General features: G+C 37.7%; 2 long non-coding RNA genes across 2 annotated transcripts; both read right to left on the bottom strand.

Moving 5' to 3' along the window:
* Window positions 1-970: 970 nt before the first annotated feature.
* LOC308188816 lies at window positions 971-6,790 on the bottom strand. Its single transcript, XR_013945793.1, has 3 exons — window positions 6,128-6,790; window positions 3,278-3,310; window positions 971-2,694 (listed from the first exon to the last, which is right to left on the bottom strand). It is a non-coding gene; the product is annotated as an uncharacterized lncRNA (long non-coding RNA).
* A 36,223-nt stretch (window positions 6,791-43,013) lies between these two features.
* Window positions 43,014-50,629, bottom strand: LOC308190471. The gene is made up of 3 exons (XR_013947221.1): window positions 50,545-50,629; window positions 48,579-48,743; window positions 43,014-46,396 (listed from the first exon to the last, which is right to left on the bottom strand). It is a non-coding gene; the product is annotated as an uncharacterized lncRNA (long non-coding RNA).
* Between the last annotated feature and the right edge of the window lie 21,460 nt (window positions 50,630-72,089).

Genomic DNA, 72,089 nt, shown 5'->3' on the forward strand with positions numbered 1-72,089 from the left:
ACCTTCCTAGAGAATAGGACCTATGGGCCTTTAAAGCCTAGTATAAAAATACACATATTTTTCCCTTTCATTGCAATTGAGGCAAGAGTTTTCACTCTAAATTTACTGGCTGTGACACAGAATGCAGCACAAGCACTGGAACTGGCCAAAGACATACCCACCTTTTCCTCTCTACCTCAGTGGAAATAAAGTAATTTAGTTCTTCAGATGAAGAGTACACTAGTATCATGGAATCAAGCCTGATTGTTTGTTTGTTTGTTTGTTTGCTTGTTTTCCTGTGTAGCCTCTGGGTAAGAGGCTTAATCATCAGTAATGCTCTCAGTTTTAAAGTCCTTCTGAAATATATTAGACTGCCATAGTAAAGGATTTAATAGTCTACTCAGTGATATAGTAACACGTCTATAAAAGATGCATTTTGTGGATTCCCCACAGCAATGGAGTGCTACTGTAAATATCTAATATCTTGAATTGCTGGGTGTACAGAAATGTTGCTGTTTGTCCCACAACTTGTCATTGCTGCTCATGCAGTTACTTGCATGATGACTCCATGCAAGGCCGTTGAGGATATGCTTCCCACTGTGTGCAATCTAACTCAAAATCTGTGGTTTCAACACTAGTCCCAGTGTATGCTTGTTCTGCTCAAATGTTTATATTGTGCTGTGAAGCAAAATCTACTCTCTCATATAAAGACAGATATTTGTCAGTATTTTGGTGTGACTTTGTGTTCATTTATGCTAGTGAATTTTATACAAAAAAAAAAAATCTAAGGCTGTGTCATGTTTTCAACAAGTTCAATGAGCTGCCTTAACAGTTTACTGGTCCCTAAAAAGGCAAATCACTCCCCATTTTTCTCCAGTCTTGGCTAAGTACTCTCATAACTCACCTGTAGTACCTCTGGCCACCAATGGAAATAATTATGAATTTTATAGAAATAAGCCAGAAGGTAAAAAGTAGATAATGGACTTCCCAGTTCATGAGTTTTAGTGTGAAACAAACACTGGTCTTTACCACAAGAAAGGTGACAAAATCACCAATCTGGGACTAGGAGAGGACAGAGAGAAAAGTGAGAAAGAAGAAGCATTGGAAAGCTCATGGGTAAAAAAAAAGGAGCTATTAAATGATTTTAACTGTGCATAGAATAGACAGCCTAAGGACTAGTTTATTTCATATAGAAGTGTTCTTTGTTTATTCAAGATTTCTTTTGATGAAGAATTTCCCTATATCAAAACCTAGGAAAATTTACCCTTGTCCAACACTCAAATCTCAACTCACCCTCACTCTCCTGATACTACAGGGAAAATGAAACGACATACTAAAGCACTAAAAACTAAACTTTTTCACTTGTTTTAAATTTGGCTTTAGTAAGCAGCAGAAAATAAGCAGTAGTGTAACTACCCCAGATAGACAAAAGACAATGAATGTTAAGACTTTTCTGACAGCTAAGGTCACGATGATTCAGTCAGTATCAGCAAATTTTAATCTAGTTTCGTTAATGGCCACCTGCTCCCAAAATACCCTGGCCGCTTGTTTCAGCCCTCACATTGCCAATTGGCCCAAGCATTCATGAAACGGAGCAAACAGACTACCAGATAAAATAAATCAATCCAGTCAAAAAGTTAACCAGAAAATGACTTTTAGCTGGATCAGATCCCTGACATTGTTTACCTCCTGGCTTTCATTAGTGACATTTACATAGGATGTAAAGAACGAAAAAAGCCTTTTGTCATATTTCCTCACAATGGCTATCTAGTTTTCTTGCTGCCTGAACTGATTTGTCCAGAGTGAATATCTGTTCCTCTGCATAGCACATGGACTATAAAAACCCCTAGTCCATACATGGTATTGCTAAATCTGACCAAGTGTTAGGGCCAAAAATTGTGAAGAGAGAAAGATGTAGGTTGTGAGGTAGCTTGTTGTTCTGTAGTTATGGGAAGTAGTTTTGGTGATTAAGGTGTCGATCATAAACGAACCACAATGAAAAAAACAACTAGGCTTTAATACATTTCTTTTCCAGATATTCCATTCCTGATACCAGAGCTCATTTTGATTTTCTTTTAGAAAGAGATTGTTGGTTATTTACTAGCTAGTTGATACTTTGGGTAGGAGGGATGAGATATTGAATGAAGAACAAAATAAAATTCTATATTTATATCATTTGCAGTTTGAATTAGTTGAGAAAACAAAGCAAAGAAAAATAAAAAGTCTCTCCTGCATAATCACTTTAATCCATGGAAAAATAAGACAGAGTTGGAATGAAAGACAACAAAATCATAATTTTACAGTTATCCAGTGGTAATATTTTATGTTCATATTCAAATCACTTTGAAAATAAGTAATACTTGGTATGAAGTGAGTATGTTAGACAGAATATAAGCCTTAAGAAATACAGATTTTAACATTGGTAGAGCCTGTCTCATATACTTAGTTTCTTCTTATTTCCTGAACAAATGGATTTCTATATACTACTGCATTCAGAAAATAAATTTGAACAAATATTCCATAAAATTGCAGCTCATAGAAGTATTAGAAATGCTTCCCTGAACAAGTTGAGAGAAGATATGCAACAGACTGATGACAGCATAATGGTCACACAATTCAATATTTCACTGCAAAATTATATTGCATTTCTCCTGTACTACAGGTGGTCTTGTAAAAATCCAGATGCTCCTACTGGTTTCTATTTTTGTTCACCAGCTGGAAAACAGTGGAAGTAGTTATAACAATGTAAACTCTTTTAACTCAAAACTAAGCTAAGCAGATGACAGGTCTGCAAATTCTTAGTAGAAGTTTTGATAAGTATTTGTACAACAAATGTCAGGCTTGTGTGTGTGTGTGTGTACCTAACAACCTTTTAGCTAGGAGCTTTCATTTGGTCTCACATAAGGAAGTCCAGAAGAAAAATCGAAACTGAATTACAGATCACTGTTTATCAAACAAGCACAGTCTGAAACAGACTGTGTTTGTTAACTAAAAATAATTTTCAAATAATGAGTATAGTTTAAAAAATATAAAAATAACTGCAAACTCAGATAGGCCCAATGTTTTTTCCCTAACTAAATCTGCAGAAGTTTAGTTTACTGGGTTGCCAGTACCTTCTTAAATTCAGTGATTTAATTCTCCTGTCAGCAGGCTATCCTCAAACCCTTTCTTTCTAACAGAAGCTCCAAATATATTAATTTAGTTTTATCTGGGAAGGAAAAAAATAAAATATTAAAAAAAAAAAAAGGAAGAAAAAAGATTGTTCCTTTCTGCTGTAGCTACATCAAAATCTTCTGACCTTCACAATTCCTTGTAGAATTCTGTCAGAGAGCTGCAAAGGAAACAAGAAATTGCCCTCAGCATGGTACTGCTCACATTTCACAAACACTTGAGAAACCTGGATGTAGTTTTCTCATGGGCACACCTTCAACTCATTTCAGACAGCAAACTGTGAGGACTGCTCACAAACCAAAGGAGTAAATTAATTATATGACAAGCACTAATATCTTATTTAAAATGAGTAATCCCCAAATATCAATTAAAAGTTTTCCTTAGTGTTGGAGACAGTTTATATCTTAAAGGACAAAGAAAAAAAATAGCCAAAAGTTACTGTGTGGATAAACTAAAGTATTTTTCCATTAAAATACTTAATAAGATTAAAGCTATTCAACATTCTTCAAGCAGACGGCTTCAGTATTGAAAATTATACATTCATATGAATAAGAAGTTTCCATGGGAGTTTTTTATTCCCATGAATAAACATCTCTGTCATTGTGACAACAACAACAAAAATATTCATATATTTCAATATATTGAAAAACATTAAAAAATACAAAATAAAAACTAGATGATCTTCTTAAACTAGATGATCTTCTTCAGTCTATGCAAAGAAGCAGATCGGTATTAGTTCTCCCGAATCCCAAATTGGTGAGATAGCACAAAAATGGGAAGTTTCCCAAATGGGGTCAGTATTTATGTAAGACCTACATACATATACATACATAGGAAACATGGACATTTCATGCACATTGAGTTATCTATTAAGGTGAAATAGCCAGGGGAAAAAAAAAAATCAGCTTAATAGATAACTCAATGTGCATTAAAGAAACACTGGTTGCAAATTACAACAAACTAAAAATTTCCATAACTTGCTCAGTATTACTTTTCCATCTAGAAGAACTATGAGCCAAACCTGACTTTTCCGTCATCATATACAACATGAGATGTTGCTGCCCTAGGAAGAGAGAACAGGATTGAGTTGTTCCCGCTACAAGAGATGAAGTACATGGATGGGTGAAAATGTCAGAGAAAAACCTACACTGCCAGGCTTTTTACTATCAGAAACTATGAGTCTTAGAGGTTACTTCCTCCCTTGACTTGTATTCACCATTTCTGCTGAGCAGCCTCTCCCTCTACAGTGTCAGCAAATTAGTCTTGTTATGACTCAGAGAGGTCTCTTATTGAAATTAAAAAGCTACTGAGATCAGTAAAAATCTAGCAAAATTTAGATGGCTATGCAACTCGAGAAAGAAATGGACATGTGCTACAATTTTAAATCCAAATATTTTCAAGATATTCTTTACAACAGGGTGACTCAAAATCCAATTTGCATTTTTGTGAATGCTTTTAATACTAATACAAAAAAAATGCTATGATTAGATAGATATCTTTTCAAACGTTGTCTTTGTTAAAACTTTTGTTGAAGACAAGTGAAGAAAATCCGTGTATTTTAAGAATGCAGTGGCAAATTTCAGTCTAAATTATTTATATTTTCAAAGTCATAGACTCTGAAATGGAAGCCTTGAAGATACTGCTCAAAATAATAACAATATTAAAAAAATAAAAATAAAAAAGGCCAGCAATCTAAGCAATCTAGAAATGATTCTTTTATTTCAGTTGGGCAGGTATATTCTTAAAATATTGTGGCATATGAGAGTTTAATATTTCAATATTCATTATGTTTTTTGCTTTAAAAGTGATGTAGTTTAGTGAGCTTACTCATTCTAAAGCTTTGATATGCATTTATATATAATCAGACTGCAAATCTGTCTGTTACTGTATTATTCATCTGAAATAATTAGCATACATGTTTCACAAATGTTCGATATAATTTGACCAATTTTATATATTGTAAGAAAACATATTTCCTTTTGAATTCCTTAACTTTTCATTTCATGGGATAACTTTCTTAGCCTGGATAACATTCCTTCTTCTTTTTTTCTTTTTTTTTTTTTTTTCCCCTAAATTAAACACATTTTTTTAGACAATTATAATACCATGTTCTTGTCATTTTTATGTCAAGAGATACTTGCCATTTTTATGTCCTGGTCCGTTTTTAAATTAAGTAATTCAAATAATTTTAAATTTTCTATTCTTACAAAAAGCTTTGATTTTTTAATGCTTATTTACTTTCTTATTGTCTTTCCCTAAACTTGTCTAATTTTAGACAAGTAGACTAATTTTATCGGTAGCCGATATTGCAGGCAGGATTCCAAATGAGTCTGCATCACTGATTTACATAAAGACCTTTATGGAGTATTTATTCACATCAGAAAGCAAACACAAAATTAGTGTAAACACAATTACAGTAAATTCATTTTCCAAATCAATCTCATAGATATTTTTGCAGCATTAGCAGAGATTTCTGTCTGAGAGCTTCCACTTCTGTTGTGGATCTGTAATTATATGAAGTAAGGCATTATCTCCCAGAACAGGAAAAGTGGTGGAGTAATCTATCTTACTGAACAACATTGTTTGTCAAGTGATGTGTAATACTCAGCTGATGTAGTGATATAAAACTTAAATAAATGGTTTAAAAAAAAAAAAAATTTATATGTTTTAAAAGAAAAAACACGGTTAGTTAGAAAGCACATACATTGTTTCTACTGAAATATTAAGTGTATATATATATTACAACAAAAAATATATACTTTTATTTAACATTTGGGGATTTTATCTAAACAGTTAAGATATCCATATAAATTTCTACTGAGAAAAAATGTTATCTATAATAATAATAATAATAAATAATAATAAAAACTCCCACATAACTCAAACATCACATAGTGACTTCAGTGGTGATTTCTCTTCTAGTATCAACTGCATAAAAAAATCCACTTTTCCTCTCAACACTCGAACATGCTTTTACCTCTGATTAAATTTGCCTTCTCTCAGTATGGGTATTGATATATCCTACAATGTTTTCACAAGAAACACCTTATCTGTCCACTTGAAGACACAATATAAATTCACAGCATCTCACCTCCCAGAAGACATTGCAGCATCCTATTAAAGTAGTCTAATCTGATAAACCCCCCAAACCTGTGAATAAACCTGTGTGATATCTGATGTTAAGATACACTTCATTACTAAACTTGTGGATTCAACTTAATTTTAAATTAAGTATAGCAGAGGAAAAGACCTGTCCTCTTTTCTTATTGTGTAAGAATTGTCAGTGCTTATGGATTCCATATGTATTACTATATGAGCTTCAACAATATTGAAGAACTTTCTGGGTGAGTTCTCATCAGAGAAGTATGCAAATGTATGTTGCATTAGGTGTTTTTGCAGTACTCACTCACTACATTTTTTTTATTGGTTGGAGCCTCTCATTATATAAATTGTATTAATATGCATATTTCATGTAATATTATAAGTCCACAAATATTAATAGTACAAATTATTTAATATATACAAATTTATATAACATGAGACATATTGGACATACCTTTATGTTATTCACAGGCAGCAAATCTGACACAGGCCATTCTTCATCTCAGACCAGATTGCTCAGAGTACATCACTGTGTAACATAATTTGTGCTTAACTGTTCCTAATTCCAGCAGAAGATATCACTAAAGAGGATAGCTGAGAGCACCAGTCAGTTGCTATGCTCTTCCAGCACTTTGTTTGCCATACAGACAATCAATGCACATAGTTGTGGCAGGTTAATTTTAAAGCTGTTTTTGTGCCATCTTCCTTCTGCTATTTTTTTAACTCTTTATGCTCATCAGCTGTTTAATGATAATTGATGTTTTTATATAAGTGACAATATGAAATTTCAACAGACACAATGGACTGTGACAAAGCTCCAAGCTGTCCACATGTAAACTAGAAATAAGAACTTGTATGTTGGTAATTCAACTTTGACCCTTACCTACCAAGCTTTGCTAAGTGTATTGTCATGGTTTTGCCTGGAATAAAGCTAATTTTCTTTGTAGAGGCTCATATAATGCTGTGTTTTGTATTTTTGATGAAAATACTGGTGATAACATACAAATGTTTTAGTTGTTGCCGAGCAGTGCTTACACAGAGCCAAGGCTTTTCCTGCTCCTTGTGCTTCTCTGATAGTGAGGAGGCTGGGAGTGCACCAGGAGCTATGAGGAGACCCGCAGACAGGACAGCTGGCCCAGGCTGGCCGAAGGGCTGTCCCACACCATGTGGCATCATGCTCAGCAATAAAACCTGGGGGAAAGGAGGAGGAATGGGGGGGACATTTAGAGTGATGATGTTTGTCTAACCAAGAAAATGTTACACGTGATGAGCCCTGCTTTCCTGGGGGTGTGGCTGAACATCTGCCTACTGGTGGGAAGTAGCAAATTTGCTTGTTTTGCTTTGCTTGTGTGTGCATATTTTTTGCTTTGCCTGGTAAACAGTCTTTATCTCAACACATGCATTCTCAAACTTTTACCTTTTTGATTCCCTCCCCCATCCCACCTGGGGAGAGTGAGTGAGTGGATGTGTGGTGCTTAGATGCCTGCCAGGGGTATACCTCAACAGTGTTAGCCTGGGTTTGTATAACAAATGAAAACGTGTCTTCTGGTTTGGAGCTGGTACATACCTGGATACAGCAAACTGAAAAATACTTTGTGGGCATTTTAGGGGTCTGAAAAAATGTAAAACTATCAGAGTTAACATCAAAGAAATGAATTTCTAAAGAAATATAGTTTTAGAACGGAAATATTCTTAGCTTGCAAAATTCAGCTAAAATTTATATATCACATAATATATCAATCCATAAATGAAAACAAACTAAATATTATGGCACCCAGTCATTTTTCAAGACTTCTGTAATAAAAACACACAGGTAAATCACTTCATTAGTAAGAGAAGCCACAGAAGACAAACAATTTTTGGAGATTAAAGGAATTATTCCTTTTTTGTTTGGTTAGTAGTACGTGGTTTTTTGTTGTTGTTTGTTTGTTTGTTTTGTTACAGTTACATCCAGAATTGTCTGGAAAGTGTTGCAATATCTTGGTCTTAAAGAAGTGAGTGGGCAAGATACAGGGTGCAAAACATTCCATGTACCATTCTTGGTGTTTTTTCCATACTCCAGTTTGAGATAACATCATAATTTCAAGGAGATTCTCTGTCTAAATAACATGGTGACTGTAACACAGCACAGACTTCCTCACTGGAAAAATCTATCCTCCATCTAATTATATTCTGTTTCGTTATTAAAAAATTCATGCAAATGCATAGGCAAGTTCAGTTCCAAGAACAGTAGAGTCGGGTACATGTTGAAGCCAAAAATTTGTTGACTAAGTCTGCCAAACAGGTTGTGCTGTGCTGTTTTCCATGGTTTTACCAGCTATAGGTGACAGTAGTCTGAAGACATTTGGCACTTTGCTCTATTTCATGATGTTGATGTGCCGGTTCAGTAGACGGATGAAGAAAAATCTTGATGAAATCCAAATAGAACCATTTATTTATTTATTTATTTATTTATTTATTTTCTGCTTGCTGTGAATCAAAGGAGGGACTGAAACAAGGGAAGTAAAGGGATTATATTCTGCCTGGAATGTTTTTCTGTGGAGTATTCTGTGGACTTGCATATAGGTATATATAGAGAGAGATGTAGATAAATATGTGTAAATTGTCATAAGAAAACATGAGTCCACATGATTATTAATATAATTCTAAGTTCTGTCTTTTTCTTTAACTGTGCTAATGCAATTTAGATATCTGAATAACTTTCCACATCATAGAATTATAGAATCATAGAATGACTCTAGTTGGAAGGGACCTTAAAGATCATGCAGTTCCAAACTCCCTGCCATGGGCAGGGATGCCACCCACTAGATCAGGTTGACCAAGGCCTTGTCCAACCTGGTCTTGAAAACCTCCAGGAATGGGGCATCCACAGCTTCCCTGGGCAACCTGTTCCAATGTCTCCCTACCCTCTGAATGAATAATTTCCTCCTAACCTTTAATCTAAATATTCCCTCTCTTAGTTTGAAACCATTCCCCCTCTCCTGCCATTATCTGACTGAGCAAAAAGTTGTTCTCCACCTTTTTTATAAGACCCTTTTATGTATTGAAAAGCTACAATAAAGTCACCCTGGAGACTTCTCTTCTTTAGGCAGAACAGCCACAGCTCTCTCAGTCTTTCTTCATAGGAGAGGTGCTCCAGCCATCTGATCAACTTCTTGGCCCTCCTCTGAACCTGTTCTAACAGTGCCATATCCTTCTTGTGCTGGGGGCCCCAGACCTGTACACAGTACTCCATACTCCATGTGGGGCCTCACAAGGGCAGAGTAGAGGGATAGAATCACATCCCTCCACCTGCTGGTCACTCCTCTTTTGATGCAGCCCAGGATGCAGTTGGCCTTCTGGGCTGCAAGTGCACACCACTGGCTCATGTCAAGCTTTTTGCCCACTGGAACTCCCAAGTCTTTCTCTGCTGCTCTCAATGAGTTCTTCTCCCAGTATGTACTCATGTCTGGGATTGTCCCGACCCAGGTGCAGCACCTTGCACTTTGACTTGTTGAACCTCATTCAGTCCATGTGGGCCCACTTCTCAAGCTTGCCCAGGTCCCTTTGGATGGCATCCCTTCCTTCTGTTGTATCAACTGCACCACTCAGCTTAGTGTCATCTGCAAACTTGCTGAGGATGCACTTGATCCCATTTTCTATGTCATTGATAAAGAAATTGAACAGTATTGGTCCAAACGCAGACCCCTGAGTGATACCACTCATCACTAGCCTCCACCTGAACACAGAGCCATCGAGTGTCATAGTGGCAACTCTTACTATTTTTTCCTTTAAGAGCCTTATGTTTAGAACAAGTCTGTGTTTGTTCTAAGGTAATAAACTTCTTCAACTGAACATAGCAGCCAAGTCTAATGTTATGACTTCCAAACCTCTGAGTCCTGGGCATCTCAGATGATTTAGTTGTACCAGTGTAAAATAATTTTTTTAATGTGAGTTTTAATGATTTGTTGATATACTTCCTTTTTGGATATTAGCTAGTTGATTTTTGATGCACTCCACAGTACTACCATACATATTTGTCCAACTCCCATTGTTGCACACTGGAATTTCTAGCAAGATAACTGAAGAAACTTCACTGTACTCACTTTTCTATCACTATTGTGATGAAAAGAAGCAATTTTCCCACCCAAACATTTCTTGGGTTGGTTTGAACTATATTGAGGCTATTGAGTCAGTGATAATTACAAGCATTTTAGCTAATATAGAAGAGCTGTAACCTTGAGAAACAGTCAACAAATCATTTTGAACTATTATCATTCTGCAATATTCAGACACATTTCAAAGATGCCAGTTAAAAAATAAAATTCTGATCTTCTTGTAATTAACAAAGTAAAAAGTATCTTTGAATAGTTACGTTACTGCTAGAACACCTTCTGAATGTCAAATTTTGTCAAAGGTCAGTATTCTCAGTGGGATCAGTGTGTTTTTACTTCCTGAGCATTTTTGCAGCATTCTTGGGGAATATCTACCTCTGTTATCATGAAATTTGTTCTTAACTCTTGTTTTTCTCAATCATTCTATCTTTCTGAAAATTTGTCTCTGAGTTGTTAAGTATACAGAAACACATAGGAACAGTCTTCTGTCTCTTGCATAGGTTAGCAGAAGTAATTAATAGTCCCATTATTCCTTTTTCTTATGATCTGCAGAATTCAAAATGCTGATTTCTGCAATCCCGCAGAAGTATGTCTATTGAAGATATATTGTGAAAGGGAATATTTGTGATAATGCTCACATTCTTTTTAAATGTTCAGAATAAATTGTCAGAATTAAAATAAATAAATAAATAAATAAATAAAATAAAAATTAAAAAAAAAATAATGCTTGTATGCTAGCTATCTTATATGGCAGATATACATGAACTATAACCAGCAAAAGGGGGGGTTAAATTCTATCAAAGACTTTTCTGTAATACATGTAATTGTATTATTAATACTGATTTCACATTTATTATATATCAACAATTCTGTGTTTATTCTATAAAATTTAATTGCAAAACTTAAATATAATTTTGACTAAAAAGAGATCTACTTTATGACCTTATGTGAAAGTCATCTGATATGCAACAGTATGAAATCAAGCAAAAACAGAAGATTCATGGAAACATTCAGAGTTCTCTTTCTGTGCAATGAAACCATCAATTCCTGTAAAAGTGAAACACAAAAGAAAATGGGACCTAGTTCTATGCAGAAAAACAGAAGCTGAATATATCATCAGCTTTTTTAAGTAACCAGTATTAGAAGCTGTCATAATTATTTCCTGAAATTTCAGATAAGTGGTCTCAAGAAGTAAATTATTTCCTTGCTGTAAGATGAATTAGAGGATATAAGTCCAGGACATTTTTGTCTTAATCTAATGTACTGATAAATGTAATATTCTAAATTACCTACTAATCTAATTTATTAACATGCATGTTGAACAAGATTATTATATGGCAAAACAACCTTCAGTATCTGATTACAATTATCCAACACAAAGATCGAAGAGAATGATTCATCTGTCTTCAGATAGAAAGCAGTTTTTCCCTTTCTCTTCTAAAGGGTATGTCTCCACCTCATTGACTTACGTGATTTAACGATTAAATGATGTGCCTAAGACCATAAAATAGATTTCTGGAGGACAGCCCAGGTCTTATAATTCCACAGACCTGTTCTTATCAGAAACCATCCTTCTACTCCTTATCTAGGTTTAGACCAATATCCCCAGCAGTTCACCCTGTTTTGGGGAAATCTGTGGGTTGAAGACTTGCTTGGTGCTGCTTTCATTCAAATCATACCCTGTTGCCTTTCAGCTCTAATTTCAGCTATGCAATGTATGTTGTCCCAGCTCTTTCCCATGCTACAGAAGTTAAACTTCAATGAAAAAATGTCAGTTAGATTTAGCCATTAATTATTAATCTGCCAAGAGAGAGATTTCTTCTGTACACAGGCTCTTACTTTCATATGTTAGTTCTAGTGAGGTGATTGCTTCTCTATCTTTTAGTCTATCTGCTGTTTCTGATCCCAAATTCCACTTGGTAGCAAATCAGACTATTTGCATATTTGTAATCAGACTGAAATGTCCATAGACCAATATGACTGAACTATGGTAGAGCCATTGTAAAACACTCATTCAAACAAAGACTGGAAAAAGGCTAACAAATACACAGTGAAATCTTACTGACAAATAGACAAAGCAATAATTAACTATCTCCTTCCACCTAGCTATAATTATCAGGAGCAGAACTAAGAGTTATAAATCATTCTAGTTATCCTCTGTTTTGACATTTAAAAACACACACAAAAGTTTCTCAGTAGACAGTACGTTTAAATAGCCCCTCCTTCCTGGATTATTATCATATATTGTCATAGACTGTCATCTCTCAAGAGAATAGCTGCATGGCAGCAACACTACATTTCTAAATAATACATCAAAGTGGAGTTTGTCATTTACAGCCATTATTGTACTTCTGAGTAGATGAGTTGTAACTCTACCTTCTTATTAATTTAAGATTTCAATATTCACCTTAGGTAGCAAGAAAGGGTACAGAGGAGACCTGTGAAAGGAAAGATGTCTGAAGTAAAGAATTGCTACTGTACAAAATACAAAACAAGACTAAAGTATTCCTATGGAGTCTGTAGGTAGAAAGAAAGATGATTTTTACCTGGTAACAGAGTGACTTATGTCTTTCCTGTCTGGATAACTAAGGCAACATAGAGGACATGTAAGTTTATCAATTGTTTTCATGTCATGATTTCATGGATTAGGGATTATGTAACATAGCATCAAATAAACAAAACAAAATAAAGACCAAACTTGGAAGCTTTTGTCATGAGTTGTAAAAGGAAAATATACAAATACTTCCAAGAATATATTAAAGAAATAATGACAATAAAGTATTGACTAACTTTGAGCAGCTTTCTTGAATATAAAATACACTTACAAGATAGTAACATCTTCATAGAATCATAGAATTGTTTGGGTTGGAAGGGACCTTAAAGATCTTAAAAAAGGGGATCTTAAAGGGACCTTAAAGATCATCCCGTTCCAACCTTCCCTGCTGTGGGCAGGGACACCTCCCACCAGACCAGGTTGCTCAAAACCCCATCCAACCTAGCCTTGAACACTTCCAGGGATGGGGCATCCACAGCTTCTCTGGGCAGCCTGTGCCAGTGCCTCACAACCCTCATAATAATTTCCTTGTATCTAATTGAAACCTACCCTCTTTTAGTTTAAAGCCATTACCACTTGTCCTATCACTACATTCCCTGATGAAGAGAATGACAGAGAACCTTCTTTCTCTCCGCTTTTTCAAACTGACATTGAAAACTAAGTAATACTTAGTATTTTTGAAAAATTAAAAATTTTATTCCATACTCTTAAATCATTTATATTAATGACACCACATATGGATCCTTTCAACAGGTTCTCAAAGATAGTAATCATTTACGAGCACAAGTCTGTCTCATTTTCACAAACATTCCTATGGGTCACAGACTTAAACATGTATTCAACACAAACAGAGCAGGATGAAATTAAAAAAAAAAAAGTTCAATGATTGTTTCATTTCCATTTTAAATAATTTCCCAAGGAGAACATTTTTTATTTCCTGAAACTGGTATTTATAGTTCATTCACAAGAATAAGTGTCAGGCTGTATCTACCTTGACAGGAGCAGCTGGGCTATGGAAGAGGTCCTCTGGCTTCTCCTCTGGGAGGAAGAGGAAGCAACAAACCAGAAGACTCCTAAAAGTCAACTGCTTGAACTTCCACATTATAGGCAGAGAGGCCATGGATGAGGGAACCAGCTAAAACAGAAGTTTCATTGATGGTGAAGTTATGAATCAAATGGGAAATCCCAGGGCAGAGCGGATTTCAGATGGGCATGTAAAGAAAGCAAGGTGGGTAAATAAATGATGTGACACTGGCAAAAGAGACACAATTTAAGACTTGGAAATATTCTGTTAAGTACTGATGACTCCCTTCTCTTTGTTGAATTCTCTCAAGATAGAGGCAGAGGGGGATGGAGGGGATGAGGTAGAGAGAAAATAGAAACATTAGTGTTTGTTAAGCCATGACTCCACATAATCCTACTCACAAAAAAAAAAAAAAAAAAAAAAGTAATGGGAAACAGTTTAAAGCTAGAAATATACTCAGAGAAAGTAAGGTGTTAAGGCTTATTATCACTGTGTTTTTAACATAAGTGAAAAGTTGAATGCATCTGTAGAAGCTGTTAGGAAATTCTTTCTTCTCAGCTTTTTATCTCTAACTCCATTGTAACTCACATTACACATATGTACAATTTTAATTTCATCTCAGAACAACAAACTGATGGTCTAAGATAACTATACATATACTAATCTCAACAGAAAAATGTCATTTTCATTAAAGTTAATATTTCAGGTATGCTACAAAAGCTCAGAGATAAATGGAAGTTTTATGAATGTTACCAATTTTCCAGATATGAAAGAGCTAGCAGAAAAGCAGATTGTGGGCAATTACAGGCATTTTATGATGTATGCATTATTAGATATATTAGATATAGCTCAGACAGCAGAGCTGAGGTTGCCTGTGCAGTGCAATTTTACTGGTGTGAAAGCTAATTTAGGGCAGGGTTCTGAAAGCGTGGTTTCAATTTTAAAGCTCAACAGGGACACAGGATATTATTGGCTACTATTCTGCCTACATGACATGAAGAGCACTATACGTAATTAAAATATTTCCAGGAAGCATCAGAAGACCACTGAGCACACCGTGGATCTCTTGAACCTCATAGAGGTTCAAAATATAAAACATGTAGAAAACTTGTGACTAAGACATATATTAAAAAGGAAAAGAGAAAAACAAACAAACAAAACAAAACAAAAAACACTCTTGTAGCTGTGTCTTTGAAATCTGTTTTAGAGCAGGAAGATGAATTCAATGAAATTACTAATTATCATTGAAATTGGTAGAGTGCAAAGAGCTCAAATTTTGAGTATTTTCCCATTGTAGCACTTGAGCTTCCAATGTCAACAAGGATGTTTATTCTAGAGTACCCCCATCAATCCTATAGTCATCTGTGTTTCTTTGTAATACAGATCTCTGAGTTTTATATTAGACAAGTTCTTCAGTACACTGTCTAACGCATGTGTATTTCCTCATTACAAGATGAAATTTGTACAGCTGTATGTAGTAAAAGAATTTAAATAATGAAGTACATATGACTGAACACAGCAAGCCCACTTTAATTTAGAATACTATTTAGGTGTGGGAAACTTTACATACACTTTAAAAAGTTTGTGCTAAAACAGATTGAATTTTGGTGGGAAAGAAGAACAGTGTTATTTCCTGGCAAAGTGCATTAAGATGTCCGAATTAAATAATGATAGTAATAAGAAGAAAAAGACATATATATATATATATTTATAATTTTCTGTATAAATTCTGAAATAAAATGGGATATTTCACAGAGAGACTGAAGATTGTCTTTCACTCTAATGCAAGTTAGCTACTTTCCTGAAATATAAAGATGTGTTCCAGTGACACTCTTGATTTATGAGTTAGCCCTTTAACTTACTGAAATATGAGGGATATAGAAAGATAATCTAAAATTAGGTGACACATCACTATATTTCTATATGAAAACCTGGCCTATAAGCACAGAAAGGTAAAACTTTGAGGATAAAAGCTGTACCTGTAGATGCTATTAAAGAGAAAAATCTTAGCAGCAGGCACAGTAATTGCTGGAGGATGAAGATAGTACAGTTAAACAGAAAATCAATGGTAACATTTGTGCACAAAGTGACTTATATTACATCTTGTCAATGGACCTTAAACCTAATTGACACTCAAAAGGTCTTTCCTTTCCAGTTCATCTTTCTGGTTTATTTCTGTGTTAAAAAAAAAAAAAAAAAAAAAAAAAAAAAAAAAACCACTTCCAGATAATATACTATCTGACAGTCTGACAGTCTCAAAAGCTTTTATTGCGTAGGTCTGTATTTTATTTTGTTCCAAAGGTCTCTATCCCCACTCAAAAGAAAGAGGTATATCTTAAGTAGGTTAATATGAAGGAAGATTTTGGAGAGGACAAGGCAGACAGTGGACCTAGCAAGTTAGGACCAGCACAGTAAAGGCTTAAGTTAGCACATTCAGCAACACTGAATGCAGTGTTTAAATCCCCTGTTCCTGTAGCAGCCCTGAGTCCAGCACCAGAACTCCCTGTGTGATACGTGGAAAGAGTTACGTGTCTGATGATACAATTGATGGCTACTAGTACACAGAGAAGAGTAGTACTAACAAATCCAGTCAGTGGGAATAATGAAGAGCAGTTGTAATTTAAATCATGCTCCCCTGAGCCTTCAGGCTATGCACTTCCATGCAGACCAGTGGCAGGTCAGAATGCAGTCTGGAATTCCTCAAAGGGGCTGAGGACATAGCATTTAAAATGATGCAGTAGGGCATTCATCTCAAATTAACAAGGAGAAGAGAGATCTAGACTCAATTACATCTGCAGTTGGGACAGATTTAAGCCCACAAAAATGGACACATCTACTAGTTTTAGTATATTGGGGGAAACAGAAAATATCCCAGTTTAAGCATTCTGAATAAACTTATAACTAAGATAAATCCTATTATTTAGGATCTATCTCACACAGACAAACTTTTGCTGGAGCACAGGCATGAGCCAATTCTGAGTATTGGCTTACTAGTGAATGTGTACACAGACATAGAATTTAAAGATTTTTGGGAGAAAACATTCCTCTTCCGCTCGAGATACTGTTGAAGGAAAGATAAAATGGATGAAACATAGTCAAGATATGCTGTAGTTTCAATGTAAGCAGCCCAGCTTGCTGAGTTTATTCTTCTGCCTGAAGTCTGTACCAACAAGTAGAAAACTTCCCTTAGCATTTTTCATTTCCAAACACGCAACCCATCTCTTGTAGCTGTAAGCTGGAAAACCTTGTTTCCTACCCATACCAGAAATGAGGACTTCTTCTTTCTTGAATGAAGTCTTTCCTCCACTTTGTTTCCCAATACGTACTTAACATTGATCAGCTAGCTATCTGCAGTACCAATATCACATCTGAACTAATCATTGTGCTTCAGAAAGAAAATAATAATAATAATAATAATAAATAATAATAATAAAATAAAATAAAACAAAATAAAGGAAAGAGAGGAAAATAAACTAAACTAACCAGCATTTATTTACCAAAAGGTAAATATATTCTCACTCTGATTACAAGAGGATAGCACAATAAACAGATCACACATGCATAATAAGCAAGAACGGGGAGTACTGAACCTTAATATCGAGTATGCAGGAGCCACTGAACTTCTCCTACATCCTTCATTACCTGCAACCTAGCAATTAAGTCTTTTTTTTCTCAGATTTAAAAGGAAATATATATATAATTTATTTCTCAAATATCTGTAATAAATAAGAAAAAATGTAAGGACACAACCTTAAAAGGGACCTGAATTGGCTCAGGAAAAGCTTCTCCATTTCTATTAACAGCAGACATAGACAAATCATATAGCAATATTTCAAAATTTCTGTATTGCAATGTTCTGAGCACATTAGCCAAGAAAGAATTGTTTGAAGGTATTCAGAAATTAAAACAAACTTCTGCTATTAAATGTAACTTTCCATTTAGGAAATATAAAATCAGAATAAATGGAAGGGAAATATCTCTTTTTTACCCCTGCATGATGGAAAATACACTTTTGCACATTTGGTTTTGTCTTAATTTAACAGTAGCTACAAGATCACTGAATTAAGTGCCCTACCTCTACTGTATTGATTCTACGCAATGCAGAAGAGCTTCTGGGCACGTTTAAACTTCTGCAACAATAATTGTATTTCTGTGTATCTCAGAGGAATATTCCCACTGATCTCAGTAGTAATTCGCCTTATCTAACAAATAGGAGTATATAGGTGATTTCGAACTGCACTAAAATTAAATAATGCATGGAATATACCACTCAACTAACGATATCAGTATGCATTACTGTTAAAGCCTTCGGTTACATTTTGTATGTATCAGATAAATTTGTTTAATTCTAATATTAAAGTAAATCTGATGAAGGATTTACTGAGTTCAAGGTCTGAAATCTATACTCAGGTTAATTGATATTGATTTGTAACTAACATCAAATCCAACAACAATGATATCACAATGGGTGACAACATAAATTAATGAAATTATTCTGTCAGATCTAATGGCAACACAAGATGTAGCGTTCAATTTGCCTAGAGAGCTTTTTAAAAAATATACATATAAAACTATGGCTACAGTCATTTTGCCATCCTTTCCTGTAGTAATTAAATGATTTTGGAGAAGAAAATATATCAATGGGAATTTCTAGAGAAGTTTACAGTCTGTTCAATGGATCAAAAACAAGAACTGAAACGTGTCTTGATTAGAGTGTAGGAACACGTCCAGGAGGACAAATCTGTAGGTCCTAACAACAGATCTAGCAGAGTAGTTTGGTGAAGAAGCAAGGTTCCAAATCTGCTCTACATCAGGATATTTCAGATACATTTTAGTATTAAGCATGCAAAAATATTCACGAGTGAATTTATCTTTCCCAGTAATAATGGAGAAAGATGGATTTCTTGCGCACTTGAATGCCTCCAAAATTATAAGTTTCCAGATAAAATATATTATTTTCCTCCAGGAAAGTAGGAAACTTAAAGCTCAAGATTTGTGTATACACTATTAAGAGTGACCAGTATGATCAGCATTCCTGAAGTGCCTGTGAATTTGGTGAACAAGCTTAGAATCTTAGAATCTTTTAGCCAGTATAAATTTGATAATTTTACTTCATGTTCAGACTATTTCCAGTGTGCAGTTAATTTATGTTGTCTTGCAGACAGATTGACTAATTAACAGATGTTCAAGAAATAAAATATTCATACTTTTTAAGCATCAAATAAATTGGAAGTATACAATTAAACAGTTGGAAAAGGGAAGAGAAGCCAAGGGGAAAGGGGGGAGAATCTAAGGCTGCCAGCAGCAACTCAAAAGATGGGAGAGCTCCAGTAAAATAAATAAATAAGTAAAGTAAAAATATCAATTTGAAATTATCAGTCTATGTGGAAAACATGAAAATATGACATTTTCAGTGAATTTAGGTTTAAGATGAAGAAATAGGAGTAATTAGGTGTTTAATTCTTCTTCCCTTGTAAAACACATTAGCTTGACTCCAAAGAAGACAGTCTTGTTAAGGATAAATTATATTGTTTTGTCATTATGAAAACAACCCATGTCGTTCCAGCTCAGGAACCTCAGTCTCTAGCTGCATCTCATGTTGCTGGAATTGCTTTAGGTCAAAACCTGTCTAGATCCTAGCAAATGGAGGGAATGTGGCAGCAGCAAGACCATGGTCAGACCATTTCTTTCTTTCCACATGAAGCAGACTGTAAACTCATATTCAAATGTATCTGGACTGACAATGCGGTCTGTGCAAGACTGAAAAACCTATCTCAGAAGCTATTTAAAGTCCCCTTTGCTATTTGTGTTGTTTGTTGCAAGGGCTGGATCCCCCCAGTTCAACACAGAACTGGATCCCATGTCTTTACCTGCCACAACCATGAAAGCCAGTCTATTCCATTATACTGTCCAGTGGACTGTGGACTGCCACAATAAACAGGAGCAATAAAAGACATCTGAAACACATACTAAGTCTTTCTGAACCTAAGTCTTTCTGAACATGTCTTCATCAGGTCTTCTTGGAGAAAAAAAAAAAAAAAAGTGGTTACACAGAAAAGATTTTCTAGGTGTTCTAGCTTAATTAGTCTTATAAAGCAAAGCATAAAACTTCCCAAAGCGTTGCAAACAAGATCACTACTGCCCTAATCTCCTCTACTCAAATACTGCCTACACAGTAGATATTCATATGGCAATATACTTACATACATGGAAACCCATATTTGGGTGGTATTGAAAATACTTTCTTCTGTAGATAAGACCAAAGATACATTCTCTATAAACATATTTTGACGGTGAAATTTTTCTCTTAGTAATGAATGAAAATTAAAAATAGAGTGATCAAAATTACAACTACATATGCCACAGGGAATCATAGCAAGAACAGAAAGCACTCTTGATAATTATCTGACTAATGGAAAGATATAAGGCTGAGTTATTACTCTTGGAAAAGGATGAAAAATTCTTGTATATGTACAATCTTAGCTTTGAGAGGCACTGAATCTTAAACTTTTATTACTTTTCAGTTGTTTTTTAAAAATAAAATGCTGAACTTTCTTCTTCATTTGGTTCATACCTTAAAGTCATCCAACAAAGAAAAATTGTTCATTATAAAAATTATTCTTACAAGCATTCCTGAGAAGTAATTAATGTTGGGGGAAAAAGTTTCTTTTCATATTAGAAATTCAAGTTCTGTTTAGAAAAATGGTTTTGATTGAATATTGCAAATACTGTGACAACAGAAAGATTCCACAAATATATACATATATATATATATTTATAAGCCAAGAAGAAACAACTTTTGTGAGAGAGTTCTGTACTATTTGCAACTTGATCAAAATATGTTGCATTGTTGTAGGAAAGACACAAATATTATTTGTACGTGTAAAGAAAAAATAAAAAGTAAAAAGGTGGTACAAATAATAATTATATTATATTCCATGTGTGAATTCCACGTGAAAATGCAAAAAGCCTCTTAAATAAGATAAATTATGCCCTGCATTAATGGGACTCGTTTTGTGCTCCTGCCTGCCAAACACCTGCTGGTAGAGCAAGAGTGCTGACTGGTTAAATTGATTAAACACCCATGTGGGGAAACTGTGTTGTTTTTTTAAGATCCAGAAATATAACAATTCACTTGGTGAGTGACAAATTGTTTTTGAAACAAATCATATGTTTAAGATGCTGTAATGTGAAGCCGGGGGGGGGGGGGGGTAATAATGACATCAGAAAATTTCACATTTAAACGTCCTCTGGCTTTTTACTTTCTCTACTGAAGTGAGGGAAACTGTAACCTGTAGACTTTCTTATACTGATTATTCTGTGAAGAAGTTATAAACAATTCTTACTGCAGTATACAATATAGTTTCACAGATTTGTTATTTTACTTTCTATGCAATTATATGTGCCATCAGGATGATGAAATTCATGTGACAGGGAATATAATTTTTATAGTTATACCATCTCCTTAATTCATCAGTGATGTGTAAAACAAGGTTAATTTTGCAGGAAAACTCTCAGTAAATGTAAAAGAAATAGCACTAACTCATGGAAACTTTCATCTACTTTGCAAGTTTAGAAAAATTATGGATTTATGCACAACAAATCACAACAGAACTGTCATAGATCCATGTGGAAAAACAGAAAAACTACTAAAAAGAATTTTTATTAACTGAATTACTTTGAATAATAGATGGTGTAATAATAGTCCATGTTGCCTCAGTGTGCTAGTTACTAAGGAAAGTTTTTAGTATTTATATTACATATGTTAGTGCTGTTTGTTAATAGTGGATCTGTTGAAATTTAGAAATATGATTTGCAAAGGTGTTGTGTGATTTCACCCATTTAGGCAGCTCAGCACCACCCAACTGCTCACTCATTTCCCCCCAGAATGATGAGGGAGAGAATTGGGAACGTAAAAATGAGAAAGCTCATGGATTCAGACAAAGACAGCGTAATAGGTGCAGAAAAAGCTGCACAGACAAACAAAGCAAAACAAGGAATTCATTCAGTTATTCCCATCAGCAGGTTCAGCCATTTCCGGATAAACAGGACTCCATCATGTGCAATGGTTTCTTAGGAGGACAAATGCCATAACCTGAAATGTCACCCCTCCTCACCCTTTCCCCCAGCTTTTATGGTTGAACATAACATCATATGGTATGGAATACCCCTTAGGCCAGTCTGGGTCAGTTGTCCTGGCTGTGTCCCCTCCCAGTTTCTTGTGCATCCCCAGCTTCCTCGCTGGCAGGGAAGCAGGAAAGTCTTTGACTCTGCAATACCTAAAACACTGGTGTTTTATCAACACTATTTTCATCACAAATCAAAAACATAGTGCCATACTATTGGTAATAAATAAATAAATAAGCAAATAAGCATAGAAACAATAAAATAAATAACAGCTTTATCCTGTCCAAGCCAATACAAAATGACAGATACATTGCACATTTGACATATTTGTTTTAAAGAAACTATTAGTCTCTTTTAGAAGAAATTTCTAGAATGATTTTTATAAAAATAATAATAAAAAAGGAAATTTACCTTTGTTCTGATCTTGCTCATATCTTGCGAAGAGCACCAGCAGAGAAAATATGCTCCCTTTGATTGGACTCTTAACACCAGTGCTTGGATACATTATTTCTTCCATAAATATAATTTGTATTGTAATCGAGACAAAGAAATCTTTCAAGGAAAGGAGTTTTCCTTTGTGAATTTTTTACTCCTTTATATGTGTTTCTTCAGTCTTTAAAATATATTATTAAAAATGAATAAATCAGAGAAAAAAAATAACATTATACTTTTTGAAAGTCATCTCTGCCTTTCACATGCAAATTTTAAATGGAAGTAATTGCTCTTTAGCTCTCTTTTCCATTTTTGGTGTGGTCAAACAGATCAGGAAGTGCTTTACTGTTATGAGTGCTTAAGAAAGATAAAGGCCTGTGTGGTCTGAGGAGACCATAAATTACATAGACAAAAGGATCCATGTGTTGTCACTACTCTTCTGAAGTGCTCTTTGACAGAAGTGGTTGTGCTAGTATTGATGTTATGAAAAAAATCAATGGATTCTCAAATTAATAAACCAGAAATAAAACATTTCTTACTTCACTAAGTAGGTGTGTTATGCCCTAAGTTACCTGCTTCATTCAGAGGTGTTGTCTAGGCCAGAACTAACAAAGTTCAATAGTGCTATTCCCTTTGTCTAAGTTATGTGTCCATTTTGCCTATGTACTGCAGAATTCATTGTCATTCTTTTAAATCATTTCTTGATTTTCCCTGTCTAAAGCCACTCCTTCTGTCATGAAATCATTGACTGGCCTGCACTTTAGAGAGCATTATACATATCTCTGGAAAAGCGTTTACAGGATGCTGTGGAGGCTTACGTGATAAATCACTATTTGAAAGAAGGTCATTGGCAGCAAAGTGCAGACTGATAGATATTTAGATCTAGCAAGGCATTGAAATATTAAAGGAATGTGTGCAACCCATGATTTGAAGGCTGGCATTTAAAATGAAGTTCACTAATGCCTTTTCCTTTCCATGTGCAATTTCAACCTGTGACTGAGCTCAGTGTTTATTAAAGCTATCACTCAGTTAAATGTGAGATAACAGAGACAACAAGAGGGAAGAGGGGGAAAAGGTAGATCTGGAAGATCTCTGGAGAATTTAAAGCAATTTAGTAAAACTGCTGATTTTGAAATTCTTAAAAGTTAAGGCTGAAAAAGTTATTTAAAACACTTATGAAAAAATATCTCTTCTGCATATAAGCTGTGTGAAACCCAAGAAGGTTACACCAAAGCAAGTGCAAAGTATTTAAAGTTGGGGAATAATTTGCCTACTTTCACAGTGAGAAGTAAATATTTAAAGTAGTATTTCTCACCATGTTCAGTTTTCACTGTGAATCAGCAAGCTCACACACATGAAAAACATGTACACATGTATTTATCTATATGTATATGCACACTATGCTTATACAAACACAGGCTCAGAAGTTACAGGTTACACAAGCTACTGCACAGATGGGACTGTCTCAGAGTGGCAGCATCGCATTGTGTATTTTAAAGAGCTGGCAATGAGGTGGTCAGATTTTAACAAAAAATAGTTGATAAAACCAAATTTTCTTATACAGATGTTGGATACTCAGTAACTGGAACAACGAAAAAATCTTAGAAGGGGTAAAAGAAGGAGGAAACTTAAAGATGAAAACTAAGATGAGGAATAGTATGAGATTGTAGAGAAACACAGTGGAATGAAGGCTTACATTGTACCCTAGACCAAATGCACAGCAGTGAGTTTTGGAACCTTTTTCAGCTATCTTCTGGGAAAGGCAACAGGTTATAATGTGAAAAATCACAATGGTGTGGCAAGCCAGTACAAACTTCTCCACAGTGCAGCAATTTCCTACAAAAACACCTATGGAAAACTTATCAAAATGCTGGCAAAATTGTTCCTATTACCTAAAGCCATTAAAAGCTAAGGCTCGGTAGAGTTAATACAGACAGCAGTCTTTGCTTCCCTTCCTCCACCCTGATGCCCTGTGACTGTAACCTCTGAGGAATATGAGGGAAACTGTGGTCATATGGCATCACATTTACACAACTTCTTTGTATATCTCCTCTAAGCAACTCTTAGAGACACCAAACCAATTTATAGCCAAGTGAGAACAGGGGAAGGAGAAACATGGCCTGTGTGAAACAGGTGGAAACTGTTGAAAAATATTTGCCTAACTAGCAGGACCAGCAGAGCAGTGCAGATCCCATCCCTTGCAGGGTTTCTGCCCCTTCGGGGTTCACCTGAAGGTTATCTTCATCATTCAAAGGCCTTTTGAATAAGGTATACAGTGGTGTGATGAGATCAAGAGGGGATTTGACTGTGTGACAATAGTGACACTTCACTTGTAGTGGAATGAATTCACATTCCTCCCTGAAGTAGAGAAAGTCCTGAAATGTATGCACTGAAAGCACTGAAGTAAGACAATAGAATATCATTTGCATGCTGAAGTAACATATATCACTTATAAGTCCATTCGGACTGAGTTTCTTTACCCCAGAACTATGTGATGCAGCTAGATCCTCCCCAAGAGCTGAATACACATAGGCCATTGCCTCCAAGCCATGTTGTCAAGTCTGTCTAGAAACTCAACTCAGAGATGCTATAAAGAAGCTAAGAGGAAGTAATCAGTATGACATTATAGAAGATCCATGCAGTCCAGAGCTGGTGAATAAAGAATTCATACTTCATAGTATAAAAAATAGGAATTGTAAAACCAGATCAGATCAAACATCCATCTTTGTTCACATCTTGTATATTCTGTGAGTTGTCTTTTAATTTTCCTAAACAGAAGAGTAAAATCCACAGCTGCAGTTTCACATCAGGGATAATTCAAGTAGTGAAGCTGGGCCATTGGTGATTAACAACATATTTTCTCTTAGAACAAGGTGTAAACAGGGATACATTTGGATGCAATTAGAATTAACTAGTTTTCCACCAACACCTCCTACCCTCCTTGGCTAAGGTCAGGCATAGTCTATTAGTTAAAAAATCTTTCTCTTTCAGGAATACAGACCTGAGATGCATGGTGTTATCATCTTCCACTTCTAATTCTAAGCCCATACGGTGAACACTAACATGCATACCCATTATATACTTATTATGTAGTAGAAAGTACGCATGGGTAAACTGGAAAGCATAACTAGGATTAATTTGCTCTGGCCATATGTTGAGATGTTGGACCACACCAGCCAACTATGAATCTGTATTATTGCACTTCTGTGGAGTTTGCCCACATGTGAAAATACCTATTCTTCCAAAATACCAAGAATTTTCAGGGAATAGATATGAGTTTTATTGAACACTGAAAAGCTGCTTCTTTTCAGTTTGTCATGTATTAAATTTCACAATAGTAATAAAAGATTTGTTCATTGATACATTATTCTGCCCTGTGATTTAAAATTAAATTGAATATATACAACATCAGGTATGAATTTATGCAGAGAATGAAGCTGAAAACCATCTACATACCAGCCATGTGGCATCACATGATCGCATATGTATATTTTCACATCCGCTCTTTTGATCATATACAGGCCCTTCACTAAAGAGAACGTGAGAAATTGGCCAGCAGAAGTGGAATAAATAGAAACATTAAGAACACAATGAAAAATGTCTCAATTTGTAGGTATTAAATGTTGTTATTGCTCTTTTAGGAATGAAATGTGTTATGTCTCCCCAACAACGTGTCAAAATTTGAAGACTTGATTATACTGATTTACAAGCTATCTCCTATTTGGAAACTACACAGGTTACCTATGTATTGTGGTGAATAAACAAGATCATGCAGTCATATAACAAGATCCTAGAGATTATTACAGCATTGTCTTTTCTCATAAAACCCATATTTTATTTTCATATTTGTGGCACTGCAATAATTAAGATTTACTACCTAAGCATTCATATCAAGCGTATGTAAGGTGACAAGATCAGTCTAGCAGGCAGATAAGTTTTAAAGGGAAAAAAGACAGAAATGTTACATAGAAATTACTCCAAGTCACAAGGTATATGCAAACTAGAATACAAAACTAGAAGCTGATTGAATGAAGCAAGGCTAGGATGAGTCATAACTGAAATGACTCCTAGATATTTTGAGAGAGACAATTTGAGAGTAGGAAGGGTATATATTTATATATATACATACATATATGCAGATCAAGAGGGGCATAAAACTGAAAGTTTGGAATAGACGCAAACAAATATGAACAGAAGAATTACATCATCTCCACAGTTATGGGAATCAATTTTCTCATCATACAAAAAATAAATAAATAAATAAAATTTGCAGTTATATATCTTGTCTTCTATAGCCATTCTGAAGAGGATATAATAAAACGTGCAAACTTAGAATATATGATTACCAAGCAGGACATACCGTGCCATGAAATTTGGACAGGGCAGCTCTCCTTATTCCATTAATTCACTAAGGATTTAAAAAAAAAAAAAATCTTTCAATGAAACATGCATTGATTTTTTTTTAAATTATTTGTAATAATTATAAAAATGTAATTTATCTTGATGAATATAGATATTCCAGCCATACATTTCTTCATGTATCTTTAGAGTAACTAATAAATTTTGCCATGTGAGACTCGGTAATTCAAAACAGTAAACAAAGTGCAACCAGTACATTTTAAGGTGTCTCTGAAATGCACAAGTATTTGTCTTCACCTCTTCAGTTTTAAAGCCTTACAGAGTAGGATATTACCTGGTGATGAGTACGGGTTTTACCACTGGAAAATAACCTCTTCATTATGGAGACTCCAATGACTGCTGGATACTATTTTGAGACTGTATCTATTTTGAGACTGAAAATTTTTGTATCATATCAAAACTCTCACGTCTTTAATTGCTTGGTGAAATACTGACATACCTATTACAAGCATTGCAGAAAACAAATACATACATCTCTTCTCTGCAATATTGAAAAAGTAAATATATAAAAAAGAGGGATTTCTCAGCTCCTGCTGGACAAGTTATTCTGAAACTCCCAAAGAATCATGGTTTGTAACTATGCTACTCTCAGAGTTTATTCTGTTTCAGAAAAGGGGAAATAGGGATGTAGTTACCATTCTTATTTCACTAAAACTATTTATTTGTTATGATTGCATTCAATTTCCAGCCTTTGTCTAACAGATCTGACAGCAATGCAGTACAATTACATAAGCAATAGCCAATACTGCAACCAACTTCTGTATGCCTATTTCTGATTTATACACTATTTTAGTTACATGGAGTCCATGAAAGAAACATTTTTGTCTCTGAGTTTCATTCTCCTTTTGATCTGTTTGTAATCAATGTGTGACATCAAATTACTGGAGTCACTTGAATCTACTGCAACTACAAAGTCAAGGTAGATTTGGGAACTCTGTTTTGCTTCCTGGCTGCTACTGAAAGATATAAATGAGAATAAAAAGATGACAAAAAAAAAAAAAAAGAGTGATATGAAGTGGCCATACATCTATTGTAACTTGCAATTCAACTACAAGATACACTCTTGACCATTCCTAAAGTAATGAGTAAATTGGGTAGCAGCATGAGCTGACTTTTATAACATACCTCATTAACAGTGGGGTTCTTTTTCCTGTTTCTAAGCTTAATTGTTTTTTAAAAATGCTAAAACCTGAAAGTCCTTTGGGGATTGGAAAGATCTGATATTTACAGAACTTTACACTATTTATCTATTTATTTATTTATTTATTTAGATCTGGTGTGAGACACGTAAAATCAAATTTCAGTCTCTGGAAACACCACAGGCTTCATTTCTAACATTGAATAAGCCATTTCATTTATACATGTAGACATTTCAGCACACCATAAATAAAATGAGAAAAATACTTTTCCAGTTACTTTTTTTTCTTTATAGATTTAGTCATTAACCCTCAGCTGGGATATCTACATTTGTCAGTAAGAAACCATCCAAGCAATGTAAATTTTTTGTTTTGTTTTGTTTTCCAAATATGTCATTTTTTCATACTGACCTCCACAAGTTTCATTGGTATAAATAAGATACACAGTTACCTGATTGGGAACCTTCACCTCCTGCGTATGAACAGTCTTTGTGTTGCTCTTGTAGAGAGAAAAAAAAAAAAAGCATGTAATTTTTCTCTTGGGAAAATACAATTATTTTTGTTTTTGTTGTTGTTGACATTGTAATTGTTGTAATTGATATTGTTGACAGTGTGTTTTATAGTAAGTTCTTTTTTGAACATAATTTTGTTTATTTTTTATAGGGGACATTTTCATACACCATTTTCTTCTAAAGCTCGATAAGCAGTAACGACATTCATAAAAAATGAGTGTCTTTTTTTTTTTTTTTTAGTCATTCAGTAACATTTTTGGATTGAGTTCTACAAGCTTCATCTGCCATTCAGCCTGTGAATGTACCACATTCACATACACATACATGTACACTTTCTGAATGAGCCCAGATTCCATTTTTTCTTGCATTTAGACCTACTAATTCTACCACTCTCTTAGACCAAATGCAAAGAATCAAGCTATGACCAAAAAGTTTTACATTTTCCAAGTACTTATTGAGATTTTGCCAGTTCTTTGTCATCTCCCAGGGTACTGAACTCTATACTTTAATCATTCTTCATATTATAACTGCATCCCCCAATAGGAGCAAAAATATTGGCTTATTTTTTTAACCTCCTCCCAGGGGTAGCAATTAATTCCCTTCTTAAGAAGAAAGATCCTTGACTGTGACCCTCAAAACTGTATTCTGACCTTCAGAAACAAGTCCAAAAGCACAATAAGTTGAGACAGCAGGTTTCTATTGAGCAACAGCAGCAGCTGTGGGAGCTCTGACAGTTCTGAAGAACTGGTTCATTTCTAGGTTGCCATGGTGAGGTTTCTCATTTATAAGTCATTATGTTATGCTTTTGTTCCTCAAAGTCAAAAATAATTGCTTAGCAAATTCCTTCCATATAAGGTGGGTTAATGAAACAAATCAGTTTACAAATACTGCAAAAGAAATTAGGAATCCACTCTTTCAGAATTTATTCTTTTAAAATTTCTATTTTTCAAATTCCTTGTTAAAATTATTAATGAGCAGTTAGTTGCCCATATATTCTTATTATAGCTAAAATACTTGTTTTTAAAGCCTTGTCAATAGTCTGATTTCTCATTGTAAAGCATGTATCCTGCAACCTATCTTGCATCAACCGTATAATTAATGTTTACCACAGAAGCCTTTTTTGTGATGACTTACTGAATTTTCACCCTCTACATTAAGTTCAAAGAAATACTTTTGCATCATAAAACATATTTGCTATGCAAAACTAGTATTTACATTCCACTTTTTTCAGTTCTGTTTTTTTGCACAACCTTTCTGTTTTTCATCACTTTCTGCTTGTTGTAGTTACTTCACTTCCATTCCCTAAACTCTTCTCTACTGACTTCAATACACTGAAATGTATGACAAAAATTTACCAACTTTGTTTAAAAATCTGAAAATAAAGAACTCAATATATTTCTACCTATTATTGACCCTTCTTGCATTACAAGAAGAATAATAGATTTATTTTTTTTTCAAATCAGTCATTGATTAATAACAAAAAGGCAAAGCTGTTGTATTAAAATGTGCCCAAAAGCCTACCACAGGGGCAGGTGTACTAATCAGTATCATTAATACCACAGGAATATCTTCTTTCATATTTTGGGACTACTAAGGGTTATGAAATACTCTAGGAGCAAAATTCAGTACACTTTGTTTTCAGCTCCTGAAGATAAAGTGTCTTGACAATTTGTTTTGTATCTCATTGTCAAATCAGACATGCACCGCTACAAGTTGGTTTCAAACAATGCAGAAAGATTTGATCCCCAGGTATTAATTCTGCAGAAACTGAATATCTAGCTTCTCAGGAGCACTTAGTTGTTATATCAGTGGCTTGGCATAGGATTAAGTTACTGGTGAATTATGATTCTGAAGGCTAATCAGCATAATCTGTATGTAATATGAGAAAGTACTAAATATGAATGTTTTTCTTGTTCTTATCACCTGAATAGTTCATCTGGAATGGTATTGCTGAAAGAAGAAAGCAAAAACAATGGAGCAATGTGTGTCATGTGGAAAAGAGAGCTTAAAATAATAATAATAATAATAAAGTTTGGAAAAAAAAGAAAGAAAAAGAAAAAGAAAAAGAAAAAGAAAGAAAAGAAAGAAAGAAAGAAAGAAAGAAAGAAAGAAAGAAAGAAAGAAAGAAAGAAAGAAAGAAAGAAAGAAAGAAAGAAAGAAAGAAAGAAAGAAAGAAAGAAAGAAAGAAAGAAAGAAAGAAAGAAAGAAAGAAAGAAAGAAAGAAAGAAAGAAAGAAAGAAAGAAAGAAAGAAAGAAAAGAAAGAAAGAAAAAAAATATAATCAGCAAATTGGCCTGGCATGAAATAGCAGTACATGAAAAAGTGATAGGCAGGGAATCATTGAATAGCCATCTGAGGAATCAGAGACGGGACACAGCTGTTGCAAATAAGCAAAGCTTTCAGCCTTCAAAAGAGTGTTATTCTGAATATAGAGTGGGCAACGTATCTGCACAAGGAAGAAACATATGGAAAACAACATGTCCGCTGCTGCTGGGAAACAAGAAGCAGCAGTTATCTGAAAGGCTCACAGGAGGCAAACAAGGTTAAGTTTGGGAACAAGTGCTGTCTTTTCATTATTTAATTTTATATATTTAACATGTTAAAGAAATATTAAATATCCAGAGGAAATTATTCATATATTAAAAATATCTTTTAAAGATATATTTTTTTGAATTCCTGAAAGAAAAATAGAATAGACAATCCTTGCAGAAAATAAAATATGAGATTACAATCCCTACCTAAATCCCCCTGAAATCATATTCAGTTTTAACCATTTTCCTCTAATGGAATTCATAAGTTAGTGTTTTAATGCTTTTATTCATTACATAACACAAATCCTGAAGAAGGCACCATCCTGCTGCAGTATTTATTCGCTCAGTCTCCAGGAATCTCTTCCATGTCTCTCTCATATCCACACTACTGTGACTTCTGATTGAAGATACATCTTACTCTATAGCTTTTGCACAATTACTTCCTGTATTGGATTGTTTTGTCAGACAGAACAACTCTAGGGAGATTCAGAACTCACAATAGTGATCTACTTGGAGTTCAGAATCTCCCTACCTGTTTTCAAGAGTTCTTGAGAGCTGAAGTGGTAGTCTCACCAGTCCATCATCTCATATCTTCTGATGTGTTCTTTATTTTCCTTACCTTTTTGGCTGTGAAATTGATCTATACCCTTTGTTTTCTCTCATGTTTGTTTCCATAAATGCTAAAGACATTTGAAAAGTACTCCAAGAAACTCTCTTTCTTGAAGAAAGTCCAGAAGCCAACCCTATCCTGGGCTGCATCAAAAGAAGCATGAACAGCTTCTTTCATGGCCAGCAGGTTAAGGGAGGTGATTCCCCCCTCTACTCTGCTCTGGTAAGACCCCGCCTGGAGTATTGCAATCAGCTCTGGGGCTCCCAGCAAAAGAAAGACACAAACATATTAGAACAAGTCCAGAGGAGGGCCACAAAAATGGGCAAAGGGCTGGAGCACCGCTGCTATGAAGACAGGCTGAGAGAGTTGGGGATGTTGAGACTGGAGAAGAGAAGGCCCTGGGACCTTCCAGTACCTAAAGGGGCCCTGCAAAGAAGCAGGAGAGGGACTCTTTATCAGGAAGTGTAGGAATAATAATCTTAAACTACAAAAGGGTAGATTTAGATTAGGTATTAGGAAGAAGTTCTTCACTATGAGCGTGGTGAGGCACTGGAACAGGTTGCCCAGAGAGGCTGTGGCTGCCCCATCGCTGGAATTGTTCAAGGCCAGGTTAGATGGCGCTTTGAGCAACCTCATCTAGTGGAAGGTGTCTCTCTCTACCCATGGCAGGGGTGTTGAAATTAGATGATCTCTAAGGTCCTTTCCAACTCAAACCATTCTGTGATTCTATGATAAGAAAGATGCTGTGGTAAATTAACCTTGGCAGGAAGCCTGCCCAGTCACTCTCTTGCTCTCACTCCTCTGCAGGACAGGGGGAGAAGATGGAAAAGCTCATAGGTCAGGATATGGACAGGAAGATCACTTACCAATTACCATCATGGGCCAAACAGACTTGATTTGCGGAAAATTAAATTAATTTAATTTATTGCCAATTAAAAGCAGATTAGGATGGTGAAAAGCTAAAGCAAAACTAAAATCACCTGACCCACATACCCCTCCTCTTGCCCAGCTCAACTTCACTCTTTCATTCCCAACTCCTCTGTCTTCTCCTCCCACCTCCCTGAGTTGCACAGGGGAACAGGGAATGGGTGTTGCAGTCAATCCATAACACTTCATCTCTGCTGCTCCTTACTCCTCACACTCTTCACCTGCTCCAGTGTGATTTCCCTCCCACAAAAAATAGATAAATAAATAAATAAATAAATAAATAAAACTTCACAAACTTCTCCAGCATGATCTCCCATGGGCTGCAGTCCACCAGAACAGAATACGTAGCTCCTGTGTGGGCTCTTCTCCATGGGCTGTAGTTCCTACCAGGAGCCTCCTCCATCATAGGCTCCAGCTTGGGATTCTCCATGGGATGCCCTGTGGAAATCTGCTCCAATGTGGTATACCATGGGCTGCAGGGGGACAGCCTGTTCCATCACGGTCCTCTCTTATGGGCTGTAAGGGAATTTCAACTCCAGCACCTGGAGCACGTCCTCCTTGTCCTTCTTCTCTGACCTTGAGTGTTCAGAGGGCTGTTTCTCTCACATTTTCTCACCCCTCTCTTTCGCAACACCGGCTGCACGGTAGTTTTTACCCTTTCTTAAATGTTATCACAAAGGCATCACCAGCTTCACAGATGGGCTGAGCTTTGGCCAGCAGTGGGCCCATTTTGGAGCCGGCTGAAACCAACTGTGTCCAGCATGAGGCAGCCTCTTCTCATAAAGGCCATGACTGCAGTGTACCTGCTACCAAAACAGGTTGGGGGGGGGGGGGTAACTAAGGAGGAGCCCTTAGACTCATGAACCAAATACCTCTAGGGTAATGCATGGTATGCAGTGGAAAGTACCCATTGAACCGACAAGGTCTCACAGGTACCAACTACTTTTTAATGACTTACTGGCAAAATAGCATTTTAATGACAGATTTTGAAGAGCATGAAGTACTGGCTTTGTGAACATCTGTTTGGACCATTCCCAGGACATGAATGACAGAGTTAGAGAACACATCTGAGTATTTGCTTGAGAGTCTTGTGAGTGAGTCATATAGACTGGCAGCATAAAATTCATTCTGTTTGAATGAACTGCCCACTTCTCATAATGAGCATAAAACACATCGAATGCCTGCATTTTGCAGCAACATTTTCTGTATTGTTTTGAAATACTGAGAAACATCAAATTTGCTGACAGTGCATCAATATCTATGAATAAGGTAGTATGAGGCAGTTTATGTCCTACTGTCTCTTTGCATACTCCTGACCTTCTATGACCTTCTAATACATATTTTTAATCTAATATTTATATTAATAAGGATTAGAAATGTTCTATTTTCCCAGATGAGAGCTCTGATTCTCAAGTGTAACAGGGCAAAAAGAATGTAACATGTAAACCAATCCAATGACTGCAAAATACATATTACCTTATGGTTGCATCAAGAATGGCATTGTTAGCAGGTCAATGGAAGGGATTGTCCTGCTCTGCTCTGTGCTGGTGTGGCCTCATCTTGAGCACTGTGTGTAGTTTTGGGTGCCACAATATAAGACAGGTATACAACTCTTAGAGAATATCCAAAGGAGGGCAAAAAAGATGGTAAAGGGTCTAGAGGAGTATGAGGAGTGGCTGAAGTCACTTGAATTGTTCAGCTTAGAGAAGACTGAAGGTATACCTCATCGCTGTCTACAACTTCCTCACAAGGGAAAGCGGAGGGGCAGGCGCTGGTCTCTGCTCTCTGGTGACCACCAATAGGACCCGAAAAAACAGCTTGAAGCTGTGATGGGAGGTTCAGGCTGGATATAAAGAATTTTTTTTTTTTTGCCAAGAGGGTGGTCAGGCACTGGAACAGGCTCCTCAGTGACATGGGTCACAGCACTGAGACTGCCAGAGTTCAAGAAGAGTTTGGACAATGCTCTCAGACACATGATTTTTATTCGTATTCTTTTAAGTAGTCCTTTGGGAACCCAAGAGTTGGACTTGATGATCCTTGAGGGTCCCTTCCAACTTGTATATTTTATGATTCTATGATTGTGACCATAATATTTAAAAAAAAAAAAAAAAGGCATCAAAGTTTTTAAACAAAATACACTAGCATTTGTGCATTCATTAAACATCTTCATTACTTACAGAGTGTTTATACTTTGTGTCAAAGCCCAATGTCAAATGACTGGAGTGTCAACATAAAATGGAGTTTACTCTTTGACAATAACTCCAAGCACATAGAGCTACACTGAGTTATTGCATTCCATTCATGTTTGCTATACACTATGTATCTTAATTTTATGCATTACTATTTACTGTGATCTTTCTATAACAAACACAAAAATAAGGGCAACTGGAAACAGTAGTGAATGAATATTTAAAAATATTAGTGCCTTACTTTTTAGAGCAATATGTAAAATGTTCCAATTAGAAAACCTCATGTAAGGCAGGAATAATATCTTCTTCACACATCTCTTGAAAAATGAAAGGATTTTTTTCTTTCATTTAGTCATAGATTTTGGTCCTGAAATAATCAATGCATTAATTCAATAGAAGTATTTGCAGTGTTTTAATGTCTTGGGCAATTAGAGTGAAACAATTTTACATTTTTGTTCTTTCCTTTAAATATTGGATACATTCAGAAACATCCTGAATTCATGCAAGTGCATTCACATGTATGTACTAATTCTTAAAAACTAGAATTTCACTATTGCTAGTTATTTCACTGTTAATAATAGAATTAATTACCAGAGGGTCAGCTTTATCCTCTAAATCCTTTTAAAGGTGAAGCTTTTTACAAGTTACTTTATTTTCCTTAGAGCTTTCACAATGCACAGCTGTATTTTGCATCCATACAAAAAGAATACATAATTAAGTCATAAAATAAAGCATGATAGTGGTTATTATAATGAAATTTCTCCATAATTTTTTTCTTCACCTGAAAACCTGTGCTTTTTTAACCAAAATCAAGACCAACAAAAAAATTTACTATGAAAGATTTTTTTCCCTAGGGTAGACAAAGAAAGCAGATTTCCTACCCCTTTTGCATGGTTACAACACGAGTAAAGACTATGCTGTAGGGAATAGGTAGCAGCTGTCATTCTGATATATTAGTCTGTAAGAGCAATGCAAGGCCATGACTGCAATTCTCTTTGAATGTCTGGCTAAGCACTCTCCTTCATGTATAATTAATGTTCATGAGAAGTTAAAGTCCATGCTTAGCACTCACTGTGCCTTTCTTTCCTGCAGCACGCAATACATAACATAGTGGCATTCATATGAATACCAACCAAATTATTGAGGTTCTTTTAATTTTTATTTCTTATTTTTATGAAAAAAAAATCATATTAAAATATAGTATCTTTGGAGTGAATTGAAATCAAGAAATGAAGACCTTTGTTACAGGAAGCTTTGGCTAAAAACATTTAAATTAAAAACTGAAATTAAATTGCAGCTCATATTTTGAATATATTATCAGTTTTGTTATTTTCTCTTTTTTTTTTTCTTTTTTTTCTTTCAACCCTTTTCATTTGGCATCTTGGATAATCTTGGAATCACATCTTAATCTGTGAACTAATAGAGAAACATGAATTATTGCTTTCAAAATTTAACATGACTATATCTATGTCAGTATCTACCTCGCTTAATAAATCCCACCCACACTGTAAATTATATATCTTTTATGTGTTTCAGAATCCACAAGAAAAGTGATATTATATTACACACACTGAACTGTTTTATTTTTAACAAGGTGTGCAGTGTTCAATTCTGGTATATCATTTGTGACAGGATTTGGCTACCAATGTATAAACCAAAGTATGCTTTCACATGTCAAAATATCATAATACTGAAAGACATTTAAGCAGTAATAGAGTACATTTTTAAAAACAGTGAATATATTTCCTGTGAAAGTACATTCAGGATTACATAATTATATCTGATAGATAAAATTAAATAAGTATATAAGATAGATTTGAGAATTTTTTAGTGTAGTGGTACATGTTCAATTTTTTAAAAGTCAAGAACATTATAGGAGATAATCAAAACTCAGCAAAAAAAATAAGAAATTAGGAAAAAATAATTAAACATTTATTCGAAACACATTTATTTATTTCCATTTCATGTGAGAAATAGTTTCCGAAGTGATTAGTTTTACTAGTGTGATATAAGGATGCTCTGTATAAGTTATATTAAATTCATTATCCATGAAAGCTTTTTTTAAAGTCTGGAACCATCTTAATCATAAAAAGGTTTCAATCAGATTTTATCAATCAAGCTTGTACCCAAACTTTTAAACAGAAAGTATTTATAATGTGTCCATACTCTTTTCAATTTACATTACAGTGACTCTTAAACTGCTTCTAAGTAAATGTACTTAGAAGTAGCATGAGCAATACAAAAATCCTTCTTGGACACCAGAGTGATCAATATTTGTAACAATTAAATATATTTTTGGTTTAGTCTAATTATAGCCAAAATGCCTCTTTTTGGACTTAATTGACACTGCTTTGGACCCTTTGGATTCTATTTGTCTTCTTATCTAAAAATGAGCACAAGAAAATTTACATACAAAAAGCAAAAGGCAACATTGTTTGGGCAAAGTTTTTTTTTTTTTTTCTTTTCATAATTCAGCATAAAAATATACATATAAAATAAATATGGGGGTGTTGGTTGATGAGAAGCTCAGCACAAGCTGGCAATGTGTGCTTGTAGCACAGAAAGTCAACCATATCCTGGGCTGCATCAAAAGAAACTTCACCAGCGGGTTGAGGGAGCTAATTCTCCCCCTCTATTCTGCTCTTGTAAGACCCCACCTGGAGCACTGCATTCAGCTCTGGGGTTCCCAGCACAAGGACACGGAAGTATTAGAATGAGACCAGAGAAGATGATCAAATGGCTGGAGCACCTCTCCTATGAAGACAGGCTGAGGGAGCTGGGGTTGTTCAGCCTGTAGAAGACTCTGAGGAGACCTTATAGCGGCCTTCCAGTACCTTTAATTACTAGCCTATAGGCAAGGTGGGGAGGGACTCTTTGTCAGGCAGTGTAGTCATAGGACAAGGAGTAATGGATTTAAACTGAAAAAGGGTAGATTTAGGTTAGATATTAGGAAGAAGTTCTCTACTGTGAGGGTGGTGAGGCACTGGAACAGGTTGCCCAGAGAAGCTGTGTACATCACATCCTTGAAAGTGTTCAAGGTCATGTTGGATGGGGCTTTGAGCAACATGGTCTAATACAAGGTCTTCCTCCCCATGCTAGGGGGGTTGTAATTAGATGATCTTTAAGGCTTCTTCCAACCCAAACTATCCTATGATTCTATGAATACTCACATGTTTTCAGAAGCAACTATTTGCAAACCTTGCCCTTCTTATAATGTTGTCTGTTTCTCTTTAATTAAATAAGGGATATTATTTTATGCATGTGTTCTGTAATATGCATGTTTAAGGCCAAACAAATTGGTGACAAATTTCAACAAAATAATAAAATAAAATAAAATAAAATAAAATAAAATAAAATAAAATAAAATAAAATAAAACAAAACAAAACAAAATAAAATAAAATAATAAAATAAAATAAAATAAAATAAAATAAAATAAAATAAAATAAAATAAAATAAAATAAAATAAAATAAAATAAAATAAAATAAATAAAATAAAATAAAATAAAATAAAATAAAATAAAATAAAAATTTCTCCTGGCTCTGAATGCAGCAGGAATATCATCAAAACCTATAAATATCCTGCTATAATAACAGGATACCAAAATTAAAACCGACAGGTTATCTTAATTCTCCTGGATAAAATTCTGTGACATTTGATTTATGACAATTATATTTTTTTGTGTATATTTTGGTAGAAAATATCTTATTATGTTTATATACTATGATTTTGATAGCTGGTTTCATAGACTCACAAAATATGTCGAGTTGGAAAGGACCCAACGGGATCATCAAGTCCAGTTCCTGCCTGGATGACTACCTAAAAATGAAACCATATATCTGAGAGCAGTGTCCAAATGCTTCTCAAACTTAGCAGGCTTGGAGAGCCTGTTCCAGTGCCCAGCCACCCTTTCCTAACACCTAGCCTGAGCCTCCTCGGTTGCAGCTCCATGCCGTTCCCTCGGGTCCTGTTGTTGTCCCCAGAGAGCAGAGCTCAGGACCTGCTCCTCTGCCCCCCTCACGAGGAAGCTGCAGGCCACAATGAGGCCTCCCCTCTGTCTCTTCTTCTCTGGGTTGTACAATCCAAGTGACCTCATCTGTTCCACATGTTGCCCTCCAGACCCTTCACCATCTTCATTGCCCTCCTTTGGACACTCTAATAGTTTTATGTCTTTCTTATATGGCAGTGCCCAAAATTGCACACAGTACTTGAGGTGAGGCAGCACCAGCGCAGAGTAGAGGGGGACGATCACTTCTCTTGACCTGCAAGCAATGCTGTGTTTCATGCACCCCGGGATGTGGCTGCTCCTTTTGGCTGCCAGGGCCCACACACCATTGATTCATGTGCAACTTACCATTGACCAGAAACCCCCAGATCCCTTTCTGTGTAGCTGCTCTCTAGGTTCTTATCCCCCAGTCTGTACATATATCTAGGGTTGCCCCTTCCCAGGTGCAGAATCTAGCACTTGCTCTTGTTGGAATTCATGATTGGTGATTGCCCAGCCTCTAATTTGTCAAGATTTCTCTGCAAGGCCTCTCTACTCTGAAGAGAGTCAACAGCTCTTCCTAATTTAGTGTCATCTGCAAATTTACTTGGTATGCATTTGAGTTCTACATCCAAATCATTTATAAAAACGTTGAAGAGAATTGGCCCTAAAAAATACTTTAAAAAGCGTAGTGAAAAATAAGTTGTTACTAACATTCTCTATCTATATGCAAAAATTAAAACATGTCCAAGTACTTTTCTTTACTCATAAAAATTTCAGATCTACTAAGCTATTTATCAGTATTACATAGCTTACTACTTGAGAGTAAATAATACATAAGACCAATGGGAAAATGCTATTAAATAAATGTTTCTAAAGGCTTTTCTTAAAATTATCTTATAATATATATATAATATATATTTATATATAGTCTTCTGGACAAAAGCCCTGAATTTCCAGTACCAGTCTTAGCATTAAGAATGGAACTCCTATCCAAATTCCACTGACATTAATGGAAGCATTTATTGAATGATGTGTGGTAACCGTGTTTGGTATACAGACAGGAAACCATAGCCCCTTCTCCTGCTTGAATAGCCTACATACTTTGACAAAAAAAAAAAAAAAAAAAAGTTTGATCTTGTCTATCACTATTAAAGAATTTATTTATTTAAAGAATGTTTATTTATTTAAAGAATGTTATCCCAGAAAGAAATACAACGTTTAGGGAAAATATTCAAGGAAAAAAAAAAAAAAGAAAAACAGACTTATCTCAGTAGTATTTCTCTAGTCATGGATCAAAGTTTTGACATAAGGATCTATGTGAAATTTCAGTCTTTTCAGGATAAGCGCTACTGTTATGTGCTATTAAGCTTTCATTTGATTGTGATTAGTATGCTTCACTGCTAATGTGTTATTATATTTTTTTTAGTATAAAATATTTAAAGATTTCACATTTTTATAATACCATGTTCTAGTCTAGCTATGAATTGCTGCATTTGAAAAACATGCTGTGCTTGGTATCCTGTTAAAAAGTCTGTCTAGATAATCATCATAGTTCTTTTGCCCTTTAAAAACAGTGAATAATTGAAATTTGGCAGTAAATTTCTGCCATCTCTCAATCAAAAGAGTTCAAATAACTTATTTGATCAAATTACTTAAATTTCAGATTACTGAACCAAATTGAATCTTAAAGACTCAAAGGTGAACTTCTAAGAGTACCCATCAATTGTTTTTGAATAATTTTAATACTGTTTGCAGATAATTCTACTCAGTAGAGCTTGAACTTCTTGATGCTATGAAACTGAGTTTCAAATGGTACATTTTCAGAAGACCCTTTATCTTCTCTATGAAATGTATCCCTTGTTAAAAAATTGTAAAATGTTAAAGTTAAAAGTTAAAATGTTGTAAAAAAAAAAAAAAAGTATAGCATTGAAGTTTCTTTATCCTTAATATTAATGTGAAGGATAACATTAAAGTACATTTACGTATAACTCTGCATGGTTCAAGATGTTCAGATTACTACCTCTGGCAATAGCAAATAATGTTTGGACTGTTTAAATTCTAAGATGATACAATACATCTTAGGATACAAAAGGATATTTTTTCCTGTAGTCCTCATTTTGTAGTATAGACAGAACAGTAAAGTTCCTATATCTATATGCTCATATCTAATGTAGGTGACCAAAATATTTTTTTGAAAGATGGCTGCATTTATCTTTTGAAAAGTCATGAGTCTCATTTACATTGTCAAGTTATGACAGTCTGAAAGCATAAAGTACCCTTAACATGAAAACCCCCAAACTAATATTTGATTGCCCAGACCTCCCACATTTAACAAGCTTTTATTTTTTTCCTTGAGGATGTGCTACTTTGCACAGCCTTGGTATGAATTACTAAGGGCTGGAAGGGGAAAACTAGTATTCAGACAACAGTGATTCTGTAATAGTTTTAAGAGTCTACATGAAACTATGTTCATGGGTTTTACTTTAATTATAAGAAATACATTTAGCTAAAAATCTCATGCAAATATAATCCACCTGGTCTCAACATGAACAGTAGTCAGAAATTCAGTTCATTGCTTCTTAATCCAGTGAAAAACATTCAAACACTTTAACTAGAAGACAGTATTAAATTATCTACCATGTGCCAAAATGGATAAAAACTTAACTTAATCTTTTTAAAATCAAAAAGTGGAAGCTAAGGATTGTATTTAAAATTAATTGCAGTAGAGCTTCCTCTATCAGTGAGGTAATAAATTATCTTGTGAAAGTGCTCAGCACTGATTCGCACTGAGCAATGGATATTGGGCAAATTATCAAAGCTACTGCACAAGATCCTTTCTACTTCACATTTCACTACAGCAGAAAGTTGAGGGAGAGGAGAAAAGGAGAAGAAGAGAATATAGAGATTAGCTGTCAGATATATTAAAACAGTTATTTACTGAGGCAAATAGGGACTTCTGTCTCCATGGTCATTAAATGTTAATCTAATGTGGAAACAGGGCTGCCCATAGTGTCAAAAAAAAAAAAAATATTTTCCTGCTGTATGCATCAGAATTTAGACCCATCTCTTCAGACAGGTTCTTAACCAGATTAACTAGTCTGCCTGAGGACACACCTAACATTCATCCTGGCTGCAGCTGTACAACATGCTCTACAGCACTTACTAAACATGAGAAATTACACATTCAGGCTCTTTAAGGATCTTGCATTAATTTTTGAAAGCTAAAAATGAGTAAAGCCATTACTGCTTTAAATCCAAAATTTCTGAGCATCTAGGGTAAGGATCAGTTTTATAGAACTAAACTGAACACCCCAAAATTCCAATTGTGATGGTAAACTGACAGATTTGAGACTCCACATCAAAGAAAAAGCCTCTCTAAGAGAAATATAGAGTTAAACACATAGATCAATACCATAGAATCATAGAATCATAGAACAGCTTGGGTTGGAAGGGATCTTAAGGAATCCTTAAAAGAGATTTAATTCCAACCCCCCTGCCCTAGACAGGGATGCCACCCACTAGATCAGGCTGGCCAAGGCCCCATTCCACCTGGCTTTGAACACCTTCAGAGATGGGGCATCCACAGCTTCTCTAGGCAACCTGTTCTAGTGCCTCCCTACCCTCTGAGTGAAGAATTTCATCCTAAAGTCTAATCTAAATCTCTGCTCTTTTATTTTGAGACCATCCCCCCTTGTCCTATCATTATCTACCAAAGTAGAGTCCTTCTCCATCATCATGAACCTTTCTCTATAAAAGCGTAACACTTTAAAAATTGTGTTTGAAATATTCCCCTTTTTAAAGACATGGAGACTAAGTTGATAATAATTTTCAACATTCAGGCTAATAATCGTGAAATTCTTAGCGGTGTACTGCATTAAGAATTTTCGTTTAGGTTTAGGTCCAGATCAGCCTTTCTATTTGTGCAATGGTTGTTTTATGCTTAACTATTTCATTTGCAGTAAGACAATATTATGGTCCAGATTCTATCTTGGTTTCATATTGAAGGAATGGACTTGGCATGTATTTATACATATTTATAGTAAATTAAACAAGAATTCTGCTTTGTGATAAGTATTCTCTGGAACTATTCTCTGATGCTTTTGCTTAAGATCTCTCTCTCTCTCTCTCTCTCTCTCTCTATATATATATATATATATATATATATATATATATTTTTTTTTTACCAGGGCTTTAAACTAGGTTTGACAGGGGAAGGGAGGGGAGCTAAAAGTGACAGAGAAGGGCTGGGGGAAGTTGTCACTGTTGTCACTGTTGAAGATAGTAGGGAAAAACCTCTGAGTTTTCCCATAGGATTGTCCAAGGGCTCCTCAGAGAAAGTAATGATACCAATACCCCATCCGGAATCTTCTTCTTGCATCCCTCCAGGGGTAACTGCACCTGCTGCTTCCCTAAAGTGCCTGTATACCAATGCGCAGAACATGGGAAAATAACAGGATGAGCTCGAGATCTGTGTTCGGTCGCAGGGCCACAATCTCGTTACAATCACAGAGACGTGGTGGGACACCTCGCATGACTGGAACACTGTCATGGAGGGCTATGTCCTTTTTAGGAAAGACAGGCTGGGGAAGAGAGGGGGTGGGGTTGCCCTTTATGTGAGGGAGCAATTAGGGTGTACCCAGCTCCACCTGGGGGAGGGTGAAGGACAAGTGGAGAGCTTGTGGGTGAGAATTAAGGGGTGGGCTGGTATGGGGGACACTGTTGTGGGGGTGTACTACAGGTCACCAGATCAGGAGGAGGAGGAGGTAAATGGCCTTCTACAAGCAGCTGATAGTAGCCTCATGATCCCGGGCGCTGATTCTCATGGGGGACTTCAATTATCCAGACATCTGTTGGGTAAGCAACTCGGCCAGGCACGCGCAGTCCAAACGGTTCCCACAAAGCCTTGAAGATAATTTTCTGACGCAGATGGTGGAGGAGCCGGCGAGGTGGGGCGTGCTTCTGGACCTTGTCCTTACCAACAGGGATGGGCTTGTTAGGGATGTGAAGGTTGGGGGCAGCTTGGGATGCAGCGACCATGAGATGGTGGAGTTCAAGTAGGAACTTGGTGGAAGAAGATAGGCTAAAAGCAGGATTGCTACCCTGGACTTTCGGAGAGCCAACTTCGACCTCTTCCAGGACCTGCTTGGGGGTATCTCATGGGCTAGGTTGCTAGAAGACAAGGGTGCTTGTGAGAGCTGGGCAACATTTAAACAGCACTTCTTCCAAGCTCAGGATCGGTGCATCCCTAAGAGCAGGAAATCAGGAAAGGGGGGCGGGAAACCTGCATGGATGAGCAAGGAGCTCATTAATAAGATCAAAAGGAAGAGGAAGGTCTATGAAATGTGGAAAAAGGTCCTGTCCTCTTGGGAGGAGTACAGAAGTGTTGTCAGGGCCTGCAGGGATGCGACGAGGAAGGCTAAAGCCCACCTAGAGACGAGGCTTGCAAAAGAAATAAAGGATAATAAGGGTTTTTTTAAGTATGTAAACAGTAAAAGGAAGACTAGGGATAATGTGGGTCCCTTGCTGAATGAGGGAGGTGTCCTGGTAATGGGAGACACCACGAAGGCGGAGATACTGAATGCTGTCTTTGCTTCAAGGACTCCCCCCTCGTGACTCCTCGACCCTGGCGGGAGGAAAAAGGGTCTGGGAAATGGAGGGCTCCCCCCTGGTTGATGAGGGAGTGGTTCGGGAGCGTCTGAGTGGGCTCAACACACACAAATCCATGGGTCCCGATGGGATGCATCCATGTGTGCTAAGGGAGTTGGCAGAGGTGATCACCGAACCGCTCTCTATCATCTTTGAAAGATCCTGGAGAACAGGAGAGGTGCCTGAAGACTGGAGGATAGCCAATGTCACTCCAGTCTTCAAGAAGGGCAAGAAGGAGGATCCGGGAAACTACAGGCCAGTCAGTCTCACCTCTGTCCCTGGAAAAGTGTTGGAACAGCTTGTTCTGGATGCCATCTCCAAGCAATTGGAAGAGAAGAATGTTATGAGGAGTAGTCAGCATGGATTCACCAAAGGGAAGTAGTGCTCAACCAACCTCGTTGCCTTCTATGATGGCATCACCAGCTGGGTAGATGGGGAGAGCAGTGGATGTCATCTACCTTGACTTTAGCGAGGCTTTTGATACTGTCTCCCACGACATCCTGATAGCAAAGCTGAGACAGTGTGGGATAGAGGAGTGGACAGTAAGGTGGGCTGAGAACTGGCTGACTGGCTGAGCTCAGAGGGTGGTGACTGGTGGCGCAGAGTCCGGCTGGAGACCTGTGACTAGCGGTGTTCCCCAGAGGTCGGTGCTGGGTCCGGTCTTGTCCAACATCTTCATCGATGACCTTGATGAGGGAATAGCGTCTGCCCTCAGCAAGTACGCCGATGACAGAAAGCTGGGAGGAGTGGCTGACACACCAGAAGGCTGTGCTGCAATTCAGCAGGACCTGGACCGGCTGGAGAGATGGGCAGGAAGAAACCAAATGAGGTTTAACAAGAGCAAGTGTAGAGTCCTGCACCTGGGAAGGAACAACCGCATGTGTCAGTACAGGCTGGGGGGGACATGACTTGCTGGAGAGGAGCTCTGAGGAGAAGGATCTGGGGGTCCTGGTGGACGACAGGTTGAGCATGAGCCAGCAGTGTGCCCTGGTGGCCAAGAAGGCTAATGGAATCCTGGCATGCATTAAAAGGAGCGTGGCCAGCTGGTCAAGGGAGGTGATCCTCCCCCTCTACTCTGCCCTGGTCAGGCCTCACCTGGAGTTCTGTGTCCTGTTCTGGGCTCCCCGGTACAAAAAAAGACAGGGTCTCCTGGAAAGAGTCCAGCGGAGGGCCACAAAGATGATACGGGGCCTGGAGCATCTTCCCTATGAAGAAAGGCTGAGAGACCTGGGTCCGTTCAGCCTGGAGAAAAGAAGACTGAGAGGGGATCTCATCAATGTGTATAAATACCTGAGGTGTGGGAGACAGAGGGATTTAGCCAACTTCTTTTCAGTGGTTTGTGGGGACAGGACAAGGGGCAATGGCCACAAGATGGAGCACAGGAAGTTCCACACCAACACGAGAAAGAACTTCTTCATAGTGAGGGTGACAGAGCACTGGAACAGGCTGCCCAGGGAAGTTGTGGAGTCTCCTTCTCTGGAGATATTCAAGGCCCGTCTGGACGCCTACCTGGGCAGCCTGCTCTAAGGAACCTGCTTTGACAGGGGGGTTGGACCCAATGATCTTTAGAGGTCCCTTCTAACCCCTACAATTCTGTGATTCTGTGATTCTGTGATACATATATATATATATAAATAAAGGTAATTCATTGAAGTTGTGCCGTGAAATTGATTTAGAGATATTCTTTTATGCCAGGGTAACTTAAAAGAATTCTGGTCTGTCACTTAAAATAATGTTGGATCATTTTAAATGAACTGATCTAATTGTAAACTGAATTTTAAGACATTTCCTTTCCTGTGAAATACTGATTTTATTTCAAGAACAGATCAACATGGATGCCTTTATCATATGAACAAAGATATCAAAATGCAGCAGCACATAACTTGTAGGATGGGTAACTATCTTCTCACATACTCAGAAAGCTGTTCCTTACTTTTCATCCTAGAGCAAAGTCATCCTAGAAAAATGAAAGGTTTTATTACATCAAAGAAATATTTCATATGGGACTCAAAGACTCTCTAATACCTAGTGGACCAAAGACCACTTCCAGATCAAAGAATACATGCGGGCGGGACTCCAGAACAATGACAGCACTATAAATCCTCATCTAGGTATACATTATTCCTAATTCCTACATCTTTGTTTTCTAGTGAAGGAAATTCAGGCTCACAGGCCAGAACAGAAGCATGGCTTACTTTGCACAGCTTTCTGATCAGAAGGATTGGACCAACACTGGAGATCATACTGATAGACAGCTTCTCTACACCTTATATCCAGTCACGACTGCTTTTTCTAAAATTTAGTGGCTATTATGCTCATTATACTGAAAATAAGCTTTCTTCACAGCTAAGGAATAAAGGTCAACAAAATTTGAAGACAGATATTTGCTGAGGCCAAGACAATAAGTCAAAAATCTTTATAAAGGTAACACGGTAATAAACTACTGATGGCATGTAACATGTAGCTTACAAAATGCACTACATCAGCCTAGCACAGTAATCTAACATGGATATCATCAAAAATGTCATGGCAAAACTAATGTATGCTTGTCAGAAATGTAAAAATGCCTAGATGACAGTATTTGTCTATTAGGAAATTTCGTTTACTAATGACACCTACAAATAATGCAATCAAGTTCTCAGTTTAGGTTTAAAAGTGTAATTTATAAAATTATATATTTTCTTTAGTTTCTTTTTGGAGGTGTATTTAAAAATTCCTTGTGTCTTGAAATTTGGTTTTATAGGTGAGAGTGAAGTATGTGAATATTGATATATACATTGATATGCACTCATGAAAGTGCCCATACATTGGAAAATAGGCATTGTTGTCATTATTATGGCTATTAATGTTATTAAAGATGCACTTCATGTTTAGTATCTTCAACTGTTCAGCATTTGTAATTGATTGAGTCATACATAACGTATCATTGCTTTGATGTCCTGCTTTTGGCTGAGTTAATTTTCTTCATAGTGTCTGATATGTGCCATGTTTTGGATTTAGGAGAAAAATAATGTTGATAATACACCAGTTTTTTAGTTCTTGCTGACTAGGTCAAGGACTTTTCAGCTTCTCATACTGCCCTAACAGCAAGGAGGCTGGCGGTGCACGTGAAGATGGGACGGGACACAACCAGGACAGTTGATCCAAATTAACCAAAACAATATTTCATATGATTCCATATGATGTCATGGAGAATAATAAAAATTGTGGGGAGTTGGACAGGGAGAGGCAGCCACTGCTCAGAGACTGGCTGGGCATTGGTCAGCTGGTGGTGTGCAATTGCACTGTGCATCACTTGTTTTGCATATTATTATTGTTGTTGTTGTTGTTATTATTTTCCCTTCCTATTCTGTCCTATTAAGCTGTCTTTATCTCAACCCATGAGTTTTACTTTTTTTTCTCAATACTCTCCCCCTTCCCTCTGATGGGGGAGTGAGCAAACAGCTGTGTGGTGCTTAACTGCCTGCAGGGTTAAAACACAACACTTGATAAAGACAACTTAATCCAAATTTGACATCTTCAGATCTTGTATTTCCTTTTTCATATGCTGTATGTTTCTATTATAAACTCTCATTTGGAATAAAAAAAATTGTCAAAATATAATCAAATGATAAAAGAAATACGTTGAAAATATTCTCAAAAATGTACATAGTAGATATAAATACAAGTATATGACAGATGTCAAAGAAAGTTATTAACATCAATAGATATATGTAGATGTCAATTTTAGAAATATAATTTATATTTTAAAACTTTTCTCAATAAAGATGATGTACTAAATCAAGGTAAAGAGGTACTGAGAAATTGTCCAAGCTTATCTTATCCTGTGTTTCTTACATGATTTTACAGGTACTTATTTATGGTTTCAGGTGGGTGTATTTCTCCACTGGTTATCTATTTCTCAGTTTTGTCTAAATCACTGTACCACCTATGTCTCTTACTTTATTTTCGTTTTCCCTGTATTGAAGGTAATTCAGCTTTACAGGCTCTGTTCTGTTTTATTGTCTTTTTTTTTTTTTTCTTTCAACTGTCTTTCTTTTCATTATTATTTTGTTAAGACTGACATATTTTTGATTTTATGTTTGTTAGCTTCAGTCACCCAACAACATTTTCTCTTTAAATTTTTATCATTGACACACCTGCCATTTTCCAGGGATCTCTCTGCAGTCTTTGCACAGTCTGTTTTGCAGTCTGCCTGCTGCCTTCCTGTCCTGCTTCTTAGTCCTGTTGGCTAACACTGCTCTGGATAAGTGAAAATATTCTTCACCATGTGATCCTCCAAGATTGCTGAAGACCTTCTTCAGCTGAAAGGAAGGAGTTAATCATCACGTAAAGCCAAGATACACAGAATTTTGAGAGTCCAGAACAATCTACAGAAACAATTCTCAGCATCTGTATACCAGATGCTGAGAAGCCATTAGTTCACTAAACCTATTCAGTTTTTACCTCCTATTATGAAAAAAGTGGGCTTAGAACTATAAGGTATTAAAAATAAAAAGAGTCATTCATTCTTATGTTTGAACCTTTAGGGTCTCCTTTTTTTTTTTTTTTTTTTTTTTTTTTTTTTTTTTTTCCACATGAACGTCTTACAAAGTAACGCCATAGATTTTCATGTAATTAAATTATTTGAGCACTTTTAGGAAATATTAAAATCAAACCACTTCACAGCTCTCCCTTCTACCTCATTAACACATCATCTTTTTCCACTTCTATATCATCAGAATCTCAGTATTCCCACTACACTTCATATCATTTTACTGCTTGATTCTGCCTCACATTCCTAAAAAATTATTTTAATTGGTGTCTTTCTTTCACATTAAGGCCAGAATGGGAACCCAAAGGACAGCTTGACCTTTGCAGGACTACAGAGAGTAATAAGAACTTTGGGGGGCTTAATCTTGCCACACTGCTTCTAAACTCATAGTTCAGTGGCCCACAAATTTCTAAAAGCCTTTTCAAGGGGACTCATATTATTTCTGAATAATCTGAAAAGACCAAGCCTGTTATCAGATACTTTAAACTCAACAAATTGGCATTGTACATTCCATTGTCAAATATAATGTGGCCCACAAATCACAAAAGTTTGAATACTACAGAGTTTAGGAATAGAAATCATTTTCTGCATATACACAGCATCATAATAATATCTTAAGGAAAATACAGTTTTCTAGAAAGAAAACTGAACCCACAAGCCTGAATCTGGCTAAAGAAGAAGGAAACTGAGTCATGAGAAAAACAGAAGAGGAAAAAAATTACATGTTTTTGTCATTCGGATATTGTTATTGACACACTGTTTTCAATGATGAACAAGCTGTTATATGTTCCCCTGTGGCACAAGAAGTAAATTTATCAGGCAGTGATCCCAGGCTAGAGTGATAAAAATCATCAAAAACATATAAACAATTTACTAAACAAGGGAACATAGACAATCCTTATTGTGATGTATAATTTATAACAATTATACGTCATGATATTAATAATTGCTTCTGACAGGGATGTGGGAACCTATGCAAACACTATTAGCTTTTTTTCCCATGTTCCCCAGAAGTTTTATTGGTTATAATTTTAGCTTTCATAATGTAGGACTGAAAAGAGGGAGAAAAATGACTGTCAAGCCTTAGGTCAATTGCTGATGGGAGAGAGAGAGAGAGAGAGAGAGAGAGAGAGAGAGAGAGGGAGGGAGAGATATTAAAAAAAATAATAAATATAATTCAATAACATAACTCACACATGGGAACATGGGAAGAAGTGGAGGAATACAGTTTACATGGATTAAAGCAAGACCAGGAAAAGAAAATGTCTCTAAAATTTTATTAGGCTGTTTTCAGCTCCTAATAAAAACATACTAACATGTTCCAAACTGATTTAATATGACAGTCCGCAAAAGAATAAAAATATCTGATTAAATCACTGGGCAGAAACTGAAGTGCTGAAGTGCAAAACTTGAAGGTAAAGTTCTGAAAGAGAACAGGTTTTTACCAGGAAACACCAGTTTCAGAAGAATTTGACAGTTCCATTGCTGCCATCTCTCATGACAAAGAGGAAGTACTCTGCTGAGCTCATGCCAGTGTTCGTGCCAGTCTATGTGTTTGTGTCCAGCCTTACCTGCAGGTCTGAGCTTGTTCCTACATATACTTTACCTCAGGGACAGGGACCTGGTGCTTTCAGGGAGCACTGCTCTGGACAGAGCTGCCAGTTGGGCAGCCCAGAGTCACAGGCATGAGGGTGGAAACGATTTCTGGAACAGCTGGTGCCCTGCATTAGCTGACACCTGTGGTGATAGAGATGCATCTGAGAAGACACAGGAAAACACAATTAATTACATGGTATAACCTGGTCTTTCTGTAAAATCCACTTTTCAAAGTTGCAGTTTGAGACAGAACATGTGTAATCAATTTGTCTTCATAGGTTATATCAGAGCATTTAGATATTAGGAAGAATTTATTCATGGAAAAGGTTGTTAGGCATTGGAACAGGCTGCACAGGGAAGCAGTGGAGTAACCATCCCTGGAGGTATTTAATAGACATGTGGACTAGGATGTAGACATGGTTTAATGGTGGACTTGATAGTGCTAGGTGAGGGTTAGAGTTGATGACCTTAAGGGTTTTTTTCCAACCTAAATGATTCTATGATTCTTAGAATTTTTAACACTTTCAAAATGTGGCAAGCCTAAGTCCCCGTGAGACTGGGGAATGGCTTTTCCAGTTCTACACCTTCAGCAATTGCTATGCTTCAGTCTCCCTGTAGTACCTTAGCACCTTTCAATGCTGTCTACCAAAAGTACTGCTTCATCTTTTTCTAAATGAGCTTTTGATATCCATAGTGCAGAGAGCTATTTGCTTAATTTTCATGCAGACAGTACTATAATACTAATGTGGAAACAAATGCCAGTATAGATTCAACTGCACAGAAATCTCCTAAAAATATGATCACTAAAGTTGGTGGTGTTTCCTTCTATTGGAATTCATGAAGTGTTTTAAATTCTGTTACAGTTAAAAGGTTAAAGCATTAAATCTGAATTTCTTCCAACCATTAAGTAATCATACATGTATTAGCTATTCAGGAAAACTGTACACAGACCACGTTATAATTTTACATTACAGCTGTTGAGAAACCTTGCACTCTGACTTTGATTTATAACTCTTTCACCTGCAAAGGACTACAAATCAAAAACTAGAAAACCTTTCCAACCTCTTTAATTTCTATTGTATTTCCAAACCAGCAGAATAAATTAGTACCTCTATGTATTAATCAGAACCTCTTTGGGCATAACACAGTCTAGCCACAACAGTGAGACTGTGTAACACGTGGAAAAATGTTTTTGGAATAATTTTCATGAGTGCCAGATTGTGTGCATATTTGGTGACAAGGAGAGAGCTAAAAACATAGAAGAGAATAAAAATTTGCACAGGCAAATTTTGTAAATATACCCATTTAATTCAGTAAAGAGGGACTTGAAAATTCTCAGGAGAACTGGGTACATAAACCTTATTCACCATTTCTGAAGTCAAGCAAGCAAATATGCTTTAGGTCTGTAGCATGTCAAAAAAAAGACAAGGACTATAATGGAATGCTTCCTATATATCCGTGGAAACTCCTTGTCTCCTCCAACTTTTGATAAGTCAAAGTCTACTTTTTCAATAAAACTTTAGAACATCTGAAAACATAATCTTATTTTCTTTGACTATGTATGACCATAAAGAGATGCCATTGGGTATTCAGATGTACTGTTGGGTCATCGAGCATAGTTGGGTCATCTGTTGGAACATGATAAGGCTCCTGTTTGGCCTGAATGTACATGTTCAGCATACAAGACAAATATCAGAAGACTCAATGGACTTTAGATCCCATTACAAATGAAAAAGCTTAAAGAGAGCATAAATTTTCTCATGACAGAAGCATTCATTATATGAAACATATCTTTAGTGAAATGATGAACGTTTGGTTCATATCCTACAGGAGGAAAACTACTGATAGTAGGGGTGTTTCAGTTTTCAATTAAAACTGCTTTTGACTTGACATAACAACTCAAGAAAAATTTGGAACTCTATATAATGCTAAACAAACACAAATTTCTGAGCATGATATTGTTTCAGTTGAAAAACGAGAAACATATTTGTCAATACAAAAGAAGAATCATAGATTCATAGAATCATTAAAGTCGGAAAACACCTCCAAGATCATTTGTTCCAACTATCCCCCTACAACCAATATCACTCCAACTATGTCCCTAAGTACCACGTCCAACCTACACTTGAACACCCCCAGGGACAGTAATGCCACCACTTCCCTGGGCAACCATATAAGAGTATTGCAACTGAGCTCAAACTTGGGCATTTGGTAAAAGTCTAATCTAGACTATAAGGTCATTTCCAAGGACAGTGAAAAGTTCCTGGGTACTTTTTTTTTTTTAACATATATTTTCTGCTCGTCATATTTGTAAATCTATATAGTTACATAATAGAAAACTGAAGTACTATGACTACTAGAACAACTTTTCTATGAATTATTTGATATATCAGAAAGCACTCAAGCTGAATATAGAAGCTAGCTGTTGGAAATGTTGAAAAAGCATATCTGTGGAGAGACAGAAGGGGACAAATGCTGTGTGACTGAGAGCAGTCAACACAGACAGGGAACGTAGAATCATTAAGGCTGGAAAAGACCTTCAAGATCATCTGGTCCAACCATCACCCTACTACCAATGCCACCCACTAAACCATGACCCTACGCACCAGCTCTAACCTTTCCTTGAACACCCCAAGGGACGTTGACGCCACCACTTCCCTGGGCAACCCGTTCCAATGCCTGACTGCTCTTTCTGAGAAGAGATGTCTCCTAATTGTTTTAATTGTTGAAGAGTAGTGCTTACACTGACTCAAGGACTTTTCAGCTCCTCACACTGCCCTGCCAGTGAGGAGGCTGGGGGTGGAGAAGGAGATAGAAGGGGACAGAAGCAGGACAGCTGACCCCAGCTGGCCAAAACGATGTTCCATACCATGTGATGTGGTGTGTACTGGTTTCGGCTAGGGTAGAGTTAATCTTCTTCCTAGTAGCTGGAAGAGTGCTGTGTTTGGAATTTAGGATGAGAATAATGTAGATACCATGCTGATGTCTTAATTACTGCAGGGCAGTGCTTCCACTAAGCCAAGGACTTATTGGCTTCTCACATTTTCCTGCCACATTTTCCAGGGGGGACTGGCTGCTCGGGGGTAGGCTGGGCATTGGTCAGCAGGTGGTGAGAAATTGCATAGTGCATCACTTGTTTTGTACACATTATTAGTAGTGGTACTATTATCATTATTATTTTTTTTTCCTTTCTTTTCTGTCCTAATAAACTGTCTTTATCTCAACCCACAGGCTTTCATTTTCTTCCTGATTCTCTCCCCCATCCCAGAGAGGAAGGGCGGCGGGTGAGCGAACAGCTGTGTGGTTCTTAGCTGCTGGCCGGGTTAAACCACAACAGCCCTTTTGGCGCCCAGCGTGGGGCTTGGAGTGGCCACTGGGGCTGGAGTGGCCGCCGGGCCTGTCACAGGGCTTGGAGTGGCCTCCAGGCCTGTCACTGGGATTATAGTGGCATCGATTGCAGCTTAGTAAGCATAGGCCAAGCCCCAGCATATTGCAGTGATTTGTGTCTCCCTGGAATTGTCAGGGTGATGACACAACTTTTTCACACATTCTGACAGTTTTTTAGGATTTTGCACCTGTTCAAGGGTGAATTTCCAAAGCACTGGATGTGCCCACTGCTCTAGATGCCTGCCCATATCCTCCCATAATCCCTGCCTGAAAAACAGATAGCCATCCTGCCTCAAAACAGATCTCTGGATGGCATTCCAAAGTAGTTGTTTAACCTTGAACAAAACCTGAAGTGCACTCAGGAGACGTAAAAATAAGAACATGCTGGTCTGAACATCCCAAGGATACTCAAAGACCTGAAGAGCTGTCGTAACTAGCCTGGAGGAGAAGAGGAGAGTGAAGGAGAAAGGGAGAGTGTACAAGTGGGAAAAACATCTCTCCCTGTCCCCTTCATAGATTGTCTCCCTGAAGAAAATGTTCCTTGTAACATCCTCTCCTGAGATAGCCTATGCCAAGGATGCATGGAGCAACCAGGCCAGTCACAATAGGGTGCTTCTGCCACTCATTCCCAGTTAGGCTCACACTGGTGTAGGCCTCGGGTAGTTATTGATGCTCTTGTGATATCTTCCTCTTCATCTTCCTGTTCCTCTGATGGCCCAGACACTTTGGAGTAGCCTATCTCATCTTCTTCTTCCTCCCCAGTCTGAGTAGGAGTTCCTCTGCTTTCTGAACAACCTGACTTTCTCATTCCTATTTAAACGGGGGCGTGATGTTTCTCTTTTTCCACTCACCAGGGACTTTGACTGACTGCCAGGACTTTTCAACTATGATGGAGAGAGGCTTGGCAACTACATCAGCCAGTTCCCTCAGGATCCTGGGATGCCTGTCATCAGGTCCCATAGACTTGTACCCTTTTAGATTCATCAGATGGTCTCAAACCTGCTCTTCACTTACAGTGGGTGGGACTTTGCTCCCCCAGCCTCTATCTATGGGTTCAGGGAAATGAAAGACTGGGAAACACGTCTGTCAGTGAAGACGGAGGCAAAGAAGTTGTTGAGTACCTCAGCCTTCTTCATGTATTTCGTTAACAGTTACTCAGATACAGCAACTCACTCCTAATATAAGAAATTAGCCAGCTATAATTGCTTACACGCTAGTATTTTCACCCCTCAGTCTATTTTCACAAATATTAAAGGTGCATGGTGGCCCTCTGAGACTCCTCCTGTCACCCCAGCACAGCAGCCTGAAGGGAGCTGGGTCCCCTCTTGTGCTCTTCCTCGAGGCTCTGTGCAGAAGGGATGCAACCTCTTGCACAAGGGCTGGGGGACGGGAAAGAAGCACTCACGCAACCCCTTTGAATTGGCAACAGAGTTCTTTATGGCCAGGACATCTTGCAGGTGAGCCTGCTGTATGTCCATGGTGTTTAGTGGCTCCAAGCTAATGCTTGGCGTAGAGGCTGAGCCCCAGGTAGCGAGCTGGCCAGGCACTCCTGCAATGCTGTTGCTGTGCTCTGATGGCAGGGAGCAAAGACATGCTGGGGTAGTTCCAGGTCTGCTCTGGTCGAGGTGGATCCACTTCCATCAGTTACACCACATGTTCTGGTGGATCCACCTCCATTGGCTCCATGGTGTTTGGCAGAAGGATGAGCCAGTCCTTGCTCGGGACTGCTCGGGATGCCTCTGAAAGTTTTCAGGCCAGGGTGCCGAAGCAGGGGGTCATCCACTTCCATGCCTAAGTCCCATGCCCATGTCCGGTTCATTTCCATGCATGGGTCCGATGCTGCCATCTGGTTTACAGTCATACCTGGGTCCCACGCTGTGTTCCGGATAAGAGGCACACCTCTGCTCCATGTGGCTGTCCGGCTGACACTCCTGCCTTCACCCCACACCACCGTTATGCCAATGGGAAGGCCCAGGACCCAGGCACTGTACTGTTGAGGGGACGGCCTGTGCCCCACACCATTGTGGTGCCAATGGTAATGCCGGGTCACTTACAGTGGGTGGGACTGTATGGCATCTCTTCTGCACAGGACCTCGAGGAAGAGCACAAGAGAGGACCCAGCTCCCTTCAGTCTGCTGTGCTGGGGTGACAGGAGGAGTCCCCGAGGGCCACCATGCATCTTTAACATTTGTGAAAATAGACTGAGGGGTGAAAATACTAGCGTGTAAGCAATTATAGCTGGCTAATTTCTTATATTAGGATTGAGCTTCTAAATCAGAGTAATTGGTAACAACAGACATGGAGAAGGCTGAGGTACTCAACAACTTCTTTGCCCCTATTTTCACTGACAGATGAGCTTCCCAAGTCTTTTGTTTCCCTGAACCCATAGTAGAGGCTGTGGGAGCAAAGTCCTACCCACTGTAAGTGAAGAGCAGGTTTGAGACCACCAATTAGTGATAATTCAGGCTGTCATTGATGAATTTGCTGAGAGAAGCCTGAGGGCTATCAAAAGGGACTTCAAGGGATTGGGGCGGTTACTGGATGGAGTGGGTGCACAGGTGGTGTTTTCCTCTATCCCTTCAGTGGTGGGGAGGGATATTGAGCGGACCTTGGAGGCCCAGCTGATTAATACATGGCTGAGAGGCTGGTGCTGTTGCAGTAATTTATTTATTTTTTTTTTTTTTGATCATGAGGAGGTTTACTCAGCACCTGGCCTGATGGCTGCTGATGGGCCCCACCTGTCCCAAAGGGGGATACAGACTCTAGCCCAGGAGCTGGTGGGGCTCATCAAGAGGGCTTTAAACTAGGTATGAAGGGGGAAGGAGGGGAAATAAGTCTCAATAGAGTTGAGCCTGGGGGAGCAGTCCCAGGGTTGGGGATGAGAGCAATGGAGTGACTCAAATGCATCTACACAAATGCACACAGCATGCACAACAAACAGGAGGAGCCATTATGCAGCAGGCAAGCTATGACCTAGTCACCATCACTGAAATGTGGTGGTGGGACCACTCCCATGACTGGAGTCCTGCAATGGATGGCTACAAGCTCTTCAGAAGGGACAGGAAGAAAAGGAGGGGCATTGTTGTGGCTCTCTATTAGAGAGCGTTTCAGTGCTGTTGAGATTGGGGTTGGGAATGAAAAGGTAGAGTCCTTGTAGAAAATGACCGGGGGGTTGGCCAATGAGGTGGACATCCTGGTGGGGATCTGTTATAGACTGCCAAACCAGGATGAAGAGACGGATGAGGCGTTCTATGAGCAGCTTTTGGAAATTGCTCAATCACCAGCGCTTGTCCTTATGGGCAAATTTAACTTCTCAGACATATGCTGGAAATACAATACAGCCCTGAGGAAGCAGTCTAGAAGGTTCCTGGAGTGCGTAGAAGACAGCTTCCTGACTCAGCTGGTCAGTGAGCCTACCAGAGGGGTTGCCCCACTAGACCTGCTGTTCAAGAACAGAGAACGACTTGTTGGTAATAGAAGATGAAATATACATTTATCCAATGAATATTGCTTAATATGTGTTACATTTGCGACGTACTGTGCTTGTGCTGGACTTGGAAAATACAAAATATATGTGCAAAGATAGCATGAGAGAATGCACAGATTCATGATGAGGAGTAAGGAGGAGGACTAAAAGAATGCCAAACTTGCAAGACATCCAGATAACAGGGGCCCCTCGGACCCCGAGAACCGGGTCAAACCAACCTTACAGTTTGGACTGAGACCAAGGGCTCAGAGAGCATGCGCAAGAAGAAAAGGTAAAAAGTTCAGCTCTGATGAAGACATCTTACTTCATCCCGATGACCACCAGAGAGTACTACGCAAACGCAGAAGGACTGATTAAGATAATTAGCATACAAAGTGGGGTTAGGCGGAGCTAGGAAATGAATATGCATAGATGTGTTGTAAAACTTAATGTATGTGTAATAGTTTAGGAGATAGAAGAGAAGGTGAGTGACCAAATCGGACGAAGTTAGATTTGGGCAGGCATGCCCCTAACTTCCGGCGCCTAATAAAAGCACCTTCATATAATCACTTTGTGGATTATGTGTCTTTGTGAATGTTAACAGACTGGTGGGAGATGTGGTGGTAGGGAGCTGTCTTGGGCAGAGTGACCATGACATGGTAGAGTTCTCTATTCTTGGTGAAGTCAGGAGCGTTGTCAGTTAAACTGCTACCTTGTACTTCCGGAGGGCAGACTTTGAATTGTTCAGGACACTGTTAGGGAGGGTCCCTTGGGAGTCAGTCCTGAAGGGCAGAGGGGTCCAGGAAGGCCGGATGCTCCTCAAGAAGGAAGTCCTCAAGGTGCAGAAGCAGGTTGTCCCCGCATGCCATAGGATGAGCCAGCAGGGAAGAAGACCAGCATGGATGAAGAGGGAACTTCTACTGTGTATTCGGGAGACAAAGTGAGTTTATGACCAGTGGGAGAAGGGGCAGGCAACTTGGGGAGAGTACAAGGAAGTTGCCAGGATATGAAGAGAAAAAATCAGGAAGGCCAAAGCCCAGCACGAGCTCAACCTGGCCACTATGGTCAAGGATAACAAAAAATGTTTTTATAAATATATTAATGGAAAGAGGAGGGACAAAGAGAAACTCCATTCTTTACTGGATGCAGGGGGGAACATGACTACAGAGGATACAAAAAAGGCTGAGGTTCTTAGCGCCTTCTTTGCATCTGTCTTTACTAGCCAGACCACTTATCCTCAGGGTACTCATCCTCCCGAGGTGGAAGTCTGTGACGGGAGCAAAAGAACCCCCCCACAGTTCAGGTGGAAACAGAGACCTGCTGCTCCCATGGAGGGAGATTCCACATGCAATGGCAGCAACAGCAAAGCAGGCATCTCTGGCCTGTGTATGTTTCCATACTCCCACCAGACTGGACAGAACCGTATAGGCAATGCCTGAAAAGAGTTCAATACAAACATCCAAAAAGTGTATCCTCTGACTGAGAGTGGGTCTGCTGAGTATCCTCATAAACTTCCATATGCTCTCAGAACTCACAAACACTACTGGAAAAAAATGGAGTTTATTGCCCCTAAATGGGCCTTTCTTGGGTGAAATAGCAATCACAAAATCTTCACAATCTCTCTGATTTTCATTCATTCCAGGCCATCCTTTCAGACCCAATCACATGGGGTGTTCTAAGGTAGTGTACTCCCCTTTCTTTCATAACAGCCACAGAGGTGAGATCATCCTATGTTCTCCATCAGTGCTCCTATGTTTCCTTTCTCCATAGTCAGCACAGTCTGGTCTCAGCAAAATAAAGGCAAAGCTAGAAAACTGTAGAAGGAAGATCTATCTGGTCACAATCCAGATATGGAACGATTTTGGAATCACTCATTTCCTTTGAATCCCAGGACTGAAGGAATTCAAGTCCTGGGACTCAAAGGAAATTCAAGAAAAGAAAGGAAATCTCCAGCCAGTGCACAGCAGAGGCTCCTTCTTTCTGAGGCTCCCTCGGTGCTGAGGTAGCTCCTGACATACAGTGACATATAGTGTTAGGTCAGAGGTTGGACTCGGTGATCTTGGAGGTCTCTTCCAATCTAGATGATTCTGTGATTCTGTGATACTTGCTCCCCGTCCCATACTGAGCAGACTCAAAAGGCAGCAGGGAAACAGCATTATCAAGTGGCTTTCTCACAAAATAGGTTTCAGGTGTCTCTGAGGATGATATTGTAGACAGCAGTAGTACTGGTCTTGTACTTCTGATTGTGTGTTTCTAGACACTGTCAAAGATGAGCATGTCTCCCTGATTAACTTTTCCTTCCCATCCACTTGAAGGGAGAGTAATAGCTGGAAAAAACATAGCTAAGTCTGGTCCCTGTGTGGGAAAATGATTGAGTGAAGTAAGGAATCAGATCTAACTACTGAGTGTGAGAAATTGACCTTGTGTTAGTAGTAACTGAGTTCCAGGGGACAGTAATACAAAACTCACCCCATGCCTTACTTGGGGCAGGCACTAGACTGAGTCAGATGAATGTGACTGTATCTTGTAAGATTGGCTTTATTGCCATAAGTTGAGGTTATCTGTGTAGAGTGTCTGCAGGGAAAGGGCAACCATTTTTTGACTGCTATCAGTGTAAGGTCAGATGCATCAGTGGAATGCTGCTCCAATGTTTTTGAAGGATATGGTGGAAATAGCTAGATTGATACAGATATTTTTTTCACATTACCTTGTTTTCTTTGGAGGTAGGTACAATGGCAGTGGTTATACCAGGCAAGGCATTGGAGAAGGTGGAGGTCAGATTTTGATGCAATATTTCTGTATGTGTACTGTCCACCAATGTTCTCACACAGGTGTTACAGTGTTGCATTCACCAGCCAAATGCACGCTCCAGGAGGACCCCATGGATGTTCAGAACTCAGTGGAGGCACCCTGAGGTCAAATCACAATGGCTGCTTTTGAGAGCAGATCATTCTGATTTGCCGTGAACCAGGGCAGAGTCAGCCTTAATGCTGACTCTGTGGTTGGGAAGAGGCTGTTGGGTAGGCCCAGTCTGAAGCCTGAATATATGCAGATGTTTTAGCTTCTGAGACATTCAGTATATTCCTTGGTAGTCTGCTACAGGTTGGGAATGAGGCAGGGCAATGGAAGGGGGAAATAAGACATTCAGAGGTTTTCTGGCATAAATGGAAGAATAACAATAAATGCAAAACCAACAAAACTCTTAGGAATGAAAGAAGTCAAGCACAGTGATGAGTACATGTTGTGTCAAAAAAGAAACAAAAGTATCTGGTAAATTGGTAATGCAGCATGGTAATAATTCCTGCAAAGTGTTGACTGATGTGTTGCACTCTGAGTACTAGAAGAACTTGTGGTTAGCATGTGCAAAAGCAAGACATCATTGACATAAAGATTATGCTCATAAATGCTATACATTATGTAAATGATGACTTCTATAAGAGACAAGACTTGCCTGAAGCAGTGTAATCTCCACTGGATGACCCTTCAGGGGAGGTTCTTTCTCCATGGTGACTAGACATACAAAGGTGACTTCTGGCCTGTGATGGCTATATTTATGCCAACAAGCAGTGTGGGATGGGGTGATTTGCATTGAAATGCGCCCATTCATGACAAGCTCATTTATAGAACTTATACAGAAGCATTTTTATCAAATCATCATTTGTTTTTTCCATTGCATCTTTTCATCTCTTCTAAGCAGCAGGAGTAATATTAAAGTAGACTTCAAAGAGAATTTTTCCAGGAAAGACTTATAATGCCAGAAAGAGATACTTCATTTGAGAAAAAAAAAATAAATAAATAAACAGTATTTTTCACATTAATTTTAATTCCATTAGCCCATTACAATATCCCATCTCATTTATGCATAAAATGGGTCATAGGACATGTTTTAATCAAGACTGTATCTTTTTTCTGAGATCCTATATGCTATATGAAGTAACTGTGTTTTGATTAATATCTCTAGGCAAAGGCAAACCTACTGTTAGAATTACAGTTATTTATATGTCTCAGCATTTAAAATATAGGTCTTAAAAGTTGTAAGTAGTAATTCTTGTAATTAAGATGTGCTTCCCTTCATAAGAATTCCAAATAAGAGAGCTTCCCCTGTATGAAGCTTATATTTTGTTTAGTCTTTAATATTTATTTTTTAACTTAAATATATCCCCTTTCAAGATTTCAGCTGGTAGCAAATCCAGTTAAAAGCTAGGAATAACATTTATTGTCCAATATAATTTGTTGCTTTTCCTTTACTGTAAATATTCTGACATTCATATTTTTTAACATCTGTATAATATACATAAAAGCCGGTGTTCTCTTCCTATTTTCCCATACTTTTCTACACTCTCCCTCAGACAATTACTTTTTTATTGTTTAAACCTTACTAAATAATAGATGTTACTAATCTTGTAATTATTTTTTATTATTTAATTCTATGTGTATCTTGGAATGAAAAATTCTTTATTGTAATGACAACTATAGCTGCCTTCATAATTCTTGGTGCACATGAATGCCAGAACAGCAAACTCCATTTTAATGACTCATAGAAGTGAATCATAAGTTCAAGACCCCCATCTTTATTTTTGTTGTGATAATGTAATTTTCAGATAATGATTGCCATTCATGTAGTTAATAACCAAAGTTATTTGTGTTACTTAATTTTGTTTATTTTATATTACCCAATGTTCTTGTTCTTTATGTGTATAAAGTGGCTAAATGTTGGAATTATACCAGCAATATTATTTTTGATGTTAATTCTTGTTCCAATAGCAGAGTTCTTGTAGCACCCATCCTTTCTCATGAAAGATGGACCTCATCCTGCTGATGTTGGGCTTGAAATATAGCAGGTTTAAATCAGCAGTATATATATGCAGCAAGAGATAGCAAACCAGCACAAAATAAAATACTGCAATTTTTGAACAAGTTATAGATCCATAGCTATGGATAGTTGCCACAAACCTAATGCCAAATGCCACACACCAAAAGCCAAATTATGGCTTTACCAATACACCATATTTTTCAGCATCAAAATGATGGGAATATTTGCAAATTGTAGCTTACTCATTCACTGAAACATTGGGTACTCTACCAAGAGTGACTTCATTCTTATCTCTTAGAAAGGTTATAATTTCAAACTCTCAATTTCTGTGTGACTTGTCATCATTAGTACTGGAATTTTAAACTTTTTAAAATCTGCTAAACCTATTCATACTCCATGAAGGAGTCAGGACCAAGGCAGCTGCCAGCCTGCTCAAGGTCTGTATTGTCTGCAGACTTGAGGCACAGACTTTTCTTTCATTTCTTCCTTTCCCAGTTCAGAATGCTCACCATTTGCTCAGTTCAATCCTTCTGTCTACAAGCTTCCTCTCCAGAAGGTTCCCCTCTCGCTATCTCTATTCTGCTGCAAAGGTCTACTACAAGCCAGAAAGACCACAAACTAACTGCAGTCACAACACCTACTTAAGTTGCACCAATGAGCAAAACATATCCACATCTGCTCTCAGCTGTACAGATGAGAAAAACTCTATATGTCTATGCTCTTAGATCTTCCACTGACCAGCCATGCCGTGACCCCCACTTCAGCACAAGGTGGTTGATGTTCCCCATGCCTTCTGTTCATTTATGTGTTTGTTACTGGTTGGTTTATTTAATTTAAACTCCTATCAGATTCCTTTGTAGGAAAAGTACTACTGCTGAAGATTGAATATTCTGAGCTGCAAAGAATACTGAGAGCTGGGTTTGATATAGGTCTTTTCAAGTCATAGAATCATAGAATGATTTGGGTTGGAAGGGACCTTAAAGATCATCTAGTTCCAAGCCCCCTGCCAAGGGCAGGGATGCCACCCACTAGACCAGGTAGCACAGGATCTCATCCAACCTGGTCTTAAACACTTCCAGGGATGGGGCATCCACAACTTCTCTGGGCAACCTGTGCCAGTGCCTCACCACCCTCACAGTAAATATTTTTTTATATCTAATCTAAATCTACCAAATCTACCCTTTTTAAATTTAAAGACACTACTCCTTGTTCTGTCCCTACACTACCTGACAAAGAGTCCCTCCCCAGCTTTCCTGTAGGCCCCCTTTAGGTACTGGGAGGCTGCTATAAGGTCTCCCTGGAGCCTCCTCTTCTCCAGGCTGTGGCCATTACCATGGCCAACATGCAGGACCTTGCCCTTGGCCTTATTAAGCTTCATGAGGTTCACAGAGGACCTCTCAAGCCTGTCGAGGTCCCACTGGATGGCATCTCTTCCCTTCAGTATGTTGACTGCACCACACAGCTTGGTGCCATCAGCAAACTTTCTGAGGGCACACTTAATCTCACTGTCCATGCCGCTGACAAAGATGTTAAACAGTGCCAGTCCCAATACTGATCCCTGCGGAACACCACTCGTGTCCACCTGGACATTGAGCTGTTGACCGCAGCTCTTTGAGTGTAACCATCCAGCCAATTCCTTACCCACTGAGTAGTCCATCCATCAAATCCATGTCTTTCCAATTTAGACACAAGGATATCATGTGAAACAGTGTCACATGCTTTGCACAAATCCAAATAGATGATGTCAGTTGCTCTTCTCCTGTTCAGCAATGCTGTAACCCCATCATGACAGGCCACCAGATTTGCCAGGCAAATCTGAAAGTCAGCTGAAAAACTCCTATGCACTTCAGTAGAAGTTTGATCAGGAACTCAAATCCCATTTCAGTAAATGAACTCTATGAATAGTTACATGCACATGATTTAAATCACATAATACATTATATTAACACTATCGTTATTTTATGCTTTATGGTTAAACATGCAATCTGGTCTATTGAATTGCATATCTAGAAGAGTCATGATTTCTAAGACTTGTCTTATTTTTGATGCATAAAGCATTGGTGTAGCAAAAAGCAGGAAAAAAAAAACTGAAACTGATACACCTTAGATGATTTGTCTAAACAGCTTAATAAGCCTACAGCAGACCAAACTTTATCTGTCTTCTCTTAGCTAGAAAGAGACATCTCTTTCTACAGGCACACAACACAGGGACACTAACGGGTAGTGTTAGGAAAAAGAAAAACCGCAGATCATTGAATAGATTCAAATAGCAAGATCTTAGAAAGGAGGTTTTGCTCCATTATCCTAGTATTTGAAAGCAAGAACCACATTTTCTTCTCCATAACTCATGTAACCCTTTTAACAATAAAGTTATAGGGACTTAAAGGAAGAACACCGTTCAAGCTTTTATTCAGAAATAATACATAAAAAAAAATAATGAGACCTGTATTCATTTTGTTCACTATGTCTCAGCTAATGAGGAAATGAAAGCTATGATGCAGAACAGTAAGTTCTTTTTGAATGAAAGCAATTTGCACTCTACATGTTCATGAATGCCCTGAGATTTCCATGTACTCATGTGGAAAATATACAGAGTAAAGCTACTTGTTGGAGACACCATTTCCCCATATTTTGCAATACATTTCAAGGATAATTAGTACTGTTTGATTTAAATGCAGTAAGTACTCTAGGTCTATTTTTTCACTGTAACATTTATAAGTAATTTATTTTTGTGATGATAACTCCGAGGAATGCCTTTGTAAAATACTATTTTGCTGAAATAAAAAAAAGATTTTCCCTATTAATCATAAAACCTAATCATGAGATTAATTACAATTTACTTAATTCTATCTATTTTGGTCATAAAAATGTGTCCCTTATCTAAGCTTGATGAGCTTCATGTCCTCCTACACATTTTTCTTTGTCCTCAACTTTGCTTAAATGGAGCATTTGATATAGAGTAGGTTGTGACATCTAGTCATTACTCTGTTACTAATAACCCTACTATTACTATACAGTTTATTGACTATTTGTTGTAATTCTTTGTTATGTTTCTTCTGAAGGTCGAAAGACCTAGGACTGTCTTTTTTGCCTAGCTTGTCAGAACCCTTGTCTTCAATTTAACTATAAAAAATATTATATGTATATTATAATATTATTATAAAATTATGTAAATTAACTGGCTACCTGAATTCCAATTAATACAAAATAGAAATATTATCTCACGTTATGTTGGTGAAAGAACCATAAAAGAAGACTATTCACGAGTAAACAAACAAAATAAGTCTCTGGGAAATAATTTCACTTAAGTGTTTAGTGAAGCATTGTCAAAAGTGAAGTGGGAACAGCAATAGGAATTAGTTGACTAACTACTCAGTACACTTTTGACCATTTACCTCAATGAAACTATTTTCTGCACCATTAAACAAGATATCTTCAAGAAACAAAATATCCAAAGAAAAACTGCAAAGGAACTTTAAAACTTTCTGGCAATATTAATAATATTTATTTCTGAATTTTCATCACCAGGGTCACATACCAAGGCATTCTTAAACTTTTCTTATCCTCACTTTGAGGTGTTCCAATTCATAAAGACCATTTTCTGCCTTCCAGTTAAGTATTCATGAAATGTATTTTCTCCTTTATAATTCAATAGGGATGGGATATGTACACTCTTGGGGACAAAGAAATAATTCTAAATAAGGTGGCTGATTATCTTTCTACGTTCTGTATGTAACTAAATTGCCCATAGCTAATTTCATTTTCACATGGTTGAAAAGAGGGCAAGTGTTTTGAACCAATACGTTAAATATTCCACTTCATAAACTGGAAACATGCCTGGTGTAGTTGATTGTGCCAGCTGGCTGATCTTCAGTATAGGGCATGTGTTGTCTCATGGCACTGAATTAGCCAACTGTCTGTTGTCCTCTTTTGAGGCAAAACTAATAAGAATTGTGATTACAGGGACTAGTCTGTTTCACTGATCTCCTCCAAAGAAGACAGAAATTTCATGCCAAAGGGCAAATTTCTGCACTTGAGACCCTATATGCTATCAGTCCAATTAAACACTGAATTCTGAAGAAATATTCAAAGTTTTTATGACCCAATGCATTTGTCTTCTATTTTTGCAAGTGAGAAATTGAATTTCCATGTATGTAATTAATGAAAATGAGTACCATATTATGAATCACAGAATCACAGAATCGTCTAGGTTGGAAGAGACCTCCAAGATCATCTAGTCCAACCTCTGTCTTAACACTAACAAGTCCTACACTAAACCATATCACTAAGGGCTACATCTAAATGTCTTTTAAAGACCTCCGGGGATGGCAACTCAACCACCTCCCTGGGCAGTCCATTCCAATGCCTAACAACCCTTTCAGTAAAGAAGTTCTTCCTAACATCCAACCTAAATCTCCCCTGGCGCAACTTTAGCCCATTCCCCCTCGTCCTGTCACCAGGCACGTGGGAGAATAGACGAACCCCCACCTCTCTACAGCCTCCTTTAAGGTACCTATAGAGAGCGATGAGGTCTCCCCTGAGCCTCCTCTTCTCCAGGCTGAACAACCCCAGCTCCCTCAGCCGCTCCTCGTAAGACTTGTTCTCCAGACCCCTCACCAGCTTCGTTGCCCTTCTCTGGACTCTCTCGAGCACCTCCATGTCCTTCTTGTAGTGAGGGGCCCAAAACTGAACGCAGTACTCGAGGTGCGGCCTCACCAGAGCCGAGTACATGGGGACAATCACCTCCCTAGACCTGCTGGCCACACTGCTTCTTATACAGACCAGGATGCTGTTGGCTTTCTTGGCCACCTGAGCACACTGCTGGCTCATATTCAGCTGCCTATCAACCAGTATTCCCAGGTCCTTCTCTGCCAGGCAGCTTTCCAACCTTTACTGTTTACTTAATCCTTTACTGTTTACTTAATAATGCTATTACCTAACAGTGTCTCTGTTCTGAAACCAACAAGCCAGCTGAGAGGTGTCTGCATCAATGGAATTATATATAGACACTTACAGAGCCTGAGGTATGTCAGGCCTATATAATTCCTAGCCTTTCATAGGCTCTGAATTGACTCCAGTTCAAAGAGAAGAATTGGATGTTTATAAAAATGATACTGGATTATGCGTTTGTTGAGAGTTCTATCTTTGGAGCAGCTTTTCTCCTTCTGAGAACAGAGTTGTATGGAGGAGTCATTTATGCACAGCCAGGACGGTTTCTATTTGAGATAAGAAAATGCTTTAGTAACCACTTTGCCCTTTTAAAAATCATGAATCTTTGCCCCTGCTGCAAAGAAAGCCAACAGCATCCTAGGCTGCCAGCAGGTGAGAGGTGATCTTTCCTCCTTTCTCAGCCCTAGAGAGGCATATCTGCAATGCTGGATCCGGTTCTGGGCTCCCCAGTACAAGTGAAGGGCCACAAAGATGATTAAAGGCTTGGAGCATCTAACATATAAGGAAAGCTGAGAGCTGGGACTATTCAACCTGGAACAGGGAAAGCCCAGAGGAATCTCATCCACGTATATAAATACCTGATGGCATGGAGTAAAGAAGAGGGAACCAGACTCTTGGTGATGCTTGGAAGTAATTGACACTAACTGAAATGTAAGAATTCCCCTTAAAAGAACTTCCCCCACCCCTCTCCCTCTTTGTCTCTGTGTGTGTATGTGACCATACGCTAGAACAGGTTGCCCAGAGAGGTTGTGCAGTCTTCATCTTTGGAGATACTCAAAACCAAACTGGACATGTCCCTGATCAACTTGCTGTAACTGACTCTGCTTCAACAGGGGTCTTAGACTGGACTGTCTCCAGAGTTGCCTTCCAAACTCAACCATTCTGTGATTCTGTGATATTGTACAAAATTTCAGTAAGGAAGAAAGGCAATTTATTAATTTTAATTAGGATTTTATTTATTTATTTATTTATTCCCATCTCTGAGAATGCTATTAGCTGAAATGTGAGCTGCACATGGCAAAGTTGATGTGTCCCCAGTATAGCAGATTACAGTGTCTCCTTTTTAGGTAGATTTTATTTAACTTCTGTGGACCATTTTCACAGCAGACTTGTTATATACCAGGAATTCTGTAGAAATTCTGTAGAAACAAATAAAATTCAGTGTTCATCTCTAAAAAAATATTCAGAAGGTATGTTTTAGACCCTAAATAGATGTTCTGCAAATAATTAAACTAAATAGGAAATTAAAATACAGATTGCAATTAGTTTCTTAATATTTTATTGGTCAAAATTACCTAGGTGCCTTAAGGACAAGTATTCTTTCTACCACTTAGTTTAGAGCTTTCAGCGAATTCAACATGCAAAGCATGGTGTGGGAAGACTGGTCTATGGGAGATATGCTAATTGAGGTCCCCAGGGTGTTGTTTTGTATTTTAAAAGTCACATTTTTTTTTTCTCTGTATAAAAGTTTTCATACATACTGCCTGAAAGTATTGCTTATGCCTGTTCAGAAAGGGCAAAAGATAAGAATAAGGGGAGAAGGCAATGAATGCTCATGCATGCATGAATAATAGTTATTGAGAGGCAAAGTGGAATCATCAGATATGTGCATGTATGAGGCACCAACTGTTAAACAGCATGCTGTTACTAGCTGCTGTCATACCAAGCTCTTACATAAACAGATGCTAGGGAGAGTGGAATCACCTGGCAGTCCTGCTCTTGGTGTTTGCCAGCAGTGACAGAACAAGTGCCCCAACTACTGGTGTAAGCTGTCTCAAGGCCAGAAGCTAGGGTTAGAGACAGGATGTCATATGAAAATCTCCAATCATCACTGCACCATTAATGTAAATCCACCACAACCACTCTCTCACTCTCCCTCCTCAAAGGGAAAGGGGGAGAAAATGTAATGGAAAGGGCTCAAGGGCTGAGATCACTCAACAATTATTGACACAGGCAAAACAGACTCAGCATACGGATATTAATGCAATTTATTACCTATTGCTAACAAGCTAGAGAAGTGGGAAACTAAAACTAAAAACACCTTCCCCCCATCCACCGTCTTCCACCTCCTCCTCCTGAATGGTGCAGGGGTACAGGGAATGGGGACCGTGGTCAGTCCCTAATGCTTTGTCTCCACTGCTCCTTCACAGTCAGTCTCTGCCGCTGCTCCAGCATGGGGTCCCTCCCATGGAATGCCATCCTTCCTGAACTGATCTTATGTGGGCTTCCCACAGGCAGCAGCTCTTCAAGAAATGCTCCAATATGGGTCTGTACCACAGGGTCCATCCATCAGGAGCAAACTGCTCCAGCACGGGTCCCCCACAAGCAGCAGCTCCCCCCAGACCCCCTGCTCCTGTGTGGGCTCCTCTCCACGGGCTGCAGCTCCGGCCTGGGGCCTGCTCCTGCAGGGGCTCTCCATGGGCCTCAGCCTCCTCCAGGCTACATCCACCTGCTCCACCAGGGGCTCCTCCACGGGCTGCAGCGTGGAGATCTGCTCCGTGTGGGACCCATGGGCTGCAGGGGGACAGCCTGTTCCACCAGGGGCCTCTCCACAGGCCGCAGGGGAACTGCTGCTTCAGCACCTCCTTCCCCTCCTTCTTCAATGACCTTGATGTCTGCAGGGCTATTTCTCACTTGCTCTCCCAGATGCTGTTCTACAGCTTTTTTTTTTGCTTTTTTTTTTTTTTTTTTTCTCTTTCCTAAGTATGCTCTCACAGAGGCACAAACAACATTGCTTATTGGCTTTGCTCTGGGTAGCAGTGGGTCCCTTTGGAGCTAGCTGAAACTGTCCCTTATCTAACATGGGTCAGCTTCTGGACTTTCTCAGCTTTAGGCCACACCTGCAGCCCCGGCTGTCAAACCTTGCCATGTAAACCCAATACAACAATGTAAAAATTTGTCAGGTTTACATATTGAGGAATAGCAGAAGAAGGACACAATTTGTGAAGGTGTAAAGTCTATAGATCATGACCTGAAGCAGCTGCAGTGTGCTAGGATAGCTTTTGACATGTGTACTGGCAGACTAAATCAGATCTTGGCTTACAGATGGTTCTGGTTTGCTACTGAAATGAAGAAGTCATAATTTTTTCCTGTTTGCTGTTGCTTGCTGATCATCCTTGAATTGGGTCTGGGGCCAAAGTTCAGTCGTTCAGGAAATGAGGATGTAAAGAGTCCTGGAACTGGCCTAACTATTCATGGAGCCACTTTACGCTGATTCTTTCCTGCAAAAGTTTCACTGTGTTCTTTTGAACGTTGCAATCTAGACAATGCTGATAACATTTAGGCAGTTTTAGCTGGTAATTTCAGAGCTCATTTTTTAAATATTCCTTAAAGATGAGAAGAGGTATAAAAGAGGAATATACTACTAAACGTTTGTACCCATAGTTTGAAGAGTAATTAGATTGTAGTTCAATATTTTGAGTCTAATTATGATATATCCCTTATTGCATGAAAACAATGGATTCATGTTTTTGAACTACAGTGGCTCAGATTAAAAAAAAAAAAAAAAAAAAAAGGAAAATTAAGAATGTATTTCTGAAGTTTAAAATTCAAGATGTTCCTGGGAAACTGCTCCATATGTTTCTTTCCTATGTTAATAGAACAAGGACAATTGCTAGCAGCCAGTTTATATATAAGCTGATGATATATATTAATGTCGATACCAACACTTCACAGTACTATAAGATTTCACAGACTAGATGATTAGCATCTTGCTTATTTCGCTTGCAGCAGTTTTACTGGAGAGAGACAGAAGAAGAGAGTTCCACTCCAAAAAATCAGTATGCCAGTTTTGAGGAGGCACATTAAACAATTTAAACCAGCACTGCCTTCTAGCAATTTAGTTGCTTCCCTGCTGCAATATCTCCCAGTACTTTCTAAATATTGTATGAGGTACTTAAAGGTGAGGACACAGCTGTTGTGAATATCCATATCCATGAATCATTATTAATGACATTGCTTACTGACAGAGTTCTCTGGGTGACTATTGCACCTGCCTCAAATGGGACTGACAATCCCTTTAAAAATGCATCAGTTCTTTTCACTCTTGCATAGACTTATCAAACATTATTAACCCTGTTATTTCTTAGGAAGACTGTAATAAATGCTCAAGTACTTTTTCTATCTCCTGGGGCAGCTGCAAAATCAGCTTTTGCAAAGAGTGACTAAAACATATCTTTCAATTTAGAAGTCTAGGAAAGTAAGAAAGATAGCTGGAAATTTAGCTTGTCCTGATCTTCAAAGTAATCACCTTTATAGCACCCCTTACAGTTGGTAATGCTTTATAATACCTTTACATTTACTTCCTGATACCCTCATAAGCCACATAGTGCTGTCAGAGACTAGATTTCTCAAGGAAAGATGTCATAAGATTGACACTAAGAACATAATATGTCTTACCAGCCTTGTGGAAGCTAACAGAATCTGGATATTTTCCAAGAAAGAATTCCTATGTGGTTTATATTTGAAGATACTCAAGAAATTTGAAAAAAAAAAATCCCTTTCTTATTGAAATTTTGTTTCTTTGGAGATCTTCAGGCTTACTTTATTAAATTATATAGAATAAAATACCTGGTTTATTTGCTGTCTGGACTAATTTTATGGCTGTCATAGGTCAAAATATATTGATGTAGCTCACTGCCATTTTTTTGTTTTGTTTTGTTTTGTTTGCTTTAGGTTACTGCATATTTATTTATGCTTCCTTTTCTTTTTTCTTTTTCTCATTTCTTCCTTTCTTTCTCTCTCTCTCCTTCTCTCTCTCTCTCTCTCTCTCTCTTTCTCTTTTCCTAAAGAATTAGGCTGGCATTTTATTGAACCAAATTAAGCTCTTCTTTCTGTCTCCATTTCAAGTTCCAATTTATTTTTGAAAGATTGCAATCATTAAATTTTTATGCTGCCCCCAAAAG

This window comes from Anser brachyrhynchus, assembly GCF_964034855.1.
Source record: "Anser brachyrhynchus genome assembly, chromosome: 2".
In the NCBI taxonomy this organism is placed as follows: Eukaryota; Metazoa; Chordata; class Aves; order Anseriformes; family Anatidae; genus Anser; species Anser brachyrhynchus.